The 72089-nt window shown below is 39.8% G+C and overlaps 3 pseudogenes; all 3 read left to right on the top strand.

The window, feature by feature from the left end:
- Positions 1-23546: 23546 nt before the first annotated feature.
- Positions 23547-26380, top strand: LOC147419057 (uncharacterized; annotated as a pseudogene).
- A 16362-nt stretch (positions 26381-42742) lies between these two features.
- LOC147419056 (ABC transporter G family member 11-like) lies at positions 42743-43735 on the top strand (annotated as a pseudogene).
- A 196-nt stretch (positions 43736-43931) lies between these two features.
- LOC147419055 (tubulin beta-2 chain-like) lies at positions 43932-44650 on the top strand (annotated as a pseudogene).
- The last annotated feature ends 27439 nt before the right edge of the window (positions 44651-72089 follow it).

The raw sequence follows: 72089 nt of genomic DNA, 5'->3' as shown, positions 1-72089 counted from the left end.
GAGAGGAAGGAGAGCCAGGTATGCTCCTTCCCTCTCCTCACTCTCATGGTCCCTTTGCCTCTTTCTCTCTCCCTCTCTCTCTCTCTCTCTCACACACACACACACACACACACACACACATTGTGTTTGAGAGAGAGAGAGAGAGAGAGAGAGAGAGAGAGAGAGAGAGCACAAGCATAAACAAAAAACGCACACACACATGCATAAACAAGGAAGTCACAGACACATTGAGAGAGGAAAAGAGAGAGAGAGCATGCATAAACCAAAAACGCGCACACACATGCATAAACAAAAAATGCACACACACATTGAGAAAGGAAAAGAGAGAGAGACAGAGAGAGAGAGAGAAGAAGAATAAGAAGAGAGTCTTAACATTCTAGGAAACTATCCCAAGAGACATTAAAGATCTAGTCGACAGGAGTTGAACTCAAGACCTGTTATTCTAAAGGGAAATGCCATAACCAATCTATCACACTTCGGTGATAGAAAAGTTATACCATTTTTCTCCTTTTTTTATTGGTGTGCACAAACACCCACACACACACCCGAGAAGAAGAGAGTTTAATTTAACGTCGTAGGAAACTAATTTAAGAGACCTAAAAATCTAGCCGACGAGGAGTTGAACTCAAGACCTGTTATTCAAGAGGAAAATGGCATAACCAATCTACCACTCGGGTGATAGAAATCTTATACCATTTTTCTCTTTTTATTGGCACACACACTCCCACATACACACACACATACACAAGAAGAAGAGAGTTTTAACGTCGTAGGAAACTATCCCAAAACACGTTAAAGATTAGGTTAGATGTAGACTAATGTAAATAGGTTTATTTACGTTAGATTTAGATTTACGTTATATTAGATTAGATTTAGTGTCACAGGAACAGAATAATCGAGATAGACAGCAAAGACAGAGAAAGAGATCTTTGTATTGATAGTGTTTGATACAACAGAGGAGCAATAAAATATATGGACGCACTCCTTTGTACGGAGCTCGAACCTCCCGACCATCCCCAAGCTTCAGTTCACTCGCACTCGTAGAAGAGAGATCGTTGAATGATACCCAAAACGCACCACCTGTCTTTCTTTTCTCGTTTTTTCCTCCAAAAGCATGCGACCTCCCAAAATAGCCGCTTTTCTATTTTTGGCGTTTGGTCGACTCGACTTGCGCGCCAAGTATACCTTCAAGAATAGGGTAAAAACGTGATCGCGAAGCGATCCGTAAAGGTTAGATTTTTGAAACTCCCAAACGGAGCAAAAACAGCCCAAGTCCGTCTCACACAATCTTGTTGCCCTCGCTGCGCTCTTCGACGACTCCAGAAAGTGCCTTCCGGATCAAAAAATTTTATTGGACGAAAACAATCCACACATCCTTCTACACAGTGGACTAACTTTAAAACGACCAAAACTTCCTAGAAAAACAAAATTTATTGCTAAAACACCTCAAAATCAAGTCCTGTTACATTTAGGTTTATTAATTTAGGTTTATTTATGTTATATTAGATTAGATTTAGGTTATTTATCTATTATTGAAGAGGGAAAATGGCATGACCAATCTACCACACTTGGGTGATAGAAACGTTATACCATTTTTCTCTTTTTATTGGCGTGCACACACACACACACACACACACAAGAAGAAGAGAGTTTTAACGCTGTAGGAAACTATCCCAAAAGACGTTAAAGATTAGGTTAGATGTAGACTTACGTTAAATTAAATTTAGGTTTATTTAAGTTAAATTAGATTAGATTTAGGTTAATTTTTAGTTAGATTTACGTTTGATTAGATTTCGGTTCATTTACGTTTGATTTAGATTTATGTTATATTAGATTAGATTTAGGTTATTTACATGTTATTGAAGAGGGAATTGGCATAACCAATCTACCACACTTGGGTGATAGAAAAGTTATACCATTTTCTTCTTTTTATCGTTTAAGATAAGGTTAGAAGAAGTGGCGAGAAAATTTCCTGCGCTCACAGCCTCGACAGTCCATGTGGACTAGCAATTCCACCTGCATGTTTGACTGCTGCTACCATACAATAATCTGTCACGTTCAGCTAGTGGAAGAGCAAATTGAGCCTACACAGAAATTAGTGATGCAAGATGACGATTCCAAGGGTCACACACACACACACACACACGCACCACATCCCGTCAAATCTAGAGTAAGAATTAAGTGCCTTGAGCAGACATCAACTACATTGCAAGAATGGTGTACCTGCATGCTACAAACAAAGAGCTACTGTGAAAAGATGTTAAGATGCTGTGAAATGCTACAGCTAGAGAAGAGGCAAAGGGGTTTTGTCCACTACATGCAGTATCATGTAGATGTGGGTGTGTAGATTTCTTGTACCCACAAATATAGGCATTGACCAATAAAGACGATATTATAACCCGGTGGTTCTGATCTTAGTGCACCTCTAGACTGAGGTGTGCGGGGATTAGACATGACTAGAGAATGTGAGGTAGTTTACAATGTGAACAAAGAGAGAGAGAGAGAGAGAGAGATTTAAACCACGAAGAATGCCAATAGAAGATGAAATTTGTTGTCCAGGTTATAAGATTTTTACCCTCATTATGAGTAGTGACGAGGATGTGGGGCCGTCCGACCGAAACACCTATCTCTCAACAAGGGTCTTATGTCCTTGTATCCATTGCAAGCATGATGTGCAACAGACAAGACGCATTTCTTTGCAGCACGTTCGTGAATTTGGCGAGTTCGATCCATCTATTATAGATCACTTTTTGCCGATCATAACTCGTCGAACTCTAACGCTGGCCAACAGGCAGCAATCTTGCAACCCAATAGACGTGTTCGCAGGCGCTTTGGTCAAGCAGCATATGTGAGGACACAAGATGTAGCCTCTGACAGCTCGGGGGATGATCATGCAGACCACATTCCCAACGAGGCAATGTTTGAGCCCGAGATTGATGAAATGATCGAGACGATCATGGATTCAGAAAGACTTGTATATGATGATATGAAAAGTGAAGCCGATACGCGATTGTATAATGGAGCACGTGCATCTAGATTGAAAGCGCTCCTGGTTCTTCTCAACATGCAGACAAAGTTTGGATGGAGTGACACTAGCGCACAACGCTTTTCAAATGATCTATTACAATTAGTTTACTTTAATAAAACTCTAAATGTATAATGATCTTATAGATTTTTACATAATTGTACCGTATTTTTATGTTGTGTAGATTGCTCAAAGAGCACATACTACCAGCTGATAATGTGATGCCAGATTCCCGAGAGGAAGCAAGAAAGATTTTGTGAAACTTGCGGATGGATTACAATTTGATCCATGCTTGTCCTAATGACTGCATTCTTTTCAGAGGGGAATACATAAACATGGAGAAGTGTCCGAAATGTGATTCCGAAAGATATCGAGTAGATCTCCACGGTCAAACAAAAATTCCACAAAACGTTTTTCGACATTTTTCTCTGCTTCCTCGCATCAATCATTTCTTCGAATGTAAGTCCATGGCCGCCCTAGCATCATGGGATGAGGAGAATAAATCTTAGGATGGTGTGCTACGGATTCCTCAGCAGCATGGTGTAAAGGTCGACATTTTAGTGTGGAACGGATCGACAAAAAACGGTTTACTCAAGATTGTGGAATCATGGAAAAATTTGAATAGTCTAGTCGACGACGGTCCTCTGATGCAGATCCTGTGGTGGTGCAACTCACTTACTTCGGCAAGCTACAAGATATTTTGAGGATCAATTATAGAGGATTTTTTGTCGACTTGTTCGACGTGCAATGGTGCAAGATAATCATGGAGGGTCGCAATGCTACTGTGCGTAGAGAAGAGTCTGGTTTTCTTGAGGTGGATTCAACTAAGAAATGGACTGACCTAAGAGACACTTTCGTACTACCCGAGCATTGTGAACAAGTAAGTATGTAAATAGTTAACATCCCATTTTAGAATTTATGTGGTTGGAAGCTCTCATGTAAGTTATGTGGCTCTGGCAGGTGATATTTCATCCTACAAAGTCTGCATCAAACTGGTGGTACGTCATAGAGGTAGCCCCTCGTAGTGCACGGACGTATGAAGGCTACCATGTGCCAATCACAGCGACATCAATGGAGGAGATCGGAGAAGATGCTCAATCAGAAGCTGTAGAGGTGGTGCCAGATGAACATCAAGCTTCTACTCTCTATGGGGTACATGCAGATGATCTACAAAATGAAACAGAGGACATCTATTGAAACGGAGAGCTCTATATATATATAGGAAGTTATGCTGAGCTATGTGAGGATGAGAGAGAGATCTCTTGAATCCATAAATATTATATTTGAACAATTTTTCTCCGTTTTGTAAAATCAGAGTTATGCACTTGCCTCTTCCATCACTCAGGTTGAATAAAAGAAGAACGATTTCTGTTGTTGCTAGCCTTTGAACATTCCAAAGCTACAAGCACATTCAAGTTCTTGTACGATTCTCCGTTTTGAACAATTTTGCTCCGTTTTGTAAAAACTCTGGCTCTTTAAGTATTTGCGTCATTGTGTCATTGTATTTATATGCGTCATTGCGTCATTGTATTTAATGGTCTTTGCGTCCACTCCAGGTACGTATGCTCTAGGTATGTTCTCTCTCTATCTATCTATCTATCTATCTACTTGTCCATGTTTTCTACTCCATTCATTCAATATTAAGCTTAAATATTCGTGTGTTTAATGCAGGCATGGATGATGAGGAGTTTCTTTCTTTTTTGTCATCCCAGCAGAGACAGTGGTACGTGGAGCGTCATCGCTCTGGCGCACCATCGCGCGTTTCTACTCCATCGGCATCTCCCTCTGTTTCGGAGTCCTCAGTGCGCTCTGAAGCTTCGGTGTCGATGAGACGATCTTCACATTCTTCTAGGCACCCGCGCTCTAGTGGTGGCGGTGGCGGTTGTTGTGGGGGTGGCGCCACCGATACTTCGACACTGCCTCGTGTTCGATGAGGCTCTTTACCCTCCCCTTCTTTGTCCGTCCCGACACCAGCCACGGCATCGCCATCGACACAAGGTTTTGCGCGGTTGACTACCGTTCCCCGTAGCTACACACCACTAGCTACTCCTCCAAGAGTCACTCCAATGGACACTACTAGCTTCGGGGCTCAGACTCCAGTTGACACGCCGCTAGAGACCCCTGCCAAGACACCCAGGTTCACGCGTCAGCGGCAAGAGGGCTTGCCTTACTCCGTCGACTTCAGCGGCGGCATCATCTTGGATGATGAAGGCAAGAAGGTGATTTCACTCAGGTGTTTAGACACTACATACTAAACACCTGGAGTGAAGTATCGAATGAATTAAAAGATAGAGTCATCAGCATGCTTCATGACGAGTTTCCTGTTCCAACACGGGATGACCGCTTCAATGAAGATGTGATGAAGGTTTGAATGCGTGAATACTGCAAGCATAACCGTTCCGAAGTGCGAAAAGCAATCAAGCATGGGTGGAGCAGACCAGATTCGTTGGCCAAAGAAAATTGAAAGCATGCGAAGAAAGAAGCGCGGGAGAATTTCGACAAGAGGAAGCAACAAAAGGAGGCAGCCAGAGGCCGAGTAGAGGCAGGGAGCTCGCACCACTTGGGGAGCGGCGGCTGGGCATCATTTGAGGCCGATGTTGTAAGTGTTTTTGCATCTATGTTTGATAGTTTAGGGTTTATGGGATTTGAAATTCTAACATAATGGATTCTTTGTATGTTTTGACAGTGGTCATTTATAGGACGTGATCCCACACCGTACGAGCGTGAGTACGCAAGCAGGAAGGGATTAAATGCCCTTATAGACATCCTGAGTTCTCGCGGCGGCATGGTTAGTATTAGGGTTTATTCTTTTCTATTTATTGTATTGTTTTATAAACGTCGCTATATGTTTATACTTACAAAAAGCTAGCTTATTGTCTTTTTTTGCAGAATCCGACAGATACGGCGCTTCGACGCGATGAGACGTCTCATTAGACGACGTCGGCTAGCCATAGCTAGATAGCATTAGTTTCTTTTTGTCATAGATTATGTATCATGAGACGACTTTTATACGTCTTTTTGAAAACCATGTATATTTTTTAAATAATGACAATGGTTTGTAACTATTACATTTGCAATGATTAACAATCAAGTGATTTTGCCTATGTGTACAATTGTCATTGATTTACCTTCATCAATTCACGCTTGTCATTTTTGTATCTTTATTTTGCAAACAATACGTACTATGAATGATGGAGTTAATGATTATATTGTCTTGTGGGTGACTATTTTGGGTCTATATTTACCTTTGCACTTTTTTTCAAATGTAAATAGACAAATGAAACATTCAATATGGTTGATGGGTGAATGCCCTGGCACCAAAAAATTTTCATCTCGGGCGTCACTATGACCGTCGCTATATTAGGCTCTGTAGCGTCACTATAAGTGTCGCTATTGATGGCCCTGCAACGTCGCTATAGGCATTGCTATATAGCGATGCTTATAGCGACTACCATAGCGACGTCCCCATATCGACGCTCATAGCGACGCTGGGGGTTATAAAAACCCAGTGTATTTCCATCGCTAAAAGCATCACAAGAGCACACAACCTCTTGTAGTGAAAAGTGAAACTTTCATGACTAGAGTTTTGGTCTTTATGAGTGTTGCTTTAGCTTCAAATCTTCTATGACTTGCTTGATTTTGTTGCAAACCCTCACAGTAAGAGGCCAGAGGCTTTCCTAGCCACAATGCACATTTCTTGACAATGGTCATAAGACCATTCTATCATTACAAGGATCAAATCCAAGATTGAATTTTAGATAGTAATAGCATACTTAAATTTGAAAAAAAAAATCCTCAAAATGCTTGATCTTAGGGCCATGCTTGAAAAGGTAATGATAAGGATCAATGTGAAGCTAGGAATCTTGCTCCAAATTCTTAGTATATGGAAAATTCTTCAGTTCCAAAATATATATCATGGTCACAATACCATGTATTCTTGCTTAGGTTTTGGATTTTGATATCTACAATTATAATTCTTTATGAATCATCAAATGCATAACCCTTCAATATCTACAATGAATTGAAATCTCTTTCTTTAAGTGAAACGTCATATATCAAATTTCTGTGTAAAATATTAGATGATGGATAGTATTCTCTCTACAAAAACATCATGTAACTCTTAGTAGATTCAGTCAAAGAAAATCTTGATTTCATATTTATCATACATCATACACAATCATGCATCGAAATATATGTGATACACATAAAGAGTAAATATGGAGATCAATCAAATTATCTACTTCTTTCAATATAATTGAAAATGATGTAAATTCAATATGCTTACTCTTGATCTAACTTATTTCATACAAACCAAATTTCGTATGATGCATGAAAATCAAATCTAAGAATCATGCAATAAGAAACTCAACACGTATCAATATGTAAATCTAATTGAATACATTGTAATTTCAAATAATTAGCTTTTGACCTAATTTCTTTTATGCAATCTGAATTATATATGATGCATGAAAATCAATTCAAACATTCATAACAAATGGCAGTTCTTTCACACTTGTTGATGCACTTTAGTACCTGGGATCAAGAAGAATCTTTTGTCCGTATCTGCACTTTCTAGACTTGGACTTGTAGTCAAATTTGTGGATGACAGATGTACAGTTCATGATCTCAATTTTGGTGATGAAATTGTTGCATCTGGCCTTTTGTGCCGTGGGTTGCATAAGCTCACTTTGTATGACAAGTGTGGATAAAATTTTGCAAATGCAGTTGCAGATTCAAGGGCTATTTCAGATGCAAAACTTTGGCATGCACGTTTTGGGCATTTGAATTTTGCCAGTTTGCTGCATTTACAGAAATTTGATATGGTTGCTTCTTTGCCGCCTCTTGAAGCACTTGTCAAACATTTTTGTGAAGGCTGTATTTTGGGTAAAATGCAATGTTCTAAGTTTCCAAAGGATGATTCAGTTAGGACCACATGCAGGTTGCACCTTGTGCATAGTGATGTTTGTGGGCCCATGCAAACTCTGTCCTTGGGCAATTACCTATACTTCATGACTTTCATTGATGATTACTCTAGGCATGCATGGGTATTTCTGCTTAAAGTGAAGTCCGAATTTTTTATGTGCTTCAAACAATTTTTTATGTCCATATGAAGCATGGCATGATAGAAAGACTTCTATTGAGCACATGCGTGTTTTTGGTTGTTTGGCGTATGCTTTGGTGCCACAAACACAGTGCACAAAGTCGGATGATAAGGCTGTCAAATGTATTTTTCTTTGTTATAGTGTTGAAAGCAAAGGTTACAGGTTGTATTATCCGCAAACAGTGTATTCTGGTTTCACGGGATGTAATGTTTGTGGAAGATTCTGTTCAGCCCTTGCTCTCATGTACTAGAGATAGTAATGTAAGCTCACAAGACATTTATGACACTTTGTTGCCTCTTTTCAATGGTGGAAGTTGGAATGTAAATTCCAATGAGGAAAATATACAGCCTATGGGGGTTTTCAAAAATGTTACAGATCAGTCTATTACTGATGCATATGTACATGATGTACTTGATGAGGAAAGGGCTGAAAATGAGCAGGGTAGGTATGCCAAAATGGCTGGTGCATACATTGCGTGACAGTAAATTGGCTGCAACTTTGTCTAGTCGTACTCGTTCAGGCTCTCGCCATGCATCTTATGCATCAGATTGTTATGCTTTGTCTATGTCTAGATTACATGATGTTGAGGAATCTCTCTCTTTTGATGAAGCACAAAATTCAAAAAATTGGATGGTTGCCATGCAATCAAAATATGATGCACTTATAAAAAGTGAGACATGGACTTTATGTGATTTGCCTCCTCGCAAAAAGCCATTGGTACAAAGTGGGTTTACAAGTTGAAATGCAAGCCGGATGGTGAGATTGATCGCCATAAGGCTTGACTTGTTGCAAAAGTCTATGCGTAGAAAAAAAGGCATAGATTATGAAGAAACTTTTGCTCCCACTTGTCGTATGAGTACTATTCGTTTTCTATGTGCATTGCTAGCTCAATTTGGTTAGGATCAATCAGACATTGTTACTGCTTTCTTGAATGGTGACATATTTGCGGAACTATATGTAATGCAGCCTCGCGGTTTTGTCATGAAAGGACAAGATGAAAAACTGTGCATATGTAAGAAGGCTTTGTATGAATTAAAGCAAGTTAAAGCAACCTCCTCCTGCTTGGTATGATAAAGCGGACACTCATTTGGTCAGACGAGGCTTTTGTAACAGTCCAACAGAAAGCACATTGTATGTAAAGTGTGAGGGTGATGTACTTCTCATTGAGGTTCTTTATGTAGATGATTTGTTGATCACTGGACTAAATGAGAGACATATTGCTGAATTTAAGGCTGATTTGAATGCTACTTTCAAGGTGAAAGACTTGGGATTGTTGTATCATTACTTAGGTATACAGTTTAAGCAGTGTGATGGTGGTATTGCCTTGTGTCAGAAAAGATATAGAGAGACATTGCTATAAAAGTTTGGACTTGAGAATTGCAAACCTATTGCCACTCCCATTGAAATAGGTTTGAAATTGAGTCTTTATGATGCTGTTGATCCTGCTCATGTCACTTTTTACCAAACTGCTGTTGGATGCCTCATTTATGTATGCAACACGAGGCCGGATATTCAGTTTGCAGTATCACAGGTCAACAGATTTATGAATAGCCCAGGGTCTAAGCATTGGTAGGATGTCAAGAGGATTTTCCACTACCTTAGTGGCACTTTTGTTTTATCCCAAGGAGGGATCATTGTTGCAAGACTTACATGCTTTTTTGGAGATTGGGTTGGTTGTTTTGACACGCGAGTGTCCACAAGTGGTTTTTTTTTCATGCTTAGCAGTTCATGTATATCATGGTTGAGCAAGAAGCAACCTATTGTGGCCACTTCGAGTTGTGAGGCTAAGTACAGGGCAGTCTTCACAGCTACGGTTGAGTGAGTATGGCTCAGATGCCTTATGGATTATTTAGGTGTTGGACAGGACACTTCCAACACTATCTACACTGACAATCAGAGCACATTGGAAGTTGTGAGGAGCCCAATTTTTCATGCTCGCACAAAGCACATTGAGGTGCATTACCACTATGTCAGGGAGAGGCTCTCAGCAAGAGAGATCAACTTGGCTTATGTGCCAACACAGGACAACCTTGCAGATCTTTTCACAAAGGCATTGTCTCATGAGAAGTTTGAAGCTTTCCACAAATCTTTGGGCTTACTCCCCTTTGTGGACTGATCATGTTCTCAGGGCATGACACTTCCCTTTACTCATGTGCTAGCTCTTGTTCACCGCATCACTCCAGGGGGGATTTGTTATTATATACACGTGGTAGTGATGTGTGTGAACACACTAGGACTGCCAGGGCATTTTTTCCCTCTTTAGGAGCTTTTTCCCCCTGTGCATTGTATATACGCCCATCACTCTAGGGCTATCTCCTTTCCATTGCACACTAAGTAATACACTGTCTATTGTGTTCCTTGAGCTTCCTTCGTCTTCTCCAAGCTGCATATGTTTTCCTGCAACCCTAATTCCAACAATAATAATGTAATTTGGGTTTAGGGATGAGAGGTGTTTAAGAGAGAGAAAAAGAGAGAGAGAGAGAGAGAGAGAGAGAGAGAGAGAGAGAGAGAGAGAGAGAGAGAGAGAGAGAGAGAGAGAGAGAGAGAGAGAGAGAGAGGGAGAGATTGTTTGAGTATCCTTGAGACCAAGGCATGCTTAGCAAGAGAGAGAGAAAGTAGAAATGGTGACCAAAGGTAGCCTGATGCTCATCAATAGACGTAGCAAGGGGGAGTGGTGGAGAAGGATTTTCATCAAGCTTGGGAGCTCTCAATATGCTACCATGTGCAAGTTTTTTCCTAAATGTTGGGTATCCGCATAGAGTTTATGCCAATGATGTACAACATTGATCTCCCTTTGAGCTACTTTCATATGTTGTTCCATCTCCTCTAGCATTTGTTTAATGCTTCTACCCTATGCATGGGATTTGACCATGTCAATAGAGTGATGCAATCTTAGCCATATCAAGATCTTTGAATTGTTGAGGTAAGATTGTAGCTTACACTCACATTGAGAAAAAACACTTAAGCCAAGCATGCACCATTTATGTGCATAGTCATACTTTTGGAAAGGAGCTTATAAGCCTTACACGTGCTATTCATTCCCTAGACATATCCTACACACTTGATAGCGACATGCTACTTGTGGTAGCTCACATGACCCTTGCCATTACCACTTGTGTTGCATATTCATCCACTCATGGATTTCACTTCTCCACCTTGATCCTTTATAAGGCCATCCTCCAAATCTCATAATCTCTCTCTCTCTCTCTCTCTCTCTCTCTCTCTCTCTCTCATTTCTACAACCAATCAAGCAAGTTCATTTCATTGTATTCAGTACACTATCTCTAATATACTCCCTTCTTATGGTTGTGATGCTCTCACAATAATGAATGCCTCATTGGTCTATCCACCATAGGAATTACATGTGGTATTAGAGCTAACATGTAACTAGTATCTCCTAATTACATTGGTTAGATCCTTACACTAGATTTAGTGCTCTCTCTTTCTCTCTTTCACACCACTAAATTAATTTTAACTCTTTAGGATTAGATTAGTGTAACTCAATTCTAATAACCTCTAGCATTGGATTTGGGAAATTTTATATGGCCACTCTCCTAGCCAATGTTTCTTGCTTGTTTGCATTCGATACTTGTTTCTACAACTTTCAAAACAACACTATTTGGGCCAAACTTGGTGGCCTTGCATTGTACTTCCCTTGCAAAACTACGTATTTGTACACACGTGCATGATAAGCCTTTCTCCAAATCTTTCTATTTCCTCTGCATGTGTGCAAGTGAAATCATTTTTTCATTGCATGTAAGCATTAGTGAGCATGAATCACATATCATCTACTCTGAGCTACTATATCTTAACCCACAAATCTGATACATTCTTGCAGACTCTCTATGAGATCCACTAAGATCTAAATAGCCTTAGCATTCAACGTGGAGAATTTTTTACTCAATTCTGATAGTTGAGCTATCAAAACATGTTGTTCAAGCAAGGAATTGTTAACCATCAAGGGCATTTTCACCTTCAGATGCAGTTTGCACGAGGGAGTACAAAGACGAGGAAGGGGGGAATGCTGGCAGTCAAGCCAGATGGGTGCCCTTCAAGTCCACCCCTTCTTCTAAGAGACTAAAATTTTGATGTATTTCTATTCTTTTTTGGAAGCCTTGTAATTATTTTGATCATCTTTGATTAAATATGGAAAAACTCTGAGAACCAAAGTTATAGATTCTGTAATGAAATTGAGTCTTCTATGGTCGGCCACTAGCCAAGCGAGCCCTAGGTATAAAGCATAAGTTGTAAAGTGGGAAGGGGGGATCATCATCATGTTTTGAAAGGTTGAAAGCGTACGACTGAGAGTGACTTCTACTCTACAACTTGTAATCATCACATTTTGAGCTATGATAATGATATTTCAGTTTTGAAATTTGCAATGTGTTCCTTGTTCGGATGTTCTTTCAATTGAGTATGCTCATTTTCGATTCTACTCTGATTTTGACTACTTGGTTGTAGACTAAATCTATTGATTTGAGCGCGTTAACTAGTGTTTTTAATGTAGGAGAGTGTTCATAAACCCTAGGACGGCCCTCTTGATATGTTCAATTGCAGTTTTTGAGACCTCAATTATGATCAATTGTGATTTTGGTACCTCCTCGAAATGTGATTAAACTCTATAGGTTAGTGTCCCTAAGTGTGCAGGACATCCTCCTAAAGTTTTGTGGCATTTGGAGTCCCTTTGAGTGCTAAAATAGAGAAGGACATAGGTAAATTACCAGAACTAAGAGCGAGAGATTTGCATGTGTTAGAGATAGAAATATTCCATTGGTTCACTTCTTGAGGTTGACACCCTCAAAGAGTCCCGTGCCCCATCCGAGTCGCTTTCCTGAGTATTGGCAATGTGTTAGTGCCAAAAAGATATGCAGCTACAAACGTCCAATCAGGGCCACCCGCTAACAAGAGTCAATATAGATCCCTTTGTTTTACTAGAAAGTAAAAATGAAGGTTTTGATGAACATTTTATGGATAAAGATGAAGAAAGAGAGGGCAATGCATTATATTTCTTTTATAATAATGATGAAATTGACATTAAATATGTGTGGCACATGTCGACCAATGTGCAAGTTTAGAGGGGATGGATGTTGTGAAATGACATGCTTACAATGTGAATCTAAATTTTCACCCCTCTCTTTGTGCTTTTCAATATGAGGGACCAAACACAACAATTTACATAATGTCAAATGTGTGAGAACAGATCCCATGACTATTGTCTTATATATACCTCACTGAGGCGACGAGGCACTATGGATTGTTTTATCACATTAGCCTATGCGCAATTAATTGGATTATAATTGTACAAATTTCAAGTGTGCACGCTTGGTTTGCCAAAAAAGTTTAATGGGGGCGATCTTAGTAGCTCATTTGGGCTTTTTATGATTAAAAAAGGAGCATTGTTTAGCTAAAATTGGCAAACAAAATAGTCATAAAATGCCAAAAAATGACTCAAAAATGGTCCTACATGGCTTAAAATTCCACATCACTCATGGTACCATGACTATGAGAGCCTTAAAAAATAAACATTGAGAGATATATATGTTCATTCAGTCTCTTTGTGTGAAGGGTAACCTAGCTTGCTTCTATGGTATACTAGTGTAGTCCTGTGATGTTTCCACTACAATTTTTAGAATGTGAGGCCATCAATTAGGTAATTAAAGCAAATTAAAGGAACCTCCTCCTACTTGGTATGAGAAAGCTAACACTCATTTGATCAGACGAGGCTTTTGTAACAGTCCAACAGAAAGCACATTGTATGTAAAGTGTGAGGGTGATGTACTTCTCATTGAGGTTCTTTATGTAGATGATTTGTTGATCACTAGACTAAATGAGAGACATATTGCCGAATTTAAGGCTGATTTGAATGCTACTTTCAAGGTGAAAGACTTGGTATTGTTGTATCATTACTTGGGTATACAGTTTAAGCAGTGTGATGGTGGTATTGCCTTGTGTCACAACAGTTATAGAGAGACATTGCTATGTAAGTTTGGACTTGAGAATTGCAAACCTATTGCCACTCCCATTGAAATAGGTTTGAAATTGAGTCTTCATGATGCTGGTGATCCTGCTCATGTCACTTTTTACCAAACTGTTGTTGGATGCCTCATTTATGTATGCAACACGAGGTCGGATATTCAGTTTGTAGTCTCACAGGTCAACAGATTTATGAATAGCCCAGGGTCTTAGCATTGGCAGGATGTCAAGAGGATTTTCCACTACCTTAGTGGAACTTTACATCTTGGCTTGTTTTATCCCAAGGGGGGGTCATTGCTGCAAGACTTACATGCTTTTTTGGAGATTGGGCTGGTTGTTTTGACACGCGAGTGTCCACAAGTGGTTATTTTTTCATGCTTAACAGTTCATGTATATCATGGTTGAGCAAGAAGCAACCTATTGTGGCCACTTCGAGTTGTGAGGCTAAGTACAGGGCAATCTTCACAGCTACGGTTGAGTGAGTATGGCTCAGATGCCTTATGGATGATTTAGGTGTTGGACAGGACACTTCCAACACTATCTACACTGACAATCAGAGCACATTGGCAGTTGTGACGAGCCCAATTTTTCATACTCGCACAAAGCACATTGAGGTGCATTACCACTATGTCAGGGAGAGGCCTGGACTGCCGGGGCATTTTTTCCCTCTTTAGGAGGTTTTTTCCCCCGTGCATTGTATATACGCCCATCACTCTAGGGCTATCTCCTTTCCATTGCACACTAAGTAATACACTCTCTATTGTGTGCCTTGAGCTTCCTTCGTCTTCTCCAAGATGTGTGTGTTTTCTTGCAACCCTAATTCCAACAATAATAATGTAATTTGGGTTTAGGGATGAGAGGTGTTTAACAGAGAGAAAGAGAGAGAGAGAGAGAGAGAGAGAGAGAGAGAGAGATTGTTTGGCGTAAGCTTCACTGTTCCTTGGATAGGTAGGACCACATCAGAGTTGTCCAATACATGGTTAGGGTTGGGAACATAGGCTTTTAAGAAGCTTTCATGAAATACATTGTGTATTTTAAGATGAGTGAGAAGGTCATGCCCGTATCATTGATATTTCTAATGATAGGGCATGGACAACAATATTTTGGACTAAGATTTTTATAGTTCCCTAGAGATAGGGAGCTCCTCTTTGGTCAAACTCAAAGGAAAACAAGATGTCCTTCCTTGAAGTTTTGCTCTAAATGTTGGGTATCCGCATAGAGTTTATGCCAATGATGTACAACTTTGATCTCCCTTTGAGCTACTTTCATATGTTGTTCCATGTCCTCTAGCATTTGTTTAATGCTTCTACCCTATGCATGGGATTTGACCATGTCAATAGAGTGATGCAATCTTAGCCATATCAAGATCTTTGAATTGTTGAGTTAAGATTGTAGCTTACACTCACATTGAGAACAAACACTTAAGCCAAGCATGCACCATTTATGTGCATAGTCATACTTTTGGAAAGCAACTTATAAGCCTCACATGTGCTATTCATTCCCTAGACATATCCTACACACTTGATAGCGACATGCTACTTGTGGTAGCTCACATGGCCCTTGCCATTACCGCTTGTGTTGCATATTCATCCCCTCATGGATTTCACTTCTCCACCTTGATCCTATATAAGGCCATCTTCCAAATCTTATAATCTCTCTCTCTCTCTCTCTCTCTCTCTCTCTCTCTCTCTCTCTCTCTCTCTCTCTCATTTCTACAACCAATCAAGCAAGTTCATTTCATTGTATTCAGTACACTATCTCTAATATACTCCCTCCTTATGGTTGTGATGCTCTCACAATAATGAATGCCTCATTGGTCTATCCACCATAGGAATTACATGTGGTATTAGAGCTAACATGTAACTAGTATCTCCTAATTACATTGGTTAGATCCTTACACTAGATTTAGTGCTCTCTCTCTCTCTCTCTCTCTCTCTCTCTCTCTCTCTCTCTCTCTCTCTCTCTCTCAGCACTAAATTAATTTTAACTCTTTAGGATTAGATTAGTGTAACTCAATTCTAATAACCTCTAGCATTGGATTTGGGAAAGTTTATATGGCCACTCTCCTAGCCAATGTTTCTTGCTTGTTTGCATTGGATACTTGTTTCTACAACTTTCAAAACAACACTATTTGGGCCAAACTTGGTGGCCTTGCATTGTACTTCCCTTGCAAAACTACACATTTGTACACACGTGCATGATAAGCCTTTCTCCAAATCTTTCTATTTCCTCTGCATGTGTGCAAGTGAAATCATTTTTTCATTGCATGTAAGCATTAGTGAGCATGAATCACATATCATCTACTCTGAGCTACTATATCTTAACCCACAAATCTGATACATTCTTGCAGACTCTCTATGAGATCCACTAAGATCTAAATAGCCTTAGCATTCAACGTGGAGAATTTTTTACTCAATTCTGATAGTTGAGCTATCAAAACATGTTGTTCAAGCAAGGAATTGTTAACCATCAAGGGCATTTTCACCTTCAGATGCAGTTTGCATGAGGGAGTACAAAGACGAGGAAGGGGGGAATGTTGGCAGTCAAGCCAGACGGGTGCCCTTCAAGTCCACCCCTTCTTCTAAGAGCCTAAAATTTTGATGTATTTCTATTCTTTTTTTGGAAGCCTTGTAATTATTTTGATCATCTTTGATTAAATATGGAAAAACTATGAGAACCAAAGTTATAGAGTCTGTAATGAAATTGAGTCTTTTATGGTCGGCCACTAGCCAAGCGAGCCCTAGGTATAAAGCATAAGTTGTAATGTGGGAAGGGGGGATCCTCATCATGTTTTGAAAGGTTGAAAGCGTACGACTGAGAGTGACTTCTACTCTACAACTTGTGATCATCACATTTTGAGCTATGATAATGATATTTCAGTTTTGAAATTTGCAATGTGTTCCTTGTTCGTATGTTCTTTCAATTGAGTATGCTCATTGTCGATTCTACTCTGATTTTGACTACTTGGTTGTAGACTAAATCTATTGATTTGAGTGCGTTAAATAGTGTTTTTAATGTAGGAGAGTGTTCATAAACCCTAGGACGGCCCTCTTGATATGTTCAATTGCAGTTTTTGAGACCTCAATTATGATCAATTGTGATTTTGGTACCTCCTCGAAATGTGATTAAACTCTATAGGTTAGTGTCCCTAAGTGTGCAGGACATCCTCCTAAAGTTTCGTGGAATTTGGAGTCCCTTTGAGTGCTAAAATAGAGAAGGAAATAGGTAAATTACCAGAACTAAGAGCAAGAGATTTGCATGTGTTAGAGATAGAAATATTCCACTGGTTCACTTCTTGAGGTTGACACCCTCAAAGAGTCCCGTGCCCCATCCGAGTCGCTTCCCTGAGTATTGGCAATGTGTTAGTGCCAAAAAGATATGCAGCTACAAACGTCCAATCAGGGCCACCCTCTAACAAGAGTCAATACAGATCCCTTTGTTTTACTAGAAAGTAAAAATGAAGGTTTTGATGAACATGTTATGGATAAAGATGAAGAAAGAGAGGGCAATGCATTATATTTCTTTTAAAATAATGATGAAATTGACATTAAATATGTGTGGCACATGTCGACCAATGTGCAAGTTTAGAGGGGATGGATGTTGTGAAATGACATGTTTACAATGTGAATCTGAATTTTCACCCCTCTCTTTGTGCTTTTTAATATGAGGGACCAAACACAACAATTTACATAATGTCAAATGTGTGAGAACAGATCCCATGACTATTGTCTTACATATACCTCACTGAGGCGAGGAGGCACTAGATGTGGCACTATGGATTGTTTTATCACATTAGCCTATGTGCAATTAATTGGATTATAATTGTACAAATTTCAAGTGTGCACGCTTGTTTTGCCAAAAAAGTTTAATGGGGGCGATCTTAGTAGCTCATTTGGGCTTTTTATGATTAAAAAAGGAGCATTGTTTAGCTAAAATTGGCAAACAAAATAGTCATAAAATGCCAAAAAATGACTCAAAAATGGTCATACATGGCTCAAAATTCCACATCACTCATGGTACCATGACTATGAGAGCCTTAAAAAATAAACATTGAGAGATATGTATGTTCATTCAGTCTCTCTGTGTGAAGGGTTACCTAGCTTGCTTCTATGGTATACTAGTGTAGTCCTGTGATGTTTCCACTACAATTTTTAGAATGTGAGGCCATCAATTAGGGTTTTCTCTCTTAAAATATTCAACTAGGCTTGTCTAATGAAGCTCTAAAGCTTTAATAAAATGGTTGTAACAAATAATTCTAGCATTTATCTAAGGTTTTTATCAGGGCGAAAGAGCACTACATCTGTGTAATTGGGAATGAGGCTAGCTACACCAAATCTTCACACACACACAAGAGTTTTAAGTTATATTTTGTTCTTTTTCAACACTACAAGAGGTGCTTAATAGTAGTGACGCTCCTAGTGCGATGCTCAAACATGAAAAAGCACGGCGTCGCTATGAGCGTCGCTATGTTACAAGTAACATAGCGACGCCTATAGCGACGCATGTAGCGACGCCACCAAAGCTAAAAAACATAACCGAGAGCGTCCGAAAACTCAGATCTCAGATCTGAGTTTTCGACGCGCGCTCAAGCAAGCAAGGTAACGCTCTCCCTCTCTCTCTCTCTTTCTTCTCCACACACACACACACACACACACACACACGAGGAGAGGAACGAGAGCCAAGTATGCTCCTTCCCTCTCCTCACTCTCATGTTCCCTTCCCCTCTTTCTCTCTCCCTCTCTCTCACACACGCACACACATACACACACACACACACACACATGAGGAGAGGAAGGAGAGCCAGGTATGCTCCTTCCCTCTCCTCACTCTAATGGTCCCTTCCCCTCTTTCTCTCTCCCTCTCTCTCTCTCTCTCTCTCTCTCTCTCACACACACACACACACACACACACACATACACACATTGTGTTTTTGAGAGAGAGAGAGAGAGAGAGCACAAGCATAAACAAAAAACGCACACACACATGCATAAACAAGGAAGTCACAGACACATTGAGAGAGGAAAAGAGAGAGAGAGCATGCATAAGTCAAAAACGCACACACGCATGCATAAACAAAAAATGCACACACACATTGAGAAAGGAAAAGAGAGAGAGAGAGAGAGAGAGAGAGAGAGAGAGAGAGAGAGAGAGAGAGAGAAAATAAGAATAAGAAGAGAGTCTTAACATCCTAGGAAACTATCCCATGAGACCTTAAAGATCTAGTCGACATGAGTTGAACTCAAAACCTGTTATTCATAAGGAATATGGCATAACCAATCTATCACACTTCAGTGATAGAAAAGTTATACCATTTTTCTCCTTTTTTTATTGGCGTGCACTAACACCCACACACACACCCAAGAAGAAGAGAGTTTAATTTAACGTCGTAGGAAACTAATTAAAGAGACCTAAAAATCTAGCCGACGAGGAGTTGAACTCAAGACCTGTTATTCAAGAGGAAAATGGCATAACCAATCTACCACTCGGGTGATAGAAAGCTTATACCATTTTTCTCTTTTTATTGGCACACACACTCCCACATACACACACACATACACAAGAAGAAGAGAGTTTTAACGTCGTAGGAAACTATCCCAAAAGACGTTAAAGATTAGGTTAGATGTAGACTTACGTTAAATTAGATTTAGGTTTATTTTTAGTTATATTTACGTTAGATTTAGATTACATTATATTAGATTAGATTTAGTGTCACAGGAACATAATAATCGAGATAGACAGCAAAGATAGAGAAAGAGATCTTTGTACTGATAGTGTTTGATACAACAGAGGAGCAATAAAATATATGTGCGCACTCCTTTGTACGGAGCTCGAACCTCCCGACCACCCCGAGCTTCAGTTCGCTCGCACTCGCACTCGCACTCGTAGAAGAGAGATCGTTGAATGATCCCCAAAACGCACCACCCGTCTTTCTTTTCTCGTTTTTTCCTCCAAAAGCATGTGACCTCCCAAAATAGCCGCTTTTCTATTTTTGGCGTTCGGTCGACTCGACTTGCGCGCCAAGTATACCTGCAAGAATAGGGTAAAAACGTGATCGCGAAGTGATCCGTAAAGGTTAGATTTTTGAAACTCCCAAACGGAGAAAAAACAGTCCAAGTCCGTCTCACACAATCTTGTTGCCCTCCCTGCGCTCTTTGACGGCTATGTGATGGAAACTTTCCATAGCCTGCTCTGATTTGCTGAAAATCAACCTGCAAAACAACATTTTCTACAAAAACGATGCAAAAACAGCAAATCCCACTTTTTTCTTAATCTTTGGCCCTCGACGAGCATCAAAAAATCAAAATCTCTAAAGACTCAGAGAACCAAAGTTGTTCCTTATAACACAGGCTTCAATCGCTTCATACATCACTTTTCCAGAATCCCACATTAACACCTTCAAAAATGCCCCAGAAAGTGCCTTCCGGATCAAAAAAATTTATTGGACGAAAACAATCCACACATCCTTCTACACAGTGGACTAACTTTAAAACGACCAAAACTTCCTAGAAAAACAAAATTTATTGGTAAAACACCTCAAAATCAAGTCCTCTTACATTTATGTTTATTAATGTTATATTAGATTAGATTTAGGTTATTTATCTGTTATTGAAGAGGAAAAATGGCATGACCAATCTACCACACTTGGGTGATAGAAAGGTTATACCATTTTTCTCTTTTTATTGGCGTGCGCACACACACACACACACACACACACAAAAAGAAGAGAGTTTTAACGCTGTAGGAAACTATCCCAAAAGACGTTAAAGATTAGGTTAGATGTAGACTTACGTTAAATTAGATTCAGGTTTATTTAAGTTAAATTAGATTAGAGTTAGGTTTATTTTTAGTTAGATTTACGTTTGATTAGATTTAGGTTCATTTACGTTTGATTTAGATTTACGTTATATTAGATTAGATTTAGGTTATTTACATGTTATTGAAGAGGGAATTGGCATAACCAATCTACCACACTTGGGTGATAGAAAGGTTATACCATTTTCTTCTTTTTATCATTTAAGATAAGGTTAGAAGAAGTGGGGAGAAAATTTCGTGCGCTCACAGCCTCGACAGTCCATGTGGACAGCAATTCCACCTGCATGTTCGACTACTGCTACCATACAATAATCTGTCATGTTCAGCTAGTGGAAGAGAAAATTGAGCCTACACAGAAATTAGTGATGCAAGATGACGAATCCAAGGGTCACACACACACACACACACACACCACATCCTGTCAAATCTAGAGTAAGAATTAAGTGCCTTGAGCAGACATCAGCTACATTGCAAGAATGGTGTACCTGCATGCTACAAACAAAGATCTACTGTGAAAAGATGTTAAGATGCTGTGAAATGCTACAGCTAGAGAAGAGGCAAAGGGGTTTTGTCCACTACATGCAGTATCACGTAGATGTGGGTGTGTAGATTTCTTGTACCCACAAATATAGGCATTGACCAATAAAGACGATATTATAACCCGGTGGTTGTGATCTTCGTGCACCTCTAGACTGAGGTGTGCGGGGATTGGACATGTCTAGAGAATGTTAGGTAGTTTACAGTGTGAACAAAGAGAAAGAGAGAGAGAGAGAGAGAGAGAGAGAGAGAGAGAGAGAGAGATAGAGATAAAACACGAAGAATGCCAATAGAAAATGAAATTTGTTGTCCAGGTTATAAGATTTTTACCCTTATTATGAGTAGTGACGAGGATGTGGGGTCGTCCAACCGAAACACCTATCTCTCAACAAGGATCTTATGTCCTTGTATCCATTGCAAGCATGCTATGCAACAGACAAGATGCATTTCTTTGCAGCACGTTCGCGAATTTGGCGAGTTGGATCCATCTATTATAGATCACTTTTTGCCGATCATAACTCGTCGAACTCTAACGCTGTCCAATAGGCAGCAATCTTGCAACCCAATAGACGTGTTCGCAGGCGCTTTGGTCAAGCAGCATATGTGAAGACACAAGATGTAGCCTCTGACAGCTCGGGGGATGATCATGCAGACCACATTCCCAACGAGGCAATGTTTGAGCCCAAGATTGATGAAATGATCGAGACGATCATGGATTCAGAAAGACTTGTATATGATGATATGAAAAGTGAAGCCGATACGCCATTGTATAATGGAGCACGTGTATCTAGATTGAAAGCGCTCCTGGTTCTTCTCAACATGCAGACAAAGTTTGGATGGAGTGACACTAGCGCACAACGCTTTTCAAATGATCTATTACAATTAGTTTACTTTAATAAAACTCTAAATGTATAATGATCTTATAGATTTTTACATAATTGCACCGTATTTTTATGTTGTGTAGATTGCTCAAAGAGCACATACTACCAGCTGATAATGTGATGCCAGATTCCCGAGAGGAAGCAAGAAAGATTTTGCGAAACTTGGAGATGGATTACAATTCGATCCATGCTTGTCTTAATGACTGCATTCTTTTCAGACGGGAATACATAAACATGGAGAAGTGTCCGAAATGTGATTCCGAAAGATATCGAGTAGATCTCCACGGAACAAAAATTCCGCAAAACGTTTTGCAATATTTTTCTCTGCTTCCTCGCATCAATCATTTCTTCGAATGTAAGTCCATGGCCGCCCTAGCATCATGGGATGAGGAGAATAAATCTTCAGATGGTGTGCTACGGATTCCTCAGCAGCATGGTGTAAAGGTCGACATTTTAGGGTGGAACGGATCGACAAAAAATGGTTTACTCAAGATTGTGGAATCATGGCAAAATTTGAACAATCTAGTTGATGACGGTCCTCTGATGCAGATCCTGTGGTGGTGCAACTCACTTACTTCGGCAAGCTACAAGAGATTTTGAGGATCGATTATAGAGGATTTTTTGTCGACTTGTTCGACGTGCAATGGTGCAAGATAATCATGGAGGGTCGCAACCCCGGGGGATTCACTGTGTTTTTCCGTATGGTACCACGTGAGTGTACAAGAGGGGGGTTTTTGGATTTTGTACATAAGCTTATACAATAGGGGTAGCCCCTCATTATTTCATGCTCATATCGTATACATAAGGGAGGGGGTATCGGGGGGGGGGGTATCACATACTATGTGTGTGTGTGTAATATATATATACATACATACACATGTACATATACACACCTTGTGTGTGTGTGTGTGTGTAACACATATGTATGTCTTTCACACATACATACACATCGTACAAATAAAGTATTACACACGAACACAAACATATATCTACATACATATATATACATTCACATTCACATTCACATTCACCATGGCTAAGTTGCATCACTCATCTATACTAGTATAAAAGGGGGAGGCATTCCGGTTCCCCCCCCCCCGACACGCATCAACAGGAGCTTGCTCCGGCAGTGCACTATGTAGTCATCGGTCGCATAGGCGTGCACACAGCTAGAGAGAGAGAGAGAGAGAGAGAGAGAGAGATACAAAAATTGTGATGTATTTTGATCCATGCATCAGCAATGAGCTAGATGCAAAAGCATTTTTAATCCTCCAGTGTCACGGGTCCCCTTTTTGGAGAGCATTTCGGGACCCTCCACCTCTCCTCGGCCTCTCGATACTAGCTCATTTTCATGTTCCGAGGCCTCAAGGGCTCCAAGCTGACGAGAGGCCTCCGGTGTGGGAAGGCCCGTTAGTGGAGAGGGGCAATGAGTATTCGATTGGAGCTGTTGCGTGAGAACGCCCTCTTGTGGCTTAAAGATGGGTAGGTCATGAGGTCGGATGTAAAAGCGTCCTACAGACGCCTAGGGGACTAAGGCCCAAAGGCCTACATAAGCAATCATTAACGAACCTTCGGGTTCGCTACCGTTACACAGAGACAGGGGAAACTCCATCGCCTCGGCCGCGAGCTCGTGCGCCGGGTCATCAGTCTTCATGCCTGCACAGTGGCGGGCAGTGCTTGCGCCCTGCAGGGTCGCCATTAGCCGTGGGCCTACCCAAGTGCGGGGGCCACTAGCTGTTTCATCACTGCACAGGAGCAGGTTGCGGGGTAGCAGACAACGCCCCTCAGCTTAACAGGTTTGGGGCTACAGGCCATAGAGCTGCACCCTCATTACTACAGGCTTTTCTGGTGTGCATCCAGCAGGCCTGGCACTCAGTGGGGGCTACTTTTTGATTCCATTGGTCGCGCCCTGGATTGGGCTGCATTCATCATACAGGTGCAGGTCGGGGCAGCCTACAGTAAGGTTGTGCCCGGGTTATCACAGGAGGCTCCACCTCAAGCTCATGCATTAAGGCATTCCCACAGAGGGGGCTGTGCGCAGTTGAATTTCCGAGCCCTGAGCGGCATGTTGGAGACACAGGTTAGTCCAGCCGGGAGCTATGTCGATTCTACCAGCTTACAAGGGTTGAAGCAGGAACAGAGCCCACTGGGGCTGCCTCTATTGTTATTCAGCAGGTCATTCCCTGCACCGTGCGGGGTACTCTGTTTTGCGTAGACAGTCAAGCCAGAGAGGGCTGCGTTGTGTATTTGGAGCAGTTTGGACAGCTTCAGACTCAGGCTAGCGGGTGCAAGGCCCCTCCTTTACATTGTGCTTTAAGGTCTATGCCCGCAGTGGCCTGTGGTTGCACGATTACCCGCTGTGGGTTGTGGTTTTTTGGATCTCCACCTGGTCTCTGTTGAGACAGACTGTCGAGACGGTTTTGAGGCTTTTCAACTAGTCTCTCGAGTGAGACTCGAGCCCCTTTTGTTGTATGCCCGTAAGGGTGAGCCTTGGTGCTCCGAACCCTATTGTACTCCTTTTTGTCTGAGCCGACTTGGCTCCCCGAGTTTGAGGTGAGTTACCCCTCACTCGTGGGATGTGTATTGAGTCAGATTTACTGGTGACGTCGGCCACTATAGACCAGGCCTTGGTTTGCTCTTGGGCTTGTGTTGAGTCCGTGTTTAGTGTATTGTGCCTCCTTATGCTATGTATGCACCTGGGGGCTAACATCCAGGAGGTAATCTCATTGATTATATATCAAGATGAAGTTCCGCACGCATTGCTAGCATTCAGATTTGGCCAAAGCATCTTTGCCATATATGGCTAGAAGAACTATGTACTATTTTGAAGCTGCTTTTTCACAATGAATTTGTTAGTGCCGTTGCTTTTCATGTTGTCAAGAGGCTCCGATTGCTCGCCAAGTCTGGAAGAACATTACTTATCTCAATTTATCAGCCAAGTAGTGAGGTTTTTGAGCTCTTTCAGCACTTGTGCCTGCTCTCTTCTCGCCAAATAGTCTACTTTGGTGAACGATTGAAAGCACAAGAGGTAAAGCCCTAAACATGAAAGAAATGAAAGTGTGTGGTCGCCAACAAAGTTATTCAAAATGGTATGTTTGCATTTTTTTTATGATGCTGGATTTTCTTGCCCTCCTTTTCGGAATCCCTCGGACCATTTCTTATGGGTTATCAATTTGGACTTTGAAGAGGTATTATTCCTGTTTGCCATGTGACTAAGTTTTTCTTGACATATTGCTGATGAAGACCAAGCCATGCGCTTTTCATGTGTGCTAGACAAAAGATGAGGAACTGGGTAGTGAAACACTCACAAATTCACATAGAGCTCAGACTCTTATCGAAGCCTATGCGAACTTAGATATGAAGAAGGCGGTGGCTATAACAACACAACAAGTACAGTGAAAGGTGGTGGCTATAACAACACAGCAAGTACAACAAAAGGTTTTCTTACGTCGAATGTAGAATTGTAGCATTTGCTGACATGACGAATCTTAGCATTTGCTATCTTCTACATTATAGTATTGCATGATTTATGACATCTTGATGTTTAATTGCTGCCAGGGAGGAGAGCCAATAGGGAAAAGTGATCTTGGCAAAGCGAGCACCTTGAAACAGACCTCTACCTTACATCAAGATCCTTCACAAATGTCACGGGAACCGAATAATAGAGATCGACAGCAAAAGATAGAGAAAGAGATCTTTGTATTGATGAATCTTTGTAGAGTTTTGATACAACAGAGGAGTATTTGAATATGGGCGCACTCCGTTGTACGGAGCTCGAACCTCCCAACCACCCCCGAGCTTTAGTTCGCTTGCATGCAGCGTCTCACTTTTACTCGCACTCACACTCGCACTCGCACTCACACTCGTAGAAGAGGAGATCTGTGAATGATCTCCAAACGCACCATCTGTCGTTCTTTAATCCTTCTTTTCCTCAAAAAGCATGCGGCTTCTCAAAATAGTCGCATTTTAGGCGTTCAATCAACTCGATTTTCGCACCACGTATACCTGCGAGAATAAGATAAGAACGTGATCGCTAAGCGATCCGTAAAGGTTAGATTTTTATCATGACACTTTGCACAGATCCGGTATCACAAACTGATTTCTGCATCGCCTACAAAATAGTCAAAAGAACATACTCGTGCAACCAATTCAACATGATAATCAAAGTAAAAAAACATAATTATATACCTTCATAATCTCAATTGCAATACTCTACCATGAAGAAACAATCTACTTCTTGGTTGATAGCAGGGAGAGTTGTATGATGTTGTATGTCTGTCTGTCCCTGTGTATACTACACTACTGCTGCCTTCTGTTTTTTTTCATCATAACTTCTACAAACAAACTCAGAACAGAGCAATCTAGGTACTTAAAACGACGGGAATAGGTCTGGTCTACAAAGCAGCGTAGACAGAATTGCGAAAAACGTCTTTCTTTGGCTGAAAACGCATCTTTTAGGTCGCGACTCATAAAACCTCTATTTTTGGGTCTCCACTACTTTTACAACTTATTTTAAGCCTACCCATGCATTTTAAGCTAAAACACATAAATATAAAACATTGATATTAATAAAAATCTCAATTTTATTGTTCATAGACAGACTACCTGTTATTTATTAATCTTTATCAAATCCGTCTTTAGTGTATTATTATTATTATTTTTTAAAAGTTCTCTCTTAATATCTCAACTCATTCGTATAAGCTCTATTTAATAGACTATTCAACAATCTTTCAAATCGTGCTAACGAAAGATATGCCGTGCTACATTCTTTTCCACTTTAAGAACTTCAAAGACTAGTCCTATTACATTCTCCCCTCTACTGGATAGTTCTGCCACTTAACCAAAACTTCCACAATGTCTCTATTTCTCAGATGTTTAAAACGCCTATCTAGTACTAAGTCTGGTTCTACAGTCAATGGTCCGTCATCTTTCAACTTAGAGTTGTTTTGTAAAACATGATGCACATTAGGAACATACTCACATGAAATACAGGATGCACTTTAACATGAGAAGGCAATTCCAATTTGTAAGGTAATGAACCAATGAGCTTCAAAATTTTAAATGGCCCAGCAAATCATGGAGGCAATCTTTTATCCTTTCCAAGAATCAAATGAGACTTCTTAGGAATGACCTTTAAGAAAACCATATCACTAGTTTCATACTCCACAACACGATGTTTCTTGCAATAATACAGTTTATGTCTCTTTTGAGATTCTCTAATATTCCCCCTGATTTTGGCCAACTCGTTATCCATTTTCTCAAGCATCTCACGTGACAGTTCTACCTTATTCCTTGAGCTAAGAAAATTTATAGGTGTGGGACAGTTATAGCCATACATTGCCTCAAACGGAGTCATCCTAATAGATGAATGCTATGAACTGTTGTATGCAAATTCAACCAAAGGCAAATATTCATTCCACTTAGATTGGTTTTCATTGACATACATTCGTAACATATCTTCTAAAATACGTTTCACTCTCTCCGTTTCCGCATCGGTTTGAGGATGCAAAGCATTAGACATGCTCAACTGGGTACCTATAGAGTCAAAAGTCGCTCTCCAGAAATGTGAAGTGAACTTAGAATCTCTGTCAGACACTATGCTCTTGGGCATGCCATGCAAACGAAATATCTCTTTCGTAAACAAGTGTGCAATGGTCAATGCAGTATCATTTATTTTTACAGGAAAGAAGTGAGCTTGTGTTGTGAGTCTATCTACCACCAGAAAGATCGAATCATACCCTCCACGAGTAGTAGGAAGTCTAATGATAAATTCCATGGATATACACTCCCACTTCTGTAAAGGAATTTCTAAGGGTTGAAGGTCACCAGGCATCCTCTTATGCCCAATCTTAACTTGTTGACATTGAAAGCACTCACACACATAATTCTTAACATCCAATTTCATACGCGGCCAAAAGAATAAGGTTTTAATCTTTTCATATGTCTTATTTAATCCAGGATACAACAAATGGTTTGCCCATCTCAGGAACTTTTAAAACAAAATTTTTCGCTATTTTAGCCTTCAAGGTTTCAAAAGCAGTCTCACAGCTAGAAGTCCACACAAAACCCTTGTCTTTCTTGGTCAATTCGATCAAAGGACTTGCTATCTTAGAGAAACCTTTAATGTGTTCTCTATTTAATAGACTATTCAACAATCTTTCAAATCGTGCTGCGCCCATATTGAATTGCTCCTCTGTTGTATCAAAACTCTGCAAAGATTCATCAATACAAAGATCTCTTTCTGTACCTTTTGCTGTCTATCTCTATTATTCGGTTGCCGTGACAATTGGTATCAGAGCAAGCGGTTGATTCTGGACATGGAAAGAGGATGAAGGAGCAAGAAGACCTGATTCGACGAATACGAGAATATCTGGAACAAGAAAATCGGGAGCGTGCTGAGGCTCTGCGGGGCAAAGCAGCACGAGAGCCTGATATCTATGTGGATCTTGATGGCAAACATGAAGGCGAGAACCATGCTACTCCACCAGGAAATAATAATCATTGTGGCGACGCTGGGACACCTCGCGGTGGTGATAGGGGTGATGGTAAGAACGATGGTGCTGGACGTAGAGGTCGTCAACGCGAAAAAGAAACGATGACGATATGGGAGAAGCAAAAAAAAAAACCAAATCATTCTTAGCGAAGGATAAGCTTAAAGAGTTTGATGGTATAAGAAAGATATGCGAAGATTTAGAAGCGTGGATTAAAGAACTCAAAGATTTGGATTATACTTTCAATATCGAGAACACGACCACCAGACTTTTGAATGCTCGAGCAAGGTGACCGATAAAACAATACGTACCAAGATGGCTCAATTGGAAACTTTTGGCGATGCGTACGATAAAGGTAAGTCATCTACCCCTTCTTTGTGATGTTTTATGTCTTTGATACGTCCTTTGAAAGCTTCTGTGATGGAATTTATGCGTAAAATTTAAATTTCTTAATTGATTTGGGTAGTATTCATTGCTTCTTATTGTCTAAATTGATTGAGAAATTAAACTTGAAATTAAATCGAGAAGTTAAAAGACTTTTGGACTTAACCAGTGGTAATAATAGTTTCACGAAAGAGTTAGTAGAATTTATTTATTTTTTTCTTTGAAGAGTCGGAAGCATAAAGATGATTTATATATTATTCACATTAATATGCATGATGTTATCATTGGTATCAATTAGATCATTGAAAATCATGTTTTGATTGATTGTTAAGAAAGAAAAATATATCTTTAATCATTTGATGATGATAAGTCACACTCTTTGTGGAAATAAAAAGATTCTAAATCTAGTTTTGGCAATGGAATTGATAAGGTGACTTAGATAAGAGTGTGAGACGTTGCTTGTGTTTGCTAATGAAATTAAAGAAGAATCTAGGGATAAACATAAAGAGATCAATCCAGAATTTATAGAGGATCTCTTACATGAATTTAAGAATGTGTTTCTGGACGATCTTCCTGGTATGCCTCCGCCTAGAGTGGTAGACCACGCCATAGATCTATATCCAGGAGCAACACCTTATTCAAGAGCTCCATACAGGTTCAATATTGATGAGCTTAAAGAGCTCAAGATACAACTTGATGATCTTTTGAAAAAGGGTTTCATTAAACCTAGTGTATCTCCTTGGGGTAGTCCTGTGTTATTCCAAAAGAAAAAGGATGGTACATATAGGTTATGCATTGACTACATGGGGCTAACCAAACAGACCATTAAGAACAAATATCCTCTTCCTCACATAGATGAATTGCTTAGCCATTTGAGTGGTGCCACAATATTTTCAAAGGTTGATCTTCGTTCTAGCTACCATCAAATCCGCATTAAGGGCGAGGACATTTCAAAGACTGCTTTTCGTACACGTTATGGGCATTATGAATTTACAGTTCTTGCTTTTGGTTTGACTAATGCACCAGCAACTTTCATGTGCTTAATGAATAATAATTTTCACCCGTATCTTGATGACATCATTCTGGTATTCTTGGATGATATTTTTGTGTATTCTAAGGATGAAGAAGATCATGCATTGCACTTAAAGAAAACATTTGAGGTTTTGCGTGAACATAAATTGTATGCCAAAGCAAGTAAGTGTTCTTTTGCAATTAAAGGATCAGATTGTGTATTTGGGAAGAGTGATTTCTAAAGAGGGGATTCACATTGATCTTGACAAAGTTAAGACTATTGTGGAGTGGCCAACACCAAAGTCATTAAGGGATGTGAGAAGCTTTATGGGTCTAGCACAATATAAGAGAGCACACATTAAAGATTTCTTTAAGATAGCAAGTCCTTTGACCGAATTGACCAAGAAAGACAAGGGTTTTGTGTGGACTTCTACCTGTGAGACTGCTTTTGAGACCTTGAAGGCTAAAATAGCTGAAAATTGTGTTTTGAAAGTTCCTGAGATGGGCAAACCATTTGTTGTGTCATGTGATGCTAGTGGTGAACAACTAGGGTGCGTTTTGACACAAGAAGGAAGAGTGGTTGCATATGAGTCTAGGAAATTAAGACGACATGAATTGAACTATGCAACACATGATCTAGAATTGCTTGCTGACATGAATTGAACTATGCAACACATGATCTAGAATTGCTTGCTGTTGTTCATGCATTGAAACATTGGCGTCATCTTTTGCTTGGTGTCAAATTTGAATTGCGTACTGATCATCAAAGTTTGAAGTATATTTTCACTCAGCCATTGTTAAACAACAGACAAAGAAGATGGATTGAATTGTTGGCTGAGTATGACTTTGATTTGAAGTATTTGTGTGAAAAAGAAAATAAAGTTGCAAATGCATTGAGTCGTAGGCCCATGTGTAATTTGTTGACTGTTGTGCGATCCAATTTGATTGATGAGATACATACTGAAGTTGAAAATGATTCCTTTTATATGCCTATTTTGAAATTCTTGCGTGAGAATATTGGTGAGATGTATGGAAACAGATATCACTTTACAAGGGAAATCTGTATTGTTATGACCGCTTGTGTATTCCTACAAATTCTTCTTTTAAGAGTCAAATTTTGCATGAGTGTCATAATTCACCTTTTTCTGGTCATCCTGGATTAAATAAGACATATGAAAAGATTAAAACCTCATGCTTTTGGCCGCGTAGGAAATTGGATGTTAAGAATTATGTGTGTGAGTGCTTTCAATGTCAACAAGTTAAGATTGAGCATAAGAGGATGCCTGGTGACCTTCAACGCTTAGACATTCCTTTACAGAAGTGGGATTCTATATCCATGGAGTTTATCATTAGACTTCCTACTACTCCTGGACGGTATGACTTGATCTTTGTGGTGGTAGATAGACTCACAAAACAAGCTCACTTCTTTCCTGTAAAAATAACTGATACTACTTTGACCATTGCACACTTGTTTGTGAAAGAGATATTTCGGTTGCATGGCATGCCCAAGATCATAGTGTCTGACAGAGATTCTAAGTTCACTTCTCATTTCTGGAGAGCGACTTTTGACTCTATAGGTACCCAGTTACGCATGTCTACTGCTTTTCATCCTAAAACCGATGGGGAAACGGACAGAGTGAATCGTATTTTAGAAGATATGTTATGAATGTATGTCAATGAAAACCAATCTAATTGGAATGAATATTTGCCTTTTGTTGAATTTGCATACAACAGTTCATATCATTCATCTATTAGGATGACTCCGTTTGAAGCAATGTATGGCTATAATTGTCCCACACCTATTAATTTTCTTAACTCGAGTAATAAGGTAGAACTGTGACGTGAGATTCTTGAGAAAATGGATAGCGATTTGGCCAAAATCAGGGGGAATATTAGAGAAGCTCAGAAGAGACATAAATTGTATTATAACAAGAAACATCGTGTTGTGGAGTATGAAACTCGTGATATTTGATTCTTGAAAAGGATAGAAGATTGTCTCCACGATTTGCTGGGCCGTTTAAAATTTTGAAGCGCATTGGTTCATTAGCCTACAAATTGGAATTGCCTTCTCATGTTAAAGTGCATCCTGTATTTCATGTGAGTTTATTGAAAAAGTATGTTCCTAATGTGCATCATGTTTTATAGGACACCTCTAAGTTGAAAGATAATGGAACATTGACAGTAGAACCAGACTTAGTGCTAGATAGGCGTGTTAAACATCTAAGAAATAGAGACATTGTGGAAGTTTTGGTTAAGTGGCAAAACTATCCAGTAGAGGATGCATCATGGGTTGATCTTAGTGTTTTGCAAAGAGAATTTCTCTCTCTTACCAACTCTGAGGACAGAGTTAATTTTGATAAGGGGAGAATGTAATAGGACTAGTCTTTGGAGTTCTTAAAGTCGAAAAGAATGTAGCAGGGCATATCTTTCGTTAGCACGATTTGAAAGATTGTTGAATAGTCTATTAAATAGAGATTATACGAATGAGTTGAGATATTAAGAGAGAATATATATTCTTTTTTTTCAATAATACACTAAAGACGGATTTGATAAAGATTAATGAATAACAGATAGTCTGTCTATGAACAGTAAAATTGAGATTTTTATTAATATCAATGTTTTATATTTATGTGTTTTAGCTTAAAATGCATGGGTAGGCTTAAAATAAGTTGAAAAAGTAGTGGAGACCCAAAAATAGAGGTTTTATGAGTCGCGACCTAAAAGATGCGTTTTCAGCCAAAGAAAGACGTTTTTCGCAATTCTGTCTTCGCTGCCTTGTAGACCAGACCTATTCCTGTCGTTTTGAGTACCTGGATTGCTCTGTTCTGAGTTTGTTTGTAGAAGTTATGATGAAAATAAACAGAAGGCAGCAGCAGTGTAGTATACACAGGGATAGACAGACATACAACATCATACAACTCTCCCTACTATCAACCAAGAAGTGGATTATTTCTTCATAGTAGAGTATTGCAATTGAGATTATGAAGGTATAAAATTATGTTTTTTTACTTTGATTATCATGTTGAATTGGTTGTACGAGTATGTTCTTTTGACTATTTTGTAGGCGATGTAGAAATCAGTTTGTGAAACCAGATCTGTGCAAAGTGTCATGATAAAAATCTAACCTTTACGGATCGCTTAGCGATCACGTTCTTATCTTATTCTCGCAGGTATACTTGGTGCGAAAATCGAGTTGATTGAACGCCTAAAAAGCGACTATTTTGAGAAGCCGTATGCTTTTTGAGGAAAAGAAGGATTAAAGAACGACGGATGGTGCGATTGGGGATCATTCACCGATCTCTTCTTCTGCGAGTGCGAGTGCAAGTAAGAGTCAGAGTGAGAGTGCGAGTGAGACGCTGCATGCAAGCGAACTGAAGCTCGAGGGTGGTCGGGAGGTTCGAGCTCCGTACAACGGAGTGCGCCCATATTGAATTGCTCCTTTGTTGTATCAAAAGTCTGCAAAGATTCATCATTGTCACCGGAACCGAATAATAGAGATAGGCAGCGAAGGTAGAGAAAGAGATCTTTGTATTGATATTGTTTGATACAACAGAGGAGTAATAAAATAAATGGGCGCACTCCATTGTACGGAGCTCGAACCTCCCGACCACCCTCGAGCTTTAGTTCGCTTGCATGCAGCGTCTCACTCGCACTCTCACTCTCACTCGCACTCGCACTCGCAGAAAAAAGATCGGTGAATGATCTCCAAACGCACCATTTGTCGTTCTTTAATTCTTCTTTTCCTCAAAAAACATGCGGCTTCTCAAAATAGTCGTTTTTTTAGACGTCCAATCAACGCGATTTTCGCACCATGTATACCTGCGAGAATAAGATAAGAACTGTTGAGAGAAGGAGAGAACACAGAAGTAGAACCCCAAAGTGTGTAGAATACACACATGAGATGATGTATATATAGAGGGGACCTGGGTGCCATATATAGAGAAGCCATATATTGAGTATCTTCACATATAAGCTCAACACCCCCGCTCAAATAAGGGTCCCTAACTGTGGATGAAAAAACCCTTGGAGGATCAAGGAAAAAACCCACACCTCTATATACACCCACCGTTATATTATAAAAATCATTAAATATACAAATGTTTACGAGGAGCTACATCACTCCTTTTACAATGAATGTTTTATGAGGAGTTACATTACCCCTATCCTATCAAATACAATAATGAATACAAAGGTTCAATAAAGAGGTATAAAAGCTATCGATTAGCTTGTAATCAAAAGTGTCTCCGTGAATCTGCTGTGTAGCTTGTCATCAATATCGCATCACCAAACATGTCTTCATGTTGTCATCAATATGGCATCACCAAACATATCTTCATAAATCTTTTATTGTCACCAAGTTTGTCTTCATAAAATCAATTCTTTGATTAATCCTACATAGATCATAGACTCCAAAAAGAACATGTCATGAAAATTATTAGCATCGTTAATGAAATAATTACGTTCACAATGCCATAAGAGATGGTTCGCGATGCCACTCTTTTGACGACATATATACGCACGACAACATATGGTACATAAAGTATAAACGTAAAAGTACAAAATGTGTGATTACGTGATACAAATGATATGTGTATATACTACATAAAACAACATTTATCAATGTAGTGATCAATGAATACCATCAAAGTATTAACAAAATATCATCATTATATCAATAAAAATGAATAAATGACCATGGTATCAACGAAAAGCATCATGATATCACCGAGAATAATCATTGTATCAACGAAACAACATCATGGCATCACCGAGAATAACCATGGTATCAACGAAACATCATCATGGCATCACCGAGAATAACCATGGTATCAACGAAACAACATCATGATATCACCGAGAATAACCATGGTATCAACAAAACATCATCATGGTATCAACAAAAATCACCATGGAATCAACGAAACAACATCATGGCATCACCGAGAATAACCATGGTATCAACGAAACATCATCATGGCATCACCGAGAATAACCATGGTATCAATGAAATATCATCATGGCACCACCGAGAATAACCATGGTATCAATGACATATCATCATGGTATCAACGAAAATCACCATGACCAAAGTATTAACAAAACATCATCATGGTACCATCAAAATCACTATGGTATCAATGAGAAATTATCAATAAAACGACGTAAACTATATCTCTAAAAGGATAATTATACGAGAATCAATGAACGAGTATATCATATAACAAAAGATCATGTACCAACAGTAGCTCGATAGAATTTGGACGATCATCAACGGCTCGACTGAATCGGAACGATGTGTAACTGGCTTCTGCAGCAAAGTTACGTCAGTAACAAATATATGATTGATGAAGAAAAATATAATTGAGAAGTTTTCAATTATGAGAAAAATCAAAAGCAAAAAGTAAAATTTTGATTTTCAAACATATTCGCAGTCCGAGACGATAACCCAAAATCGGTGCAGAATTTAGAGAAACTTCCTTCTGCAAAGTTATAGACCACATCGATTCTAGTCTCCAATAGCGGGTAGTTTCTTCTGCAAAGTTGTAGAACACATCGATTCCGGTCTCTCACGCGGGTAGTTTCTGCAAAATCGTTTTCAATAAGCAGAAAAATAAAAACCAAAAACGGAAATTGCTTTTTATGTATGTACGCAGTCCGCGAACGATAACTCAAAATCGGTGCAGAATTTGAAAACACTTCCTTCTGCAAAGTTGTAGAACACATCCATTCCAGTCTCCCTAGCGGGTAGTTTCTGCAAAATCGTTTTCAATTAGCAAAAAAAACAAAAACAAAAAGCGAAAGTTGCTTTTTAGGTATGTACGCAGTCCGCGAACGATAACTCAAAATCGGTGCAGAATTTTAAAAAACTTCCTTCTGCAAAGTTGTAGAACACATCGATTCCGGTCTCTTACGCGGGTGGTTTCTGCAAAATCAATTTCAATTAGCAGAAAAATCAAAAACAAAAAGCGGAAGTTGCTTTTTAGGTATGTACGCAGTCCGCGAATGATAACTCAAAATCGGTGCAGAATTTGAAAAAACTTCCTTCTGCAAAGTTGTAGACCACATCCATTCCAGTCTCTCTCGCGGGTAGTTTCTGCAAATTCGTTTTTAATTAGCAGAAAAATCAAAAACAAAAAGCGGAAGTTGCTTTTCAGGTATGTACGCAGTCCGCGAATGATAACTCAAAATCCGTGCAGAATTTGAAAACACTTCCTTTTGCAAAGTTGTAGACCACATCGATTGCGGTCTCCTTCGCGGGTAGTTTCTGCAAAATCGTTTCCAATTAGCAGAAAAATAAAAAACAAAAAGCGGAAGTTGCTTTTTAGGTATGTACGCAGTCCGCGAACGATAACTCAAAATCGGTGCAGAATTTGAAAACACTTCCTTCTGCAAAGTTGTAGACCACATCCATTCCAGTCTCCCAGGCGGGTAGTTTCTGCAAATTCGTTTTCAATTAGCAAAAAAATCAAAAACAAAAAGCGAAAGTTGCTTTTCAGGTATGTACGCAGTCCGCGAACGATAACTCAAAATCGGTGCAGAATTTGAGAAAACTTCCTTCTGCAAAGTTGTAGACTACATCCATTCCGGTCTCTCACGCGTGTAGTTTCTGCAAAATCGTTTTCAATTAGCAAAAAAAATCAAAAACAAAAAGCGGAAGTTGCTTTCAGGTATGTACGCAGTCCGCGAACGATAACTCAAAATCGGTGCAGAATTTGAAAACACTTCCCTCTGCAAAGTTGTAGACCACATCGATTCCAGTCTCCTCAGTGGGTAGTTTCTGCAAAATCGTTTCCAATTAGCAGAAAAATCAAAAAACAAAAAACGGAAGTTGCTTTTTAGGTATGTACGCAGTCCGCGAACGATAACTCAAAATCGGTGCAGAATTTGAAAAAACTTCCTTTTGTAAAGTTGTAGACCACATCGATTCCAGTCTCCCGCGCGTGTAGTTTCTGCAAATTCGTTTTCAATTAGCAAAAAAATCAAAAACAAAAAGCGGAAGCTGTTTTTCAGGTATGTACGCAGTCCGTGAACGATAACTCAAAATCGGTGCAGAATTTGAAGAAACTTCCTTCTGCAAAGTTGTAGACCACATCGATTCCGGTCTCTCTAGCGGGTAGTTTCTGCAAAATCGTTTTCAATTAGCAAAAAAAATCAAAAACAAAAAGCGGAAGTTGCTTTTCAGGTATGTACGCAGTCCGCGAACGATAACTCAAAATCGGTGCAGAATTTGAAAACACTTCCCTCTGCAAAGTTGTAGACCACATCGATTCCAGTCTCCTCAACGGGTAGTTTCTGCAAAATCGTTTCCAATTAGCAGAAAAATCAAAAAACAAAAAACGGAAGTTGCTTTTTAGGTATGTACGCAGTCCGCGAACGATAACTCAAAATCGGTGCAGAATTTGAAAAAACTTCCTTTTGTAAAGTTGTAGACCACATCGATTCCGGTCTCCCGCGCGTGTAGTTTCTGCAAAATCGTTTCTAATTAGCAGAAAAATCAAAAACAAAAGGCGGAAGCTGTTTTTCAGGTATGTACGCAGTCCGTGAATGATAACTCAAAATCGGTGCAGAATTTGAAGAAACTTCCTTCTGCAAAGTTGTAGACCACATCGATTCCGATGCCTCTCGCGGGTAGTTTCTGCAAAATCGATTTTTGATCTGTTTCGCACATTGATTTCTGCATCGCCTACAAAATAGCCAAAAGAACATACTCGTGCAACCAATTCAACATGATAATCAAAGTAAAAAAACATAATTATATACCTTCATAATATCAATTGCAATACTCTACCATGAAGAAACAATCCACTTTTTGGTTGATAGCAGGGAGAGCTGTATGATGTTGTATGTCTGTCTGTCCTTGTGTATACTACACTGCTGCTGTCTTCTGTTTGTTTTCATCATAACTTCTACAAAAGAGCTCGAAACAGGGCAATCCAGGTACTCAAACGACGGGAATAGGTTTGGTCTACAAGGCAACGTGAACAGAATTGCAAAAAACGTCTCTGTTTGGCTGAAAATGCAACTTTTAGGTCCTGAGTCATAAAATATCTATTTTTGGATCTCTACTACTTTTTCAACTTATTTTAAGTCTACCCATGCATTTAAAGCTAAAACACATAAATATAAAACATTGATATTCATAAAAATCTCAATTTTACTGTTCATAGACAGACTATCTGTTATTCATTAATCTTTATCAAATACGTCTTTAGTGTATTATTTAAAAAACCAGAATATATATTCTCTCTTAATATCTCAAAATCATTCATATAAGCTCTATTTAATGGACTATTCAACAATCTTTCAAATCGTGCTAAACGAAAGATATGCCCTGCTACATTCTTTTCGACTTTAAGAACTTCAAAGATTAGTCCTATTACAAGAGTTCCCTTATCAAAATTAACTCTATCCTCAGAGTTGGTCTAAAGAGAGAAAATTTCTCTTTGCAAAACACTAAGATTCACCCATGATACATCCTCTACTGGATAGTTCTGCCACTTAATGAAAACTTTTACAATGTCTCTCTTTCTCAGATGTTTAACACACCTATCTAGCACTAAGTCTGGTTCTACTGTCATGCGATTAAAGCTGAGGAGAGAAATACTAAATCACTTCTGATTTCTGCCATGAAACTTTTGAGGGGGGTGAGACAAGGGTGTGAGACGTTTCTTGTGTTTGCTAACGAGATTAAAGAGGATTCTGGGAATAAACAGAAAGGAGAAAATCCAGAATTTTTAGAGGATCTCTTACATGAATTTAAGGATGTGTTCCCGGACGATCTTCCTGGTATGCCTCCGCCTAGAGCGGTAGACCATGCCATAGATCTATATCCAGGAGCAACACCTCATTCAAGGGCTCCATACAGGTTCAATATTGATGAGCTTAAAGAGCTCAAGATACAACTTGATGACCTTTTGAAAAAGGGTTTCATTAAACCTAGTGTATCTCCTTGGGGTAGTCCTATGTTATTCCAAAAGAAAAAGGATGGTACATATAGGTTATGCATTGACTACAGGGGGTTAACCAAACAGACCATTAAGAACAAATATCCTCTTCCTCACATAGATGAATTGCTTAGCCATTTGAGTGGTGCCACAATATTTTCAAAGGTTGATCTTCGTTCTGGCTACCATCAAATCCGCATTAAGGGCGAGGACATTCCAAAGACTGCTTTTCGTACACGTTATGGGCATTATGAATTTACAGTTCTTGCTTTTGGTTTGACTAATGCACCAGCAACTTTCATGTGCTTAATAAATAATAATTTTCACCCGTATCTTGATGACATCATTCTGGTATTCTTGGATGATATTTTTGTGTATTCTAAGGATGAAGAAGATCATGCATTGCACTTAAAGAAAACATTTGAGGTTTTGCGTGAACATAAATTGTATGCCAAAGCAAGTAAGTGTTCTTTTGCAATTAAAGGATCAGATTGTGTATTTGGGAAGAGTGAATTCTAAAGAGGGGATTCACATTGACCTTGACAAAGTTAAGACTATTGTGGAGTGGCCAACACCAAAGTCATTAAGGGATGTGAGAAGCTTTATGGGTCTAGCACAATATGAGAGAGCACACATTAAAGATTTCTTTAAGATAGCAAGTCCTTTGACCGAATTGACCAAGAAAGACAAGGGTTTTGTGTGGACTTCTACCTGTGAGACTGCTTTTGAGACCTTGAAGGCTAAAATAGCAGAAAATTATGTTTTGAAAGTTCCTGAGATGGGCAAACCATTTGTTGTGTCATGTGATGCTAGTGGTGAACAACTAGGGTGCGTTTTGACACAAGAAGGAAGAGTGGTTGCATATGAGTCTAGGAAATTAAGACGACATGAATTGAACTATGCAACACATGATCTAGAATTGCTTGCTGTTGTTCATGCATTGAAACATTGGCGTCATCTTTTGCTTGGTGTCAAATTTGAATTGCGTACTGATCATCAAAGTTTGAAGTATATTTTCACTCAGCCATTGTTAAACAACAGACAAAGGAGATGGATTGAATTGTTGGCTGAGTATGATTTTGACTTGAAGTATTTGTGTGGGAAAGAATATAAAGTTGCAGATGCATTGAGTCGTAGGTCCATGTGTAATTTGTTGACTGTTGTGCGATCCAATTTGGTTGATGAGATACATGCCGAAGTTGAAAATGATTCTTTTTACATGCCTATTTTGAAATTCTTGCATGAGAATATTGGTGAGATGTATGAGAGCAGATATCACTTGTATAATTGAAATCTGTATTATTATGACCGCTTGTGTATTCCTGCAAATTCTGCTTTTAAGAGTCAAATTCTGCATGAGTGTCATAACTCACCTTTTTCTGGTCATCCTGGATTGAGTAAGACATATGAAAAGATTAAAAGTTCATTCTTTTGGCCACGTATGAAATTGGATGTTAAGAATTATGTGCGTGAATGCTTTTAATGTCACCAAGTTAAAATTGAACATAAGAGGATGCCTGGTGACCTTCAACCCTTAGACATTCCTTTACAGAAGTGGGAGTCTATATCCATGGACTTTATTATTAGACTTCCTACCACTCGTGGAGGGTATGACTCGATCTTTGTGGTGGTAGATAGACTCACACAACAAGCTCACTTCTTTCCCGTGAAAATAACTGATACTGCTTTGACCATTGCACGCTTGTTTGTGAAAGAGATATTTCGTTTGCATGGCATGCCCAAGAGCATAGTGTCTGACAGAGATTCTAAGTTCACTTCACAGTTCTGGAGAGCGACTTTTGACTCTATAGGTACCCAGTTACGCATGTCTACTGGTTTTCATCCTCAAACCAATGGGGAAACGTAGAGAGTGAATCATATTTTAGAAGATATGTTACGAATGTATGTCAATGAAAACCAATCTAATTGGAATGAATATTTGCCTTTTGTTGAATTTGCATACAATAGTTCATATCATTCATCTATTAGTATGACTCCGTTTGAAGCAATGTATGGCTATAACTGTCCCACACCTATAAATTTTCTTAGCTCGAGGAATAAGGTAGAACTGTCACGTGAGATGCTTGAGAAAATGGATAACGAGTTGGCCAAAATCAGGGAGAATATTAGAGAAGCCCAAAAGAGACATAAATTGTATTATGACAAGAAACATCGGGTTGTGGAGTATGAAACTGGGGATATGGTTTCTTAAAGGTTATTCCCGAGAAGTCTCATTTGATTCTTGGAAAGGATAAGCGATTGTCTCCATGATTTGCTGGGCCATTTAAAATTTTGAAGCGCATTGGTTCATTAGCTTACAAATTGGAATTGCCTTCTCATGTCAAAGTGCATCCTGTATTTCATGTGAGTCTATTGAAAAAGTATGTTCCTAACGTGCACCATGTTTTACAGGACAACTCTTAGTTGAAAGATGACGGAATATTGACAGTAGAACCAGACTTAGTGCTAGATAGGCGTGTCAAACATTTGAGAAATAGAGACATTGTGGAAGTTTTGGTTAAGTGGCAGAACTATCCAGTAGAGGATGCATCTTGGGTTGATCTTAGTGTTTTGAAAAGCAAATTTCCCTCCTTCCAACTCTGAGGACAGAGTTAATTTTGAAAAGGGGAGATTATAACAAGACTTGATTTTGAGGTGTTTTAGTAATAAATTTTGTTTTCTAAGAAGTTTTGGTCGTTTTAAAGTTAGTCCACTGTGTAGAAGGATGTGTGGATTTTTTTCGTCCGATAAAAATTTTTGATCCGGAAGGCACTTTCTGGGGCATTTTTGAAGGTGTTAACGTGGGATTTTGAAAAAGTGATGTATGAAGCGATTGAAGCCTGCGTTATAAGGAACAACTTTGGTTCTTTGAGTCTTTAGAGATTTTGATGTTTTGATGCTCGTTGAGGGCCAAAAAATTTTATTTTTATTTTTTTTTAAAAGTTCTCTCTTAATAGCTCAACTCATTCGTATAAGCTCTATTTAATAGACTATTCAACAATCTTTCAAATCGTGCTAACGAAAGATATGCCGTGCTACATTCTTTTTGACTTTAAGAACTTCAAAGACTAGTCCTATTACATTCTCCCCTTATCAAAATTAACTCTGTCCTCAGAGTTGGTCTAAAGAGAGGAAAATTCTCTTTGCAAAACACTAAGATCAACCCATGATGCATCCTCTACTGGATAGTTCTGCCACTTAACCAAAACTTCCACAATGTCTCTATTTGTCAGATGTTTAAAACGCCTATCTAGTACTAAGTCTGGTTCTACAGTCAATGGTCCGTCATCTTTCAACTTAGAGTTGTTTTGTAAAACATGATGCACATTAGGAACATACTCACATGAAATACAGGATGCACTTTAACATGAGAAGGCAATTCCAATTTGTAAGGTAATGAACCAATGCGCTTCAAAATTTTAAATGGCCCAGCAAATCATGGAGACAATCTTCTATCCTTTCCAAGAATCAAATGAGACTTCTCAAGAATGACCTTTAAGAAAACCATATCACTAGTTTCATACTCCACAACACGATGTTTCTTGTCATAATACAGTTTATGTCTCTTTTGAGATTCTCTAATAACAAAATGAGAAGAGACATTGCATACTACTGGTTCGGTTTGTTTATGTATACAATGCTGTCAATCTGTGTAGGCACAATCTACTTCAAACTGGGCCAATCTTTCGATGACATTCAGGTAAGAGGTTAAAATTTGTGGTGCATATCCACGCTTGTATTTGTGCAAATGCTTACATCATTCGTATGCATCACATCCGGACACTCATTTACGCACTAGATGCACATAGTTTACTTGCACATAAATACCTTGGATGCATCTTAATGCAATTATTTTACACTCATGAGTTAATCTTTCTGAAGTGTAGGAAAGGGCTGGCCTATTTATTTTCGTGACTGCATTCTTGACTTTTATGGGGGTTGCAAGCTTTCCATCGTTCATTGAGGATATGAAGGTACCATTTCTAATTAGTGCCTTTGCACTTGCTTCTTTTGTGTTGAATAAGGGTTAACTTAATTTTCCTGTAATACAAGATATTCATTTGGGAGCGTTTATATGGGCATTATGGTGTGGCAGTCTTTGTGATGGCAAATTTTCTATCCGCCTTTCCATTTGTACTCTTGCTGGCTGTCATCCCAGGAACCATCCTATACACAATGACCTCCTTGCATCCAGGTTTTGACCACTTCATATGCTTTAGTGTCACTCTCATAGACACCCTTTCCGTTGAGGAGGGGCTACTTATGGCGGTTGCAAGCGTAGCACCTATTAGTAGTGGCTGGCAGCATTGTCAAGATAAAGTTTTCTAGGTGTGGGTATCATGGAGTCCTCTTAATATCAACTTGCCCAAGACAATTTTGTAAAGCTTACATAGTTCTAAGTCCCATGTCTGCATTCTTAATACTTTGGTCTAGTAAAGTGTAGGATGCTCGTTCTCTAGTAGCTTATGAGCCGGCACCATAACTGTGTATGCTCTAGGCTATGATGCAGGATAAGTGGCCTACTGAGGTAGCAACTACAAAAGAAGAGATGGATCAGCAGGGGGTGGTTTGAATGTAGGCTATAGATGGTTGTTGGATTCCCCCTCGACGAGGCGGATTACAAGAGGATGCGAGGCGGGTAAAGTCGGCTAATTACAAGAGGATGCGAGATATGTCGGCATGAGTGGAACAGCATGTTGGGGCAGTCTATGGATGGCCGATGGGTTCCCCCTTGACAAAGCGGGCTGTCCACCGTGTGGGAGCGCAACATGAGTGCGCATGAGGATAGCCAGGGTAGTAGAGACCAAATCACTACGATAGGGCGATGCAATGAAAAGGGTGGCAGAATTTTTGGTGGTTTTTGCAAACCATGTGTGGTGGCACTCGAGAAGGCATGGAAGGAAGAGATGGCAAATGTGATATACACACCACATTGCGAGAGGGCGGAATTCGGTGAGCACCAGCTCACGTTTCATTCGAGTTGCTGCTTGCTTGGCGAGTGATTATGCACATGTTCCTACTCATTAGCCGGTGCTGGCTAAGATGGAATTACTAGACACTAAGCAGCGGGGCAGCAAATGAACGATATTCGTATATCGACCAACAAGGCAGTGAGGCAAAGAGTCACTCTACATGTGGGGATTGCAATCAAGCGACTTCAGTTGGTTGATTGCTTGGACTGAGTTTATGAGGTGGATACCTCCTTGTCACAGAAGTTGTGAATCCACAAATAGGTGCAAAAGGCAGCCAAGTCGATGCCAAGTTTTGGGACGTGGTATGCATAGAGCACGCCATTGATCTCACGGGGTTATACAGTGGTGACACTGATGTGTAGTTGGAGAGAGTGAATGTGTACTACAACGGGGCAAGTTGTGGGTGCTATGTGCCTCACGCCGTGCCCATGGATCTGGAGCCAGGTACTATGGATAGTGTTCAAACAGGCCCCTATGGGCAGATCTTCCGCCCTGATAACTTCGTCTTTGGCTAGTCCGGAGCTAGCGTTCGAGTCCCGACTGTGGAGCTGGCGTCCAAGTCCCGACTTCTTCCACTGTAGCCACCGACGCTGTTGACTCCCTGAGCCTCTCGTTGCCTGTCCGATGCACTAAATCGGCTTTTAGATCATAGTTTGAAGCATCAATCGGTAGTTACACTAAATCTTGTCACATTTTGTCAAATTTTTTCAAGGCAAGCTCGGAACCTAGCCTAGATTTTGCAAGTTATTAATACCAACAATTTTGGGTGGTAGTGTTGTATTAACTCAATAAAGAATGTACTTAATCTCAAACTAGATGCGTGACATCATAGCGTTAAAGATTTTAAGATCGTTAGTTTCTTTTACATGTTGTTACAAATTCTATAGTCTCAATTTCCCACATGGTCATATGGCTTGACTGGGTGTGTCTAACATACCTTGGGTCTATGTGACACATACACAATGTTTTTATTTTGTATATAATTACAAACATATATACGTCTAGCATACCTTTGGTCTATGTGTCACACATACACAATGTCTTTATTTTGTATATAATTACAAATATAGTCTCAATTTGTCACATGGTCATGTGGCTTGATCGGGTGTGCCATCTTGAGCTATCGATTTTTACCTTCAGTTCTTCTAGCTATCCATATGGCTTGATCGGGTCTCTTGAGCTATCCATTCTTACCAAATGTGTAGTTGTGCCTCTTTTTACGATAAAAAGCGTCAGATTTTAAGATCATTCGTTTCTTTTACATGTAGTTACAAATTCTATAGTCTCAATTTCCAACATGGTCATATGGCTTGACCGGGTGTGTTATCTTGAGCTATAGTTTCTTGCCAAGACACGTCTAGCATACCTTGGGTCTATGTGTCATACCACCACTTTGAAGCTAGATTACTTTGACTCTATTGAAAATGTGTTTGATTTAACGTGTAAGATAATCCTTTAAATCCCAAGTGGGAGCCCAAGATGAGGTGGACAATTTTTTTGGAAAAAGAAATTATGTGATGAAAATCCCATGTGGGAGCCCAAGAAAAGGGTATACTGATTTTTTTAAAGAAAAAGGTCTCCGTACAAAGGAGACTTTGGCAAAAATTTTAAGATTTATATTTTATGTACAAATTCAAAATTAGATACAGATGGTGTTGTTTTAAAAGTTGCATTTTGCTTAAGCATAGATGTGCATTCATATCACATATAATTGTTTTTGTTCAAAAAGATTAATCTTTTAATGGGGTTTTTTGTAATGTGTTTTGATTTGATGGGTGAAGATTTTCATGGTTGTTTAAGAGTATGCATTATTTGTTATTTAGAGAACAATCCATTTCATATGTGTGCCTTAAATCCTATGTGGGAAGCCTACTAAGTAGTTGGCTAGTATCATATGTTTTGAGATTGAGATTTGTCTTAGTTTACAAGGCAAATGCTATTTGTTTTTTGACAAATTACATTGAAACGATTGGTTTATTTTAATTTAGTATTCATTATTTCTGTTGCTTTTCATGGTTTGTTCTCTTAACATCTATTGCAAATGAAAGCACACTACAATGTACACTTCTGTTCATTTGCAGTTCAACATATATTTTTGCAAAAGCATGTGCTTCTAAAATTGTTATGTTACTAGTATACATAAAATATTGGGTCATTACATTCCATACGAAATTCGTATGAGGGGGGATGGCTCATTGCAAGAACGTCCGTATCTTGTCCGTATATAGGGGTGTAGGTTAGCAAGTAAGATACCGTACATAGGGGGGTTTCTCAAATTTTGATGCATGCAGGTGACATCCCCCCATTACTAATAGTGAATCCCCCGGGGTCGCAACGCTACTATGCGTAGAGAAGAGTCTGGTTTTCTTGAGGTGGATTCAACTAAGAAATGGACTGACCTAAGAGACACTTTCGTACTACCCGAGCATTGTGAACAAGTAAGTATGTAAATAGTTAACATCCCATTTTAGAATTTATATGGTTGGAAGCTCTCATGTAAGTTATGTGGCTCTCGCAGGTGATATTTCATCCTACAAAGTCTGCATCAAACTGGTGGTACGTCATAGAGGTAGCCCCTCGTAGTGCACGGACGTATGAAGGCTACCATGTGCCAATCACAGCGGCATCAATGGAGGAGATCGGAGAAGATGCTCAATCAGAAGCCGTGGAGGTGATGCCAGATGAACATCAAGCTTCTACTCTCTATGGGGTATATGCAGATGATCTACAAAATGAAACAAAGGACATCTATTTAAACGGAGAGCTCTATATATATATAAGAAGTTATGCTGAGCTATGTGAGGATGAGAGAGAGATCTCTTGAATCCATAAATATTATATTTGAACAGTTTTGCTCCGTTTTGTAAATTCAGAGTTATGCACTTGCCTCTTCCATCACTCAGGTTGAATAGAAGAAGAACGCTTTCTGTTGCTGCTAGCCTTTGAACATTCCAAAGCTACAAGCATATTCAAGTTCTTGTACGATTCTCCGTTTTGAACAATTTTGCTCCGTTTTGTAAAAACTCTGGCTCTTTAAGTATTTGCGTCACTGTATTTATATGCGTCATTGCGTCATTGTATTTAATGGTCTTTGCGTCCACTCCAGGTACGTATGCTCTAGGTATGTTCTCATAAGCAGAGAGGACGAGCACCTCCTCCTCCTCTCTCTCTCTCTCTCTCTCTCTCTCTATCTATCTATCTATCTATCTACTTGTCCATGTTTTCTACTCCATTCATTCAATATTAAGCTTAAATGTTCGTGTGTTTAATACAGGCATGCACGATGAGGAGTTTCTTTCTTCTTTGTCATCCCAGCAGAGACAGTGGTACGTGGAGCGTCATCGCTCTGGCGCACCATCGCGCGTTCCTACTCCATCCGCATCTCCCTCTGTTTCGGAGTCCTCAGCGCACTCTGAAGCTTCGGTGTCGACGAGACATTCTTCACACTCGTCTAGGCACCGGCGCTCTAGTGGTGGCGGTGGCGGTTGTTGTGGGGGTGGCGCCACCGATGCTTCGACACTGCCTCGTGTTCGATGAGGCTCTTTACCCTCCCCTTCTTTGCCCGTCCCGACACCAGCCACGACATCGCCATCGACACCAGGTTTTGCGCGGTTGACTACCATTCCCCGTAGCTACACACCACTAGCTACTCCTCTAGGAGTCACTCCAGTGGACACTCCTAGCTTCGGGGCTCAGACTCTAGTTCACACGCTAGAGACCCCTTCCGAGACACCAAAGTTCACGCGTCAGCGGCAAGAGGGCTTGCCTTACTCCGTCGACTTCAGCGGCGCCATCATCTTGGATGATGAAGTCAAGAAGGTGATTTCACGCATGCGCGTTCTTTGCTCTCAGGTGTTTAGACACTACATACTAAACACCTGGAGTGAAGTACCGAATGAATTAAAAGATAGAGTCATCAGCATGCTTCATGACGAGTTTCCTGTTCCAACACGGGATGACCGCTTCAATGAAGATGTGATGAAGGTTCGAATGCGCGAATACTGCAAGCATAACCGTTCCGAAGTGCAAAAAGCAATCAAGCATGGGTGGAGCAGACCAGATTGGCTGGCCAAAGAAAATTGGAAGCATGCGAAGAAATAAGCGCATGAGAATTTCGACAAGTGGAAGCAACAAAAGGAGGCAGCCAGATCCCGAGTAGAGGCAGAGAGCTCACACCACTTGGGGAGCGACGGGTGGGCATATTCATTTGAGGCTGATTTTGTAAGTGTTTTTGCATCTATGTTTGATAGTTTAGGGTTTATGGGATTTGAAATTCTAACATAATGGATTCTTTGTATGTTTTGGCAGTGGTCTTTTATAGGATGTGATCCCACACCGTACGAGCGTGAGTACGCAAGCAAGAAGGGATTAAACGCCCTTATAGACATCCTGAGTTCTCGCGGCGGCATGGTTAGTATTAGGGTTTATTCTTTTCTATTTATTGTATTGTTTTATAAACATCGCTATATGTTTATACTTACAAAAAGCTAGCTTATTGTTTTTTTTTTGCAGAATCCGACAGATACGGTGCTTCGACGCGATGAGACGTCTGATTAGACGACGTCGGTTAGCCATAGCTAGATAGCATTAGTTTCTTTTTGTCATATATTATGTATCATGAGACGACTTTTATACGTCTTTTTGAAAACCATGTATATTTTTTAAATAATGACAATGCTTTGTAACTATTACATTTGCAATGATTAACAATCAAGTGATTTTGCCTATGTGTACAATTGTCATTGATTTACCTTCATCAATTCACGCTTGTCATTTTTGTATCTTTATTTTGCAAACAATACGTACTATGGATGATGGAGTTAATGATTATATTGTCTTGTGGGTGACTATTTTGGGTCTATATTTACCTTTGCACTTTTTTTCAAATGTAAATAGACAAATGAAACATTCAATACGGTTGATGGGTGAATGCCCTGCCACCAAAAAATTTTCATCTCGGGCGTCACTATGACTGTCGCTATATTAGGCTGTACAGCGTCACTATAAGTGTCTCTATTGATGGCCCTGCAGCGTCGCTGTAGGCATTGCTATATAGAGACACTTATAGCGACTGCCATAGCGACGCGTATAGCAAAGTCCCCATATCGACGCTCATAGCGACGCTCTTAGCGACGCTGGGGGTTATAAAAACCCAGTGTATTTCCATCGCTAAAAGCGTCACAAGAGCACACAACCTCTTGTAGTGCAAAGTGAAATTTTCATGACTAGAGTTTTGGTCTTTATGAGTGTTGCTTTAGCTTCAAATCTTATATGACTTGCTTGATTTTGTTGCAAACCCTCACAGTAAGAGGCCGGAGGCTTTCCTAGCCACAATGCACATTTCTTGACAATGGTCATAAGACCATTCTATCATTACAAGGATCAAATCCAAGATTGAATTTTAGATAGTAATAGCATACTTCAATTTGAAAAAAAAAATCCTCAAAAGGCTTGATCTTAGGGCCATGCTTGAAAAGGTAATGATAAGGATCAATGTGAAGCTAGGAATCTTGCTCCAAATTCCTAGTATATGGAAAAGTCTTGAGTTCCAAAATATATATCATGGTCACAATACCATGCGTTCTTGCTTAGGTTTTGGATTTCGATATCTAGCTACAATTATAATTCTTTATGAATCATCAAATGCATAACCCTTCAATATCTACAATGAATTGAAATCTCTTTCTTCAAGTGAAACGTCATATATCCAATTCATGTGTAAAATATTAGATGATGGATAGTATTCTCTCTACAAAAACATCATGTAAGTCTTAGTAGATTCGGTCAAAGAAAATATTGATTTCATATTTATCATACATCATACACAATCATGCATCGAAATATATGTGATACACATAAAGATTAAATATGGAGGTCAATCAAATTATCTACTTCTTTCAATATAATTGAAAATGATGTAAATTCAATATGCTTACTCTTGATCTAACTTATTTCATACAAACCAAATTTCGTATGATGCATGAAAATCAAATCTAAGAATCATGCAATAAGAAATTCAACACGTATCAATATGTAAATCTAATTGAATACATTGTAATTTCAAATAATTAACTTTTGACCTAATTTCTTTTATGCAATCTGAATTATATATGATGCATAAAAATCAATTCAAACATTCATAACAAGAATCTTAATACAAATGGATTCAAAAATATAAAACATGGCCCAGTAATGTATCTTCAGTGACCAAAAATTGACATTTTTTGGGATTGAGTTTCAAACGTGACTCCCTGCACCTGAGGATGACGATTGAGAGTTGGGCAAGGTGTTCCTCTAGATTCTCCAATGAGGTCGAACATTGAGCACCCGAATGATCTATGAAGATGCGAAGATGATCCGTAAGCAAGGACAAAAGATGAGATATATTCTGCGATTGAAAGAGGGCAGACCATTTTTTTAGCCCCATGGAGTGACAAATCCGTTTTGATCAGATCATGCAGATGGATGCCTAATTGATTGTAACCCCTGAATCCATCCATGAAACTCTACAGTACGTGCCCTTCCACATCTTCAAACGCTCAGTGAAGGGGGTGGGGAAACCATATAAGATAGTTAACTTTTCAACGCACGATAGTCAGCACACACGTGGATTTTATTTGATTGTTTTTTAGCCGTGATGACCATGGCATGATAGCCACTCAGAGTGCTCCACTGGCACAATGATCCCTACTTCTTGCATCTTTTTTAGATCTTTCTTGAGAGCTTCGGCATACTTAGGGTTGAGCTCGTAAGCCTGTCCTCTAACTGGCTTGGCCCCTTCAACGAGAGGGCTAGTATGGACACCCAGTTCTGGTGGGATTCCTTCCAAATCCGTGTAAAACCATGCAAAAACATCTTGAGTACATGAGTGAGACTAATTGATCGAGTAGTGTGGGATGATCCCATAACCAAGAGGCTAGGAGGATGTGCTTAGGGTCGTTAGGGTCACCTAATTTGACTTTTCTAATCGGGTTTGAAGGCGTCACTAGTAATGAGTGCATCATAGGATGAAGACTGAGCCGCTTCTTGCAGCTTTGAAACATCATGGGCCAGAGTTAATCATGCGCTAATTATTTAGCACATTACTACATTTTACATGATCTTGGATGAAAAAACCTAAAAAGAAATGAGAACTATGTTTGGTTTTTATATTCTAGCATGGTCCCAGGACCAAGCATCCCATCTATACCTTTCCTTCTAGCATTCTCTTGCATAGACATTGGTCAATTGTTGCATTCAATAGATGTCATGGTTCTTACCTTTGAATTTAACATCCTCTTAAGATCATGCTCATGTTTCACATTTGATCATTTGTCCTAACATCAAGAATTTCTAGTAGATTTCATGTGACCAATCATCCTAGTTTGGAGCTATTTACTGTGGTATGTAGATTAAGCAAGGTCAAACTTAGCACTTTCCTAAATTTTGCATGACCAAGAATTTGCTATTGGTATATATGTGCTTTTGGGACCATGATGACTTTGAATTTTAATTATGATATTATGAACTCAAAAAGGTCTTCAATACCTATCTTTCTTACATGGAACTAGATTGTTTGGCATGATTTTATAACTCTATCACCCTTATATACCTTGGTTTAGAGACTATTGATACATAAGGGAGATAGGGTTTTGCAACCCTATGAAACTTATGTGGTCCTTGGGTGACACTTTATACCCTCGTCTAGAGACTATTCATACTTATTTATTCATGGAAGCATGGACATGAAAGCAAGAATCTCAGGTTCAAACTAGAATGGTAGCATGTGTTGAGCTTATATGTGAAGCTACTCTAAATATATCCCTGGGTCATATATATATATATGTATATATATCATCATGTGCATGTATCCCATACACTTTGCGATAGCACATTTTTCATATCATCTTTCTGCTCTTGTTTTTCTCTTTCTACTCAACATGGTATTAGAGTGTGGTTGCTTTTTCTTCATAGAAATAGGACATTTTTTGCCTCCCGTGGTTTACAATGAAATGGTAATTATTTTCAATACGTTTTCAATTGAAACCATCAATTCCTTTGTAGGCCATATAGGGTATCATTGCCGATTCATTAGGATGTATGCCAATGTTGCCCAACCCCTGACCCGCCTGACCAATGCTGATGTACCATTTCAATGGGAAGAAAAGGTACAAGTCTAGGCTTGTGGTAAAAGGGTTTTCGCAAAAGAAAGGTATTGACTTCAATGAAATATTTTGTCATGTTGTAAAAATGAACTCAATCAGGCTTGTCTTAAGCCTTTGCTTAGCTGAAAAAGTGCCTAACTGAAGCTCCGATTTTGGTAGCCCCTTATTGGTCTCTAACTTTCCATGTATATACTGATGCTAGTCAGACAGCTATGGGTGTTGTCCTCACTCAGGCTAGCAAGGAATTGAATCTCAATTGTCCCATTCACTATGCAAGCAGGTTGCTCACAAAAGATGAGTACAATTAGAGTAATACTGAGAGGGAAGGTTTGGCCATTGTTTATGCTCTTCAAAAATTTTGACACTATTTATTAGGGGTTCACTTCACAGTTATTACTGATCATCATGCTCTTTGTTACCTGCTCAATAAGCCACAAGTTGCATGCTGAGTCTGGCAATGGCTCCTTCTATTCCAAGAGTTTGATTTTTGAAGTGGTACCTTGTCCTAGCAAACTTCATGTCATGGCCGACTATCTCTCTCGCGTCCACTCAGGTGAGGAAGTTATTGGTATTGAGGATGACTTTCCAGATAGCAGTCTATTTTAGATTGATAAAACTCCAAAGTGGTACGGTGATGTTCTATACTTGTTATTCACTGGCATGTTTCCAGAGAATGCTTCTCCATTGTAGAAATGCAGGTTACTATTCAAATCTTGACCATTCACTTTGATTGGCGGTCAGCTCTATAAGGTTGGACCTAATGGTGTTCTAAGTTGGTGTGTCTCTTCCCATGAAGTGGAATCTATCTTAGAAGATCCCTATAGCGGTCCCAGTGGTGGCCATTGTCTTGTCACGTTATAGCTCAAATAATTCTACAAAGTGTCTTATGGTGGCCCTATGTGTTTCGGGATGCCATTGCTCATGTGAAGCTCTGTGATGTATGTCAGTGTTGTGCACCTAAACCTCGTAAGCAATCAAACCGTCCCTTATATGTATCCATGGCATGGCTTCCATTTGAAAGATGGGGTCTGGAACTCGTGGGTCCAATTTCTCTGCCGACCCAACCATGTGATTAGAAATATTTGCTTGTGGTGGTACAGCTTATGCCATTTAGTTATGCCACTAAATGGTAGAGGTTCTAGCAATGATTGATTTCACTAGCTCTACAATAGCAAATTCTTGTATGAGAATATATTTTGCAGGTTTGGGTGTCCTTAGAGATTACCAATGACAGGGGGGGCAGCCATTTTGTCAATGATCTGATCGCCACACTGCTAGGCAACTACAAATCCTTTCATTGCAAGTTGAGCTCTTACTATCCCATAGCAAATGGGTAGGCAGAGAGCACCAACAAAGTTCTCATTTCTCTACTTTGCAACGCTTGTCATTTGCATCCGACCTCTTGGGCTCAAGCAATCCTCGACACTATTTGGGCGTATCAAACTTCCCACAAAGCAACTAGGAACTACACTCCATTTCAATTGTCTTTTGGGTTAGAAGCAATCGCCCCTTTTGAATTCAACTCCGGCTCTGCTAGGGTGGGTAGTCTCCATGACACATCAGGGATTGCCTCGGCCAATCTGTCTCATCTCTCCATGTTGGATGAAAGCCACAGGTTAGCGTTTTATGTGCTGCAAGCAGAGAAGCTTCCTCGCAAAGCATGGAATGATCGCCATCTTCGTAAGCCAAAAATAATGAAAAGATCACTAGTGCTACTGTATCAAGCTAGATATCAAAAAAAGCAAAGAAGTTGGTCCAGCTTGGCAAAGACCATTCATGGTACAAGAGATTTTTCCACAAGGAGTGGTCCAGTTAGTGACTTTGGAAGGTGTCCCCTTGCCACCACTGGTAAATGGCTCCCAAATCAAATGCTATTATCCCTCTTAGTAAGCTATCTATAATTGTTTCACTGTTTGTAGTTGTTTTTATCTCTAGTATATGTTCCAGCATCTCCTTTCTCTCTTCTGTCACTTACCCTCTCACCAGAGTATATGTTATGATGACACCCTTGCAAACTCTCAGTCTTTGCCATGCCTATCTGTGTCCCCACATTTCCTCCTTTGGTATACTTTCTCTACCACTGTAATTGGGGTGCTTGTTTTTTCCTAAACTTCTTGTAATTGGCTCATTCTTTCCATGCGATTGGACTACCTTGTTGTATTGCCTTGTATTGTCCCCTCTTCTCACTTTTGGCGTTCAAAATGGGTTCTCTATAATCAAACTTTCTCATCAAATTGGGCTCTAAGTGTAAAACACTATGGGTCAGGCTTTTTCTATGCAGTAATTTTCTTTCACTTCTTCTTTCCAGAAGCACGGAGTTCCTTCTTTTTCTTCATCATCCCATCGTTTTCTAAGTGCTAATATTGGGTCACTCTATAACCCTTCTTTTCACACCAGCTCTCTTGATAAAATTCATTCCCAATCTCTTTGCTCTCTATGTGTAGTACTTTAGATTGCCATGGATTAACTACGTTTCTCTTGCTTGAGTCACCCCTTAAACTACAAGTCCCTCTCAACCCCTTGCCCCTACCCACTAATGTTCGCCTCCACCTACCCACTTACCCTCACCCCTCTCTACCTTCACTCGTCCCTACCCACTAGCCCTCGCCCCTCTCTACCTTCTCTCTCCCCTACCTAGCTGCACTCGCCCCTACCCACTAGCCCTCGCCCCTCTCTACATTCCCTTGGCCCTACCTAAATGCACTCACTCCTACCCACTAGACCTCACCCCTCTCTACCCTCCCTCGCCCCTATCTACCCTCACTCACCACTAACCAATGCCTCTCGCCCTCTGTAACCTCACTCACCCATACCTGCATGTCTCTCGCCTTGTGCACCCCCTCCTCCTCTCTGTCCTCTATGCCCCTATCTACCCACTCTGTACTCCTCGCCCGATCTACCCGCTGACCGCTCTCCCTTTTCCTTTTCAATTAAGGCCCTATCTGAACACCCTCATCGTACTCCCCTGTCCTCTTAGCTATCGCAAAATCCTAGTGCCAACAGGTACCTAAACACATTTTTTCTCATGCAGACATTGCAACTCCGGAGGACAATCTACTCCTTTCAGCTTTCACACTCACATAGTGTGATATATCATATGATCTCATCATGATTTTCAAGGTTGTGCTTTGTGTTCCTTGAGACCTTGATGGTGCAATGAAGATAGAGAGCTTCATGCACCACAATTATGCCCGTAACTTAGCTAAATGAAAGCATTAACTTGTCCCCGGACTCAGTCCCAAGACCCCAAACACCTTTAAAGGTGGAGAGAGATAGCAAGGAATGAGGGTAGGGAAGATGAAGAAGAAGTGTTCTTTCAAGAAAGAAATAGTGTCCTCTCATACCATTTCTCATAGATCTTAGCATAGCATAGTAGCATAGTCATGGAGATGAAGAAGATGGCTAGCATAGCATTGAAGCATGGCTCTTGGCTGGTAAAATGATGTTGTAAAATTGATAATCGATTAAAAGGAACACAAAATATAAATTGGGCAATGATAAAATGACTAGATGGAGCAATGCATGCATCCCAAGGCTGAGTAAGAAGTCCAACGGAGACGATCTAGTAGCATTGTAGGTTATGTAGTTCCCAACATCTCTTTGTCTACGTGTGCATTATATACTTTGGATCTCCAAGGAGCAAGAATTAAGTTATGTTATAACCCCAGTAATAAATAAGTTTCATGAATGCATGTAAGTTGAAACTATATCTACATGTACCTAGTACAATGCCATTGAAACCTATATCTACATGTACCTAGTACAATACCATTGAAATCTGTAAAAAAGAAACATATTTTCATGTACATTGAGCCTACAGCAAGCCAGAAGTATGCTTGTTTGTTGTATCCTAGAAAGTTTTCTTCTTTACAAATGTTAGGCTAACCTACTAATAGAGAGATTATATGCATCCACGATTTACTTAGTTCGGTTGTCGCCAACGTGAATACTTCATTAAACTCAAATTAGCAAGTTTGACTTCTCAAGTTTCCTTCTCGGGTGGAATGTACTGTTTCGAGGATTGCGAGCCATTTCTATCATTTTATGGTGTAGAGAAGTAAACAAAAAGCAACATATCTTTGAGGAAAGAAGAACAAAGGACTCGATTCAGGGGGGGTTTCCACTAGCTTTGACCATATATAAATTGAACAAAGGACTCAAGCCCGATGCATAGAGGTGCATCCTCAAAACAACGAGTCAAGATCATGTGATCGAGTGTATAAAGAACATCAGAAGTAAGCTTTCGCTATCATTGGCGATGAACAAACTTGATGTACTTTTGATCTGAGGTCATTAAAAGAGGTTACTCCATATTCGATTTGTAATAAGCACAATTTTGAAAAAAACAATGTTATCAAAAGCAGAGTGAGTAAGCTCGCATGAAGTACTGCTTGCTACACTAAGAGCGCAATAAATGTCAGATTCAACAATGACACCATGAGCTGAGATTGAAATAAAGAGGAGGTCACTTAAAGTTGAGCTGGGTTGACCTTACCGATTGATGCATATAGTTAAACAGCACTACAGAATAAGGGCGAATCTTCCAGGTTAAGAAAATAGGATAATAATAAGTCCTCACGGCTTTCAAAACTAAGTACCTTACTCACGAAAATGCAGAATTTGAACGTTTGCTTCATTCTGTAAACGTCTAATTTGACCTTAAATTTGTTCCCAATCTCAGCTCTAGATATAGCCCCGCCATAAGCTCTTGCTCTCGCTTTGGTTTCTGTTTCAGCTGCACCTCTCGTTCTAGTCGATCAAATGGTTTACTGTACATGCAACTCCCCAACCTCAGCTCTAGATCTAGCTGTCTTGGCTTCGGCTCCGGTTTCACCTGCAACTCAGGCTCTGCTTCTGCGTCTTCTGCATCTCGCTCTTGCTCAAGATCATGAGGATGAAGCTGGTGGTCATAAGACGCACCCAGATTACGGGCGAGGCTGGCGATGTATTCTCGTGGGTGGGAACTCTGAGACCTTGCAATCTCTTTCACGATCCTGCGGAGGTGATCGGCATCTTGGGGATAATTGAGGAGGTAGTCAAAGTGTTCCTCATCCTGGTAGATGAAGGCCACAATGAAGTCTCGGGCCTTGGCCACGGCCTGCGCGCTATGATGAGAGCCACATGAGATGCTGGTGCGCGGTTTTGCATTGCTAAAGCGGCCTTGTGGCACAACAGCTGGCACTCTCACCTCTCCCCACCATTTACGTCCTGCTACCCGTCGGGGACCCATTAACTTGTTAATATTGTTCTTGCAACAGCTACTGGCCGGGCTCTTCATAGCCGGTTTCTTCTTGGGATCATGAGATACCATACTTAATTACCTGCACAAATTATAATCAGAGACAAGAACCAGCTACACAGGCCTGCGTTTCCTATATTGTAGCAAGTCTCTAGCTCTCAAAACAGTGCTCCAATCGAGACATGAAAACCTTATCGTCTTATGGACTTGGCCAGTGATCAGAGCTCCAAGACCCTGCATGAATGCGTTAGTTAGTTAGTTAGTTTGGGTACCTGCAGCGATATAAACAGAACTCTGCAATATAATAATCTTCACCACCATGCGAAGTATCGACTGCCCGTGTACGTACCCGATCTGTTGCAGAGCGAGAGAGAAGGCTGAAGGTGGCGCTGATCAGGAGGATTAACGCTACTTGCATTGGCTGAGGTGGTGCTGAGGAGGATTAACGCTACTGGCATTGGCTGATTTGGCAGCACCTTGTACTACCAAGTCACCATTTTATACTGCCATGTCACCACACGGTTCCTAATCCGACCTGCTAGCTGCTTAAATGCAGTCGACCCTGCCCGACTTGAAAATGAATCGCTTATATAGAGAGAGAGTCTCGCCATCTTTCCCTATTAGAAAGCCGGGTCCTCTAGAGGGCCAATCTATCCCTAATACTAACTTACTATTGACGCTATAAGTTGTAGTACACAAACGGGTTATTGGTAGGGTGTGTAAGGCAGCTGAAACCAAACCGTAGGCGTTACTGGTACATTATACTCTGATTCACCCAACCATGGCTTCTCATTCATCCCTTATTAATTTGTTTCACAGAATAAAAAAGGTATTGACCTCGTTCGTTGCTTGGGTATCATCGTGCATGCTATGGCTTTTCTTGTTAGTATATCTCACATGTCACCACACAGTCCTTGATCCGACCTCCTAGCTTAAATGACAGGTTGACTTCATGAAATTGCTAGAGAGTGTCTCGTGGGCTTTTCCTCAACTAGTGACCTGAGCGTGAAATACACAATAAAAATCGAGGGACCGTCTATCCCTAGAATTAACTTATTATTGACTCACCAGCCGTGGTACACAAACGGGTTATTGGTAAGGTGCATAAGGTGGCTGAAACGAAACCGTTGATGAGCGAGATCCAGAGTTTTAGTCTTGTTGGCGCATTGTACTTTTATTCACACGACTGCAACCTCTCATTCACCCCTCATTTTCTTATATAGGAGAAATGTATTGCTCGCATTCGTCGCCTCTATTCCAGCGTGCAGGCCATGGCTTTTCTTGCTAGTACTTCTGACGCTTAGCTTTCGAATGCACCCCTTCATCTGCAAACTCTGTAGCACATCTGTTAGAGCTATATATGGCTCACTCTACTCAACTTGGTCTCACCTATATATTTGTATCTCGTCCTCAATATGAATCAATCTTTGGGAGCGTATATGGTGTGTCTCTTGTCTCGTCTCTCTCTCTTTCTCTCTACATCTCAACATGGTATCAGAGCAGTAACGATCATGCGCCGATTCAATTCATGGTGACAAAACAGTATGTGTATGCGATTTGCATGTAAGATTCAAAAATTGCTACAAATTTTATTTTTGAGCATTGATTCTTGTTAATTGTGGTTGTTTTGTGTTAAGAAGAATATGATTAGTGTTTTGTGTGACGTTTATTGCTAATCAATCTAATCGTTGATTACGTTTTCTTGTTGATGACACCCTGAACTTCATCTCAATTTTTCTTGCTGTTCTGCTCAAAATTTGGAGAAACGGGAAAAGCTCAATGGAGTGTAATGCAATGGCACTTTTCATCCAAAACTTGTTCTTCTGCTCGAGCTCTTCGATTTGAGTTCTAGGTTTGCGTCAATCGGAGTTCGCAGCAAAAAGTTATGCTGTTTTTACTGCAATTGAGCTTGACGCAGCTTTCTTCGTCCTACTTCTTCGTGAAGCGTCCGCGATCGTTTTTCTTATTTTGGCGTTAACTTTTTTGAGAAGATTTAGCTTTTTGCTATTCATATTGTGGCCGTCAATCTTGTGTCTCACACCACTCTATTTTGAGGACTCTTTTATTATTAACGTCTCCTTTACCCTGCCCTTTTTGGGTGACGTCTCTCACATCTTTGGAAGTTCTTTGAGCATCCTTCTTACGTTTATCGTTGACAGAAAGCAGTCCTGATATCTCTCTCATTCTCAATTGCGGCCTTCACCATATATGGTGTGCAAATTCTGCGATCTTATCTTATACGTCTTCTCGCAACAAGATATGGCTATGAATATTCTCGTCAACAGCTTTCCTTCTGGCCAGCGTTCTGTTCCTCCTTTCCAAGGTCAAGGTTTTCTAGGCTGGAAAGCAAAGATGTTGTTAATTCTTGAAGGCGATGAACTCTCTGATGTTGTTCTTGGAAATCGTGTTTGTCCGCCTCAGCCTGTTGATACGGATAATGATAACGTGCTTATCACTGAAGGACCTATATTTGAAGATTGGAATGTTGCCTATACGGATTGGCAACGACGTGATAAAGCAGCTCGTCGGTATATTCTTTCTTCTCTTACTGATTCCCTTTTGCTTGATATGTACGAACTGCCTACTTCCCACGACGTATGGAAGTACCTTATTGCAAACTTTCAGAAGAAATCTGTCACAGAAATACTTTATTTGAGAGGGTTGCTTAACAAGTTACAATATGAAGTTGGTACTGCCATGACGGGACATATTGAATCTTTCAAATCTATTATTAATCAACTTGCTGCTGCCGGTGATCCTGTTCCACAAAAGCAACTGATTACACTTCTCCTTGATACGGTGAAGGACTCTTCTTATGATAACATTGTTACTATTCTCTCTAATAAAGATGGTCTTGATTTCGACCAAGCCTGCATGTCTTTAATTGAATACTCTCAACGTCAAGAACGTCGTAATGCTAGTCATGATACAGCTATGATTTCACACGAGGAGACTGAGTCACAACAGATGGAACGGGCTTTTTATGCTAGAAGGCGTCCATTTCAACGAGGAAACCGCAGAGGTGGCCGTCGCGGTAATATTTTCTCTCGTCTCAAATTTCCTAATAAGCAATGTTCTTACTGCAACAGAAATGGCCATACTGAAGATGATTGTTGGGCACGTCAATACGATGAAGAACACAATATTACCACAAAACAACCACGTTTATCTAGAGACTCTTCTTCTTCTTCTTGTGAATATTGTGGACGATCTGATCATCCCACTCATATGTGCTATAAGCGTCGATTCGACACAGATCGGAATAGAGCATATGCTACTGAACATCGAAACAACATTGTACCAAAAACAAGCTGCGTCCTATGTTCAGTTGCTCCAGACAGAATACTTCATGTACGCGATGGATCACTTTTTATTGTCGATTCTGGTGCTATAGGAAATATGACATATCAGTCTAAGTGGCTCCATAACTATCATCCACTGCCAGTTCAACGTGTTGTTTACCTTGCTGATGATACTACTTGTCAAGTAAAGGGTATTGGAGACTTATATCTTGGTACCTTATCTTCTTCCACTCGAATTTTCCGAGGAGTATTACATGTACCAGATCTTCAACGTAATCTTCTTTTAGTTGCTAGACTTGTTGATCCTGGTCTGTTTGTTGGATTTGATCATACCAAATGCCGAATTGAGAAAGATGGATAGACTATAGCCACTGCTCCTCGAAATGGTAATTTGTTTGAACTCTCTCTCAACGATGCTGTAGCAAATGTTGTCACTGCTCCAGGTGATCATGATTGCAAAGTATGGCATCATCGTTTTGTTCATGCTGATTTCTCAAAACTCCTTGATCTTCAACGTCGTGATCTTGTTCATGGCATGGATCTTAAAGCCCATCCTCATATGGGAATTTGTGAATTTTGTGCTCTTGGGAAACACAATCGCAAACCCTTTCCTCTTTCAAATACAACTCATTCTCATGACATATTGGATCTTGTTCATACTGATATATGTGGACCTCTACCTTCTTCGAGATCACAATATCGCTACTTCATTACTTTCATTGATGATTTCTCAAGGTATACGACCTGTATTTCTACTTAGACAAAAATTTGAAGCCTTATCTGTTTTCAAACAATTCCACAAGGCTGCGGAACTTCAAACTGGTCGTCGCCTTAAGAAGCTTTGTAGTGACAATGGAGGCGAATATGTTTCTCGAGAGTTTTTGTGAGTTACTATGCTGACAGTGGAATTCATCATGAACACACTATTCCATATTCGCCTCAACAGAACGGTGTTGCTGAACGAAAGAATCGCACTATTCTCAATGCTGTAAGATGTATGCTGATTCATTCTGGCTTATCTCGTGTTTTTTGGGCTGAAGCTAATTTGACAGTAGTATTTATTCAGAATCATCTTCCTACTACTGCACCCTCTGGTAAGATACCCATCACAGCATGGACAGGTGACATTCCTTTTGTATCTCATTTTCGAACCTTTGGATGTATTGCTTATATTCATGTTCCCAAAGAAACACGAACAAAGCTTGATGCTCCTGGTCTCAAAGTTATTTTTATTGGATATTCTGACACTTCCAAAGGCTACAAATTCTATGACCCTTCCTCCAAGAAAGTAATTGTGAATCGTGATGCTACTTTTAACGAACAGCTTATGGGAGGCTCATGGTCCATGGATGATTCTGATGATACTAAATCATTGCTTCAAGCTTTTCCATTTCTTTCAGAAGATGAAACTCTTCCTATAGAGCAACTTTCCTCTTCACAACCATCCATTCCGAATGTCGCCAATGATGATATTGATATTTTTGTTGATCTGCCTATTGATTTTGAACATGGCTCATGTCATGTTTATGATGACGATATTGCTGATAATGCTTTTTCTACTTCCGAAGATCTCATTACTTATGATGAAGCTATCTCTTCACCACAAAAGGATCAATGGCAAGAGGCTATGGAAGTAGAGTACGATTCTCTTATCTCTAAAGGTACATGGATACTAACTGAATTACCTCCTGGTCGTACAACTATTAAATGTAAGTGGGTGTATAAGACAAAAGTAAAAGCAGATGGATCTTTTGACAAGTTCAAGGCGCGTTTAGTTGCAAAAGGTTATTCCCAAGTAGCTGGTGTTGATTATCAAGAGACTTTTTCACCAGTTGTTCGCATTACAAGTGTTCGAGTTTTATTGGCATTTGCTGTTCAATTTGATTTAGAAGCTCATCAAATGGATGTGCGAACTGCTTTTCTTAATGGTGACTTGGAAGAGGAAATTTATATGGAACAACCAGAAGGGTTTGTTATTCCAGGTAAAGAAGACCTTGTTGCTCAACTCCATAAGGCACTATATGGTCTCAAAAAGCTTCGCGAGCCTGGTATACAAAATTTGATCTTTTTCTCACCTCTAAAGGATTCATCTCTTGCTCGTCAGACCCCAACTTATACATAAAACGCCAAGGTAGCAGTTTTGTGATTCTTGCTCTTTATGTGTGATGATACCTCCTTGTTTCCAATGATATGGGAATTCTTTCTTCAAGCAAGTGAAAAAGTTATTTCTTCTGCATTTGATATGGTGGATCTTGGAGAGATTCACTCGTTTCTTGGCATTCAAATCCAACGGAACCGTACAAAAGGTATTTTATTCCTTCGACAGTCAAAGTTTATTGCAGATACTATTCAAAAATTTGGTATGGAATCTGCACATTCAGCCAACACACCTTGTCTTGCAAGCTCTACGAAGAACACTTCTGACAATGGCGGTCAACTTGTCACAAACCAACCTTATGCTAACTTGATTGGATGTCTTCAGTTTGTTGGCATGAACACTCGTCCTGATATTCTGTTTGCTGCTAATTATCTTGGACAACATCTTGCATGTCCTTCTCTTAAGCATTGGTCTGCTGCAAAGCGTGTGTTGAAATACTTGAAAGGCACTACAGATTTTGGTTTAGTCTATCGACGACAACTCACATCGGATTCTATGCAATCTCTTTCTCTTTTGGGTTACACAGATGCAGACTGGGCAAGCTCACATTTATCTATGCGATCTACTAGTGGAAATTGCTTCTTTATAAATGGTTGTCTTGTTTCTTGGACTAGCAACAAACAACGTTGTGTTGCAGTTTCTACGACTGAGTCCGAATATGTTGTGGCATCACTTGCAGCTCGTGAGTTGATTTGGCTTCGACAAATGCTGGTTGATATTGGTCACTCTCCTCTTTCTAGCACACCCTTGGGGTGTGACAACCAAAGTGCTATTAGTCTTGCAAAAGACTATGTTCAACATAATAAGTCAAAGCACATTGCTGTCCATTATCATTATGTCAGGTATGAAGTACGCAAAGGAACCATTATGGTTGAACACTGTCCAAGTGACCAGATGATTGCAGACATTTTGACCAAAGGCTTCAACGAGTCACGTTTCATCCTCTTGCGCTCGGAGCTTGGAGTTGCTTCGACCTCACTCTTTTTAGATTAGCTTCTTTGCTATTGTAATAGCTTTGTACATATGACATTGTAATCTTTTAGGTACCATGCACTATGCACACTCCACATTTGCACATTGTGACCTCTAAGTCACTTGAATATTTGTACATAGATGCACAATTCACTTTCACATCATCATCGCTGGTTCATATTTTCACATTGTATAGGGGCTTGGGTTTTTCCCTTGAACTCCCCAAGGGTTTTTTCATCCAAAGCTAGAGACCTTTGTTTGAGTGGGGGTGTTGGAGCTATATATGGCTCACTCTACTCAACTTGGTCTCACCTATATATTTGTATCTTGTCCTCAATATGAATCAGTCTTTGGGAGCGTATATGGTGTGTCTCTTGTCTCGTCTCTCTCTCTTTCTCTCTACATCTCAACAACATCAAGTGAAATTCATTGTGCATCGTAGGGGGCCTGCTATTGGGGGTTTGACCCTATAGTGCACCTCGCTTCAGAGAAAGTATTAGACATCGGGCGCTTAATTGGTTTCCTCATATGACAATTGTACTTAGGGCCCTATGGCACTAAGAGTCAAGGGTCCTCCTTTGAAGGTGTTAACAGTCAACCTGCAATTGGTGGTATTTTATCGCTATAAACTAACCTTGTCTTGTGTCCAAGTTCTATGTTTAACACATGGATGTATACGCTTCTTGTCCTCGATTACCATAGACCTACCTTACATCACCAAATTGGTTAAAGGTTTGCTATTCCTTTTGGAGTGTAGTCTCCTTAGGAACTTTTTAAGGGGATCATGAACATCAGCTAACTCCTTGATTCTTCATAACATTGTGGCCTCTTGTACATTAATTTTCTCAAGCTCTCTTGGCACCTTCTTAGCCGGGGTAATTTCTCAATCTACATCTTTGCCAATGAGCTCATTTTTTCATTGCATGTAAGCATTGACGAGTATGTATCACATTTCATTCTCTCTGAGGTTCTCTATATTTTACCCACAAATTTGATACATTCTTGCAAAATCTCTCTGAGCTCCACCTATTTCTAAAAAGCATTAACATTCAACATGGAAACCTTTTTAATTAAGTCTGATAGTTGAGCTGTCAAAACATGCTGATCAAGCAAGGAGTTGTTAACCATCAAGGGCATTTTCACCCCACTATCTCGCCAGAACACTCAATATCAGTCAAGCATAAAGTAGCAAGGTAGTGATATGAAAAATAGAGCCCACATCTAACTCAATACATTAGAGCTAGGTCACCAATTAATGCTTAAAAAATACATTCTATCTAGCCTAGATAAAGGATGTGTACGAGGATGGAATGTGACCCTTGTGCAGTATGGTGAATAAAAAACCATGCATCTATTAGTGATGTACACTTACCAAATTCTCTCAAGATTTGGACCTAACACAAGTATACCAAAGGTAGTATTTTCCACCATGGTGAAATCCCCTCCAAGTATGCCCTCATGTAAATGAAAATTACGCAACCAATCCCAAAGTAATGCAATCCTATGCACGACACATCATTTAGTGCATTTGCATTTTCAATATGGAGATCTCTTCATGGGGAAGAGTAGACAATACTATTCAATCACTATATCATGGACCCTCACCGTCTTCCACATAATTCATTTGAATCTCTATGTTGATAGTATGTGGATCTTTCCTTCATCTTTCCGAACATTGTGCTTCATCTAAAGTGATTATGGTCTCAATTCAAGAAGTTTTATGGCATATATCATACACTAAAGGGGTGAAGTTACCAGAATCAAAGGTTTTAATTTTGCAAGGTTTTTTAAATGTAGTAATTTTAGAGTCCTCAACCTCCTTTGTCCTTTCTTTCTTCTTATTTTTCTCACTAGCATTCACATGATTTTTTTTTGAAGGAGGCCCATAGCTAGGAAGAACACCACTTGAATGACAGAGCCCAAACTTGTCTTCCAAAACAATTGTCCATAAGTTTTGGAGCATAAGCCATCTAAAGGAGAAGCACAAGTGGCTTAATACTGTTGACGGTAGGGAACCATTATCTTACATCCACAAAAGACAAGACTAAGAGTAGCATCTCAAGAAGTGAGGGATGGTTAGGCTTTCAAAAGGCCCTCAATGACCACAACCACACTAGGACCCAACCCAATTTCCCAACTTGAGATATGCGACCAATGTTCAAGCATCATGTCTCTTGATCCATTACGAGATTTCGGAGGTCTTTTGGACGGCCTTTTAGAAGAGGGAGGAAAAAGCGCTCCTCCAATGAAAGAAGAGCTTACGTTACGTAGAAAAATATATTGATATTGAGAGAAATACAAAAAAGGTGTCAGTGGTCCTTGAAAACAGACATCTTTTCATTCAATGCGAATGTCTTTTCCATGAGGTAGGCGACGCTCATTTAATATGTCTTTTGTCATCATTGAAATTTAGAAAAATCACAAAATTATCAATTGATGTTGAAATTTGAAGCTTTTGACACCGCCAATGCATCCAAAACGTCCAAAAACCTTAAAAACGCCTATCTACTTGCCTCAATCTAACACCGGAGAGGGAGAAATCGCCAAAAAACCGCTAAAAAGGGGGTTTTGGATCATGGCGCCCGAGGAACCGTATGGAGAATTCTAGATGACCCTCTGTGCGCCAAGATCCAAAATCTCCGGTCCCCCCGCATGCCGTGAGGCAAAATCTCATTTTTAGGGATATTTTGACAATTTCTCCCTCTCTGGCTGTCAGATTGAGGCAAGTAGATAGACGTTCTTAAAGTTTTTGGTCATTTTGGACGCATTGGTAGTATCAAAAACTTTAAATTCTAACACCAACTGATAATTTTGTGTATTTTGTAATTTCAATGATGATGAAAGCTTTATTGAATGAGCGTCATGTACTTCATGAAAACGACACACACATTGAATGAAAAAGTGACCCTTTTCAAGGATTTTTAAAAGGTTAGGCTCACTTTTCAGAGTATTCAGTTGTCCTTTTGAATGTACACAACAAGTGCAAGTATATTTTAAGAACATTTTCTGGAGAGAGAAATAGAATTTCTTAGAAAGCCCTTCAAATGACCTCCGAAATCTCCTAATGGCTAATGTCCCGGGAAACTTTAGGTCTATTTTCTAAAGCACACAATATTTGTGTCTATTGGGTGTCAACATTGAGGTAGCATACATGGGTTTTCCTAAGTTGACTGTAACAGGACTTGATTTTGAGGTGTTTTAGTAATAAATTTTGTTTTTCTAGGAAGTTTTGGTCGTTTTAAAGTTAGTCCATTGTGTAGAAGGATGTGTGGATTGTTTTCGTCCAATAAATTTTTTTGATCCGGAAGGCACTTTTTGGGGCATTTTTGAAGGTGTTAACGTGGGATTTTGAAAAAGTGATGTATGAAGCGATTGAAACCTGCGTTATAAGGACCTCTTTGAATCTTTAGAGATTTTGATGTTTTGATGCTCGTTGAGAGCCAAAGATTAAGAAAAAAGTGGGATTTGCTGTTTTTGCATTGTTTTTGTAGAAAATGCTGTTTTGCAGGTTGATTTTCAGCAAATCGGAGCAGGCTATGGAAATTTTCCATCACATAGCCGTCGAAAAGCGCAGCGAAGGCAACAAGATTGTGTGAGACGGACTTGGGCTGTTTTGGCTCCATTTGGGAGTTATGTTTAGTGGAAGACAACTCAAAAATTTGTGGGAAAAAAAAGAGTTTCAAAAATATAACCTTTACGGATCGCTTCGCGATCACGTTTTTACCTTGTTCTCGCAGGTATACTTGGCGCGCAAGTCGAGTCGACCGAACGCCAAAAATAGAAAAGCGGCTATTTTGAGAGGTCGCATGCTTTTGGAGGAAAAATAAGAATAGAAGGATGGGTGGTGCGTTTTGGGGATCATTCACCGATCTCTCTTCTGCGAGTGCGAGTGAGATGCTACATGCAAGCGAATTGAAGCTCGGGGGTGGTCGGGAGGTTCGAGCTTCGTACAACGAAGTGCGCCCATATATTTTGCTCCTCTGTTGTATCAAATAATATCAATACAAAGATTTCTTCCTCTGTTTTTCCTGTCTATCTCTATTATTCTGTTCCTATGACAATTGGTATCAGAGCAAGCGGTTGATTCTGGGAATGGACGGATACAAGAAGAAGATAAAGGAGCAAGAAGACCTGATTCGACGACTACGAGAAGATCTGGAAATTTCAAATCGGGAGCGTGCTGAGGCTCTGCGGGGCAAAGCAGCACGAGACCCTGATATCTATGTGGAACTTAATGGCGAACAGGAACACGGAAACCATGCTATTCCACCAGGAAACAATAATCAACGTGTCGGCACTGGGGCACCTGGCGGTGGTGATGGTGGTGATGATGATGGACGTCGAGGTCATCCACACGAAAGGGAGCGGAATGACGGCGAAGCGGAAACTAATGAAAGGAGAGGACGAAGAAGGAAACGGGATGAAGAAGATGCAGATGAAGATTCTGAAAGGGCAGCTTTGCAGCAAGTCTTCAAGAAGGCAAAGATTAACGAGTTTAATGGCATCGAGAAAACTGGCGAAGATCTAGAAGCATGGATTGAAGAGTTAGAAGATTATTTTGCATTGAAGAAGTTCTCTGAAGAAGCAAAAGCAAAGGTTGCAGTTGTTCATCTTCAACAAACCGCAAAGCTTTGGTGGAAAGCATACCTTAAACAGCGAACAAAGGTTACTCCAATCACTTGGGAGGAATTTAAAACGCAAGCGTATAAAAGGTACTGTTCTCCACACTATGAAATGGATAAAAAGATGGATTTTTACAAGTTTCAGTAGTAGCCTGAGGATGAGCCAAGTCTTACTATACATGAGTATAAGGAGAAGTTTTTGCGACTTCATAAGTATGCACCGGAAGTAGAAGGAGAGGCATTGACAAACAAATTTATCAAAGGACTGCGTAAAGATCTGTATTATCAAGTGAAGGATGCAGGGGCTATCGATTTTCTGGATGCTATTGCGAAGGCCGAAAATTATGAGAAGAAGGTGAAGTATGAGAGCCGCTACCCTACTCCAAGCAGAATTATAGCTACCGGGCATAGAACGCAGAATAGGCCTTTTCAGAAAAACACTGAGTTTCCCCAAAGGAATTTTACAAATAATCAGAGAAGACCACCAATTAATTTTTCAAATCAGAATCAGAATTTCAATCGAAATCAGAGTACAAATCAGAATGCTGTAAACAACCGCAATCAAAATTTGGGTCAGAATGCTGTAAACAACCGCAATCAAAATTTGGGTCAGAATGATGCAAATCAGAATCAAAGAAGACGACAACCGCTGCGGTGGCAACATGATCCTGCTTTTCTAGTGATAGCCGTTTTTTGGCTCTTTGTAATTGCCACAGTGAGTTACCTCACCCTACCAAAATCACCCAAACACTGTGGCTATCCCTACCATTTCACTGTACATAGGCGTGCGTGAGTCACGAGACTTTTCCCATATCTTCTTAAAAAACCCTCAATTAGCTAGTCATTGGGCTAGTTGAGCCAAAAAAATAAAAAGTATATTATGGCCCATGCGTATGTAAATATTTCTTTGTATATAGGGCCTAAATAAAAGATTTTTTCATAATTATTTTGATATTTATTTAAATATTTCTACCTAGGTGTGTGATATTTATGCTCTATACATTGCCTCACCATTACCACAATTTTTCTTACCATTTTTCATATTCTTTATTCCATATAGAAATATTTTCATGTAAGCTTCTCTTATATTTGGTGTAACTCCATTCCAACAAAAATACAAAAAAACTAGTTCTATTTATGTGTATATTTTTTTCACTATTGTGATTTTTTCCTTCCTACATATATTCTCTATTACTCTCATAAATTAGACTACCAAAAATATTCATCTTTTTATGGTAGACTTATAATGAGAGAGATTTATTTTGACCCCTTTATATTTTTCCACCTATATTATTTATATTTGACATGTACATATTCTTTAGACCCCTCAATATTTGATTTTCTTAGTTGTTCTATTCACTTATATCATGATCTCAACAATATCTTCAATTATAGACCTACCAAATAAGGTCAAGGGTAGGTGGCATGCATACATGCACTGTGGAGGGCTCACTCTTGGAGGTATTCAAAAGAATCATCCAAAGAAGGACCCCACAAGGACCTTGTGCAGTGGAAAAAAACGGTCGGTTTTGCTGAATTTTTAAACTTCACTTGCTCTCCGAATTTGAAAAGGTGATACAAACAAAAGTTGTAGCTCGTGGGCTGAACTTTTGCCTCAAATTTTTTCATATTTTTTTGAGCTACGACCTGTGAGCTATGATTTTATTAGTGGACCCCAGTTTTCCCATGCTATGCAGCCACACTCTCTCTTCCACTTTATCATTTTCCTCTTTCACACACACTTCTCCACTCATCATCCCCACCTCTCTCACCACTCCTCTCTGCACCCTACTCACCTTCTCCTCAACCTTGAAGAATAAGAGAAACCATGGTGAACTCATACCTCCCACACACAATTACATTCCAAAATTAACCACCTAGTCTCATTTTTCCTCCTCCAAATTACCCATATCTATCAAAAAAACCACAAAATTCAGCCTCTTCTCTTAAAAGACACCATCATGGTGGTTGATTACTCAGTTGCAATTACCTTGTCTCTCAATGAAGGTCAAGAGTGGAGAAAAAATGTACCGTCAAAGCTAGTGGACCGTCAACAAGCGTCAAAATTGGCCCTACTCAAGACACTTGGAGCATCAACCTTGTAAGAAATCCACCTTTTCTTACCTCTTAAGAGTTTTTCTTCCTTATTTGTATCCTACATGGATACTCCCATTGTAAATATCCAATTCCATTTGTAAATTAATACTAACACTAGCCCACTATGAAAAGTCCTATCACCTCCATTTCTCTCCTCTCTCTTTCCCCACCAACTTCTTGATAATTCCAAGCAAAAGAAATTAGATAAATTGCTGAAAATCTAACCCAACCATGGTTAGAGGAGTAACCCTAGCCTTCAAAATTGCTATAAAAGGAGGGTTTAGCTAGCACAAAAGAAAAGGAGCCATAAGCAAGAGCACTATGCTATAGCTTGAGAAGCCAAGCTCAACCTCTCTAGAAGGAGCTCTTGAGTGGAAGCTCATTGTCTTATGCACGTGCATGTGTTGTAATAGGGGATTAGCAAGGGAACTCTATGCCATTGTAAGAGAGAGAGTGATCATTCAATTGAGAGTAGGAAATCTATCATTTCTCCTATTAGTGTAAGCCCAACATTTGTTGAATCAAGGAGGGTGGATTTGGACTAAGCTTGGATACTTTGTCTCCCTTCCAACGTGAAGTAATGGACAACAATGATGCGTAAGTGTCTTGGTGTTTTTTGTTAAGTTCTTGATAGCTTGTGTCTGGTGTTGTCATCAATCTAGCCATAAATCCCACATACTGTAAGAGGGCGACAGGGTGGAGAGGACTCCCCTGGCCTTAAGATAGTGATTGGTGTAAGAAGGTATTAATGCAACAAGCATCCCCTCTCCCTTTCTCTCTCTTTCTTAAATATATAGTTGTGTTTGCTTGATCATTGCCGATACATTTCAAAGCAGCCCGAGCACTATCTCTCTCTCTCTCTCTCTATCTCTCTCTCTCTCTCTCTCTCTCTCTCTCTCTCTCTCTCTCTCTCTCTCTCTCTCTCTCGTGTTTTAGTGTGTGAGAGTATTCCATTGGTGTTAGGGTTAGTGTAAATTCCTTGCTTGTTTGTGGGTTGCTCTAACGATTCTCCTCTTTTGCGTCCTAGTTCACTCTTAAACTAGGTGGTGCCCCTTGTGTAGTTGAGATTTGGATGTGGGTTTGTTGTTTTGGTTTGTGTTGTGTTGTGCCCCAGCCCCATTGAGCAGCACGGGAGCCTTGAAGGGTGTCTAGAGGTTGCTCTTCTTGTCGCCCGCCCCGGACCGCTTCAGACTAGAATGCGCAAGGAGATTTGGGTTATGTTTCCGTTGCGGTGAGCAAGGTCACAAGACGTTCGAATGCCCAAATAAGGAGATCGATCAGGCAGTTCTGGCACGAATGGAAGCCAATATGAATGCGATGGACACCACGATTGAGGAAGCAAGGGAGGAAGATAAGTGCTCTGAAATTTCTATAAAATGTATGACAACGTCTGTTCATCATTTAAGGGCATCCGTTATAA

This window comes from Adiantum capillus-veneris, chromosome 29, assembly GCF_014529385.1.
Source record: "Adiantum capillus-veneris isolate H3 chromosome 29, ASM1452938v2, whole genome shotgun sequence".
Taxonomy (NCBI): domain Eukaryota; kingdom Viridiplantae; phylum Streptophyta; class Polypodiopsida; order Polypodiales; family Pteridaceae; genus Adiantum; species Adiantum capillus-veneris.
Note: the sequence above shows the minus strand (reverse complement) of the source record. Positions and strands in the feature narration are given on the sequence as shown.